Below are 72089 nucleotides of genomic sequence, written 5' to 3'. Positions count from 1 at the left end.
CCTGAAATGGAGAGATCCGCACTGAGAAGCATCTAACTTTCCTGTTGATCTGATTCACCTCTCACACAGCCTTGGTCATCCTCGGCTCTGAATGGGTAAGTTTTACACCCAGCCCCAGCCTCAAAGAAGCCTCAGCTCCTTGGGTCTCGAGCTGACCCCGCCTCCTGGTGTGAAGTGTCACATGCAGGCCCAGTTTCTGTGGCCCTGTCTTCTGCCCTTGAGCGTACTGGGCCCTTTCTTCCTCCCACTGCCTCTTATCATATGAGAAGCAGTGAACCCAACTTAATAAAGAAGCAGGGATGATAGTCTAGAAAGCCATGCAGCTCAAACCATCAGTGGTGATGAACAAGTGCTTTATGTTTTCAATCCGTCACAGAATGAAATGTGGGTTCTATCAGTTCTTTACATCATGCACAACTCTCAAAATAAAGTTGACAACACAGATGGTGGCTATACCCTATGAAGTAAGAGATGCCCTGAATTATGCTCTCGGAAGTCATCACTGTCAAATTAGAAACAATTCCAAATGCCTTCTATCCTACGTTCTTTAGCTTATCTTAGCTTATCTTATCACAACATAGGTGAGAAGTAGTTCATATCTATAGATGGCTCTTTGAGTGACATTTGTTTAGATCGATGTATCTCAGTGTGGTTCCTCCATCAGCAACATCGGCACCATTTGAGAAAGTGTACAAAAGGAACTCTCCTGCACTGTTGGTGGGAGTGTAGACTGGTACAACCACTGTGGAGGCCAGTCTGGAGGTTCCTCAAAAAGCTGGGATTGGAAGTCCCATTTGACCCAGCTATTCCACTTCTAGGCATATTCCCAGAAGAACTGAAAACGTTATACCACAGTGATATATGTGCACCCATGTTTATAGCAGCACAATTTGTAATAGCCAGATCTTGGAAACAACCTAAGTGTCCATCAGCTGAGGAATGGATAAAAAAGTTGTGGTATTTTTATGCAATGAACTACTACTCAGCTATAAAGAATGACCACATTGAGATATTTATAAATAAATGGATGCATCTTGAGACCATACTCACAAGTGAAATAAATCAAACTCGCATGTATAAATACCGTATAGTCTCCCTAGTGTAAGAAATGGTAAGAATACATAAAAGTATGTGGTAATCATGACTCCCTATGACATTGCTTTGAAGTCTTATAATGTTTTCATTCATTGGTTGGAATGGTTTTATTCTGGATGGTTTGATTTTATTATGTGTGATGGTATAAACATCTATTTTGAAAAAAATGATACATTATGGCAGCCATTGCTGATTTAATATCATCTAACTCTGAAGTCCTACCATTCTTTTGTTCTTCTGTTCCCATTGGTTCTATAATGTTGTATCTTACTGGATTTTAATATGTGTGATAGTATAAACAATTTTTTATGGGAAATGAGATATTATAGTAGCCATTGTCCATTTTCTATTATTTGGTTCTGAATGCTCTGTAATACTTTCATTCTTTTGAATGGTTTTATACTATTTTGTTATGTTTGATACTATTGTATGCAAAGGTATGCTCAACTATTTCAAAGAAAGAGACATTATGGTAGCTACTGTTAATATCCGGTTGTCTTGCGGTGAAGTACTGTGTTGCTTACATTGTTCTGTTCTGATCTGCTTTTTCTGTCCTCTTTTGTCTTAATCTCTTTAAAATAAAAAAAAAAATGCAAATTGTCAGCCTCCAGCTAGGAGCCAAGGATACCAGAGGGGAAGGAGCCCTGAAACCAGGTGACTGTGAAGCTGCATTGCCAACGAGGAAGCCACCTCCTCCAGGGCTGGGTCAGGGCAAGAGCAGACAACAGGGGTGTGAGATGTCTCCCATTAAAGAGTGAAGCACCAGGGAAAGAAATTGTTCATGCCCATCTTAAGGACCCACTGAACTCATTAAAAAACAGCAACAACAACAACAAAAACAACTTCCAATTGTATGAGTCTTGAAGTCAATACATTAGTTCAGAACAGTGCATTCCACGGAAGTTTATTTATGTATCCAACCAAGTCCATAATTGGGTTTTCCAAGTTAATTTTTAGTAATTCAAGAGTCAATGGCCATTTTATAGCTCTCGTCCTTGCCCTAGTCTTACCTCATTCCTGTCTCTTGCCATATCTGCCAGACTTTCTTCAACAGCACACACACAAAGGCTCAGAAGGAAAGAACACCAAGGGAGACCTGGGTTCAAATCCTAGTCTCTTTCTCTAGCCCTTAGGATTGTACTCTGTAAATAAGGATAATATTAAAATCTACCCAATAAGACTTTTTAGGCTTATGTTTGATATTGCAAAGCTGGCAGTTACTATGCCGTCTGGCACTTCATTGATATTAGCTATTATTATTAGTCACTCTTCATCAAGCATGGAGATTTTCTTGACTGGCTCAACAATGTCTCCTTGGGCTTAGATGTGAGTTAATGTTCAAAGTCAGGGAAAGCGACACCTAAAGGCAGGCTCTTCACAGCAGTGCTGAGCTTACAGCAAGCCACGTGCAAGCTGGTTTTGAAGGAAACAATAGCTTCCCACTCAACATGTATCATACCTGGAAATATCCCAGTTGATGGTTACAAAGCCAAAAAGTAATAGTAATAAACATCCTATCAGGTTCAGCCAAAAGGGACAAGCTGTAGAGAGGACTCCAAACACATGCCTGCCAATGTTTCTTTATTTGGAAGTGGCCCATGTGAAATTCTAGAACTCTCTACAGGTCATGCCCATTCTGTCCACTAGCTTTCCCACTTTCTGTCTTCTTGTCTACTTATATCAACTCTTCTGAATATTTAAGAGCTTTTCAGGAAATTTTGGTTATAGCAAAGCAGCTTTGAATTGGCAAAAAGCTTCACATTTCAGAGGTGATACTAATCCAAAGGCACACACTATTATCTTTGCAATTTCCAATTGTTCCTGGAAGCATTTTGCAGTGGAGACTAGTGCCAGCTATTCAATAGAGGAGACTCATTTTGGTTGCCAGAATTAGCTGAAATTAAGATCCTTTGACATCTTCTTACAAAAAAATAGTCAGTTTCAGTATAAACAATTGAGAATTTAATAGATTGTGACAGGTTATAAAATTCTACGCATTTGAAAGAAAAGCTTTGCTGGTGGAATAATATGTTTCTAATTTACACATAATAGGTCCGTGAAGCTATGACGAGAAGGACATTAAAGTAATGAGAGAATTCCAGTTATAGACACCTTGTGTAGAGATCTGAGAGATTATGATTAGGGCAGTCATTTTCCAAGTATCTGGCTTAGTGCAAACTAAAACGAAGGTGTGCAGGACAAAGCAAGTAGGCTAGAAGAGCAATAGGCCTCACAGTGGAGGCAAAGGAAAGCATTTTTGAGCAACCCAAAGTTGGAAGACTTTAGTAATCTTAATAAGTGCTGTTTACTGAATACCCACCAAGAGCCAGTGTTCAACACTGATGCTTTGCCATAAATGAAGAAGAATCATCAACGGTATGAACAATAAAAATGGCAATATTATTTTTGTGGCTAAAACCTTTCCTCAATTAGCAAATAAAAGAAGAAACATCCTACCCTGGCTTGAAATTTTGTCCCCACAACCGCCCAAGCAAGCCATCTTTATCCATCCCCCACCATTAACCCAGTGCAAAATGACCCCATCGGTTCTTTCATTATTTCAGAAAGTCTCTGTGCTGCTACTTAGACTGTGTTCTAGAGGGCTAAGAAAATTTGGAGTGAATCCTTGGATATGACTTTGGGTGGCCATCTTCATGCCATAAAGGGATGTAGAGACAAGAGAAGTGGCTCAAACAGAAGAGCAGAGAACTAACTCCCAAAGAAAGGCACAAGTCTCACTTTATGGCCAATTGGTATCATGCCGCCCATCTTTGAGATCAATTTCTCAAGTGTGCACTGATGTAAGCTGGAAGCCTGCTTTTCGACCAAAGAAATTAGATTCTTGCTCTGTTATTGCTTCTGCTACTGTTTACACTTTGAGAACTGCATGTAACTTGTTACAGGTGGTCAGTACAGAGCAGCCACCCAGGTGGTAAAGGATCCGATAACTTTGCCCTTCTGTCTCTTTTTAAAAAAATAGTTTCTCCTTAAAAAATAATTTTTCTGTAAGCACTTTGTGGTGCTCCTCTTCATTCTGCCCTCTGCCTTTCAAAAATATTTGCTGAACATTATCTGCAGTCTAAGCATTTTCATGGCTCTGTGGAATGAGGTCCCTGAGTTCCCATGTGTCATGTATAATCTCTGATGGTCTGGCCTTCTGGGGTCTCTTCTACTAGAGTCTTGATATTACAGAATAAATGTACTGACATATAAGGTATGCATATATGTAAATGTACAAGTGAGATCGATTGCAAAGGAAGTTGGTGGATTTCACCTAGAATCCTGCCTTTGTACCAGACTGAGAAATGATGTGTTTACAGATTAGAGATGACCAGATAGCCACAGAAGAGTAGAAAGGTCCAAATCAAACCAACACCAAAACAACATGCTTATGTCAGCAGCATAGTTTCCACAATGCCTGCCTCTTCCTGACTAGTTCAAGAGACGTGAGGTTTAGTAACTGGATACTATTTTCTTCCTCAACTTCTAAAAGGATTCTGGAGTTTGGAGAATGAGCATTGCAGTTCATCAGTGGTCTTTAATGTGAAGAAACAGTTTGTGGTTGAGACAGAGATGCTTTTGTCATTGCTGCGGCTTCTAAGAAACTAAATTCCCAACAGACTGAAATTTGGCTTTCTGACTGGTCTGTGATTTCTTTCAGAGCAGGCTGAAGCACCAAACCTCCTTTTAATTTCTTTGCAGATCTCTCAGATGAGCTTTTAGAATTGTAAAAGGTCATCTCATCTTATCTTCAAATAGAACATCTGAGATTGGTAAAGGACTAAACAGTATAAATAAGGCGCTGGTCAATTGTACATGAGGAATACTTGGCCTAGATGAATGCAGTGAAATTTATATGTAGAAACCACTGACAAACAAAAAATGGATTGCTGGTACTCCAAGCTCAAGTGTCCAAACCATGGTGTTGGAGGTATATACGCAAAATGACTGCCCATACTCCTGGCCTTGACACAAGAATTTGAAGAACTAAAGCACCTTCTTTTAGCTGAATTCCCTACCCAGGCACGTTGATGTTATTTACTGTCACTTTCTGTAAACCTTATTTCTTGAAGATTTCTATAGAATTCAAGCACTTGCTGAAAGCTACAATTCTAAGTCATTATTTAGTATTTCCTTTCACTATGCACATACTTATTATCTACAAGTTACTTAGAAGCAATCAAAATAAAATTTTTCCACTGAATTCTCATCTAAGGAATGCAAGAAATGTAAGGACTATAAGAATAACAGTACTGCAGTAACATCCTGAAGGGAATTTCACTGATAGTTTTAAAAGACTCATAAATACGTATTTACTTTGACCTTACAATTTTGCTTTGAGGAATATAACCTAAAGAGTGGGATATAATTACTAGAACTGGAAAGAATGCAACTAGTCAATATTAGCTTTTAAGGTAAATAGCTTCACCTTGCTTTTACAAATAATACCAAGGCCCTGTTGCTTAACATAGTAACTTTAATTTTTGCTCATGATACAGTCTAAGGTGAATTGTTTAGTGCTTCTATGTGGTAACTTAGTGATCTTCATTTTGTCCTGTAGTCCCTGAAAACCTGCTGTGGGCCCTCTGCATTCGTCCAGCTAAGGAAGGGAGCCAAGAGGAACGCCTGGACCTGCTGTGGGCTGGATGTGGGTTACATCATTCTGACCACATTCTGTTGGCCAGAACCTGTTCATGTGCAAATAACTGCAAAGGATGCTGGGAAGTTTAGTTTTTGCATATTCCCAGGAAGAGGAAACGGGGTTGATGAGTATGTAGGTAGTCTCTGCCATATCCGTAGTTTGGTTAAACTGAGTTTGCCACCTCCATAATCATGACACTAATGTAGTCATTAAAATGAAACTGTAGAAGGATATTTAATAAAACAGGAAAATTCACATTGGATGAAAAGGGTAGGTGACAAGGCACTTGGCATATGAGCCTGACTTTATAACTAACACTTATTTACAAGTAAAAATCTGAGAATGTAGATTTTCTTCCAGAGTGAAGAGAGATGAAGGATCTTTATCCTGTGCTTTTCTATGCTTTTCAAACCACATCATTCATACACATTTAATTTTATAATCAGAACAATTGTTCAAAGTATGTTAGTCTTAGGAAAAGGGAATCATGAAATGTTTGTCAAAGGACACAAGGTTTCAGGTAGACAGGATGAACAGTTCTGGAGACCTTTTGCACTGTATGTTGCATGTAGTTAATAATATTGTATTGTATGCTTGAAAATTGCAGAGCGATATTAAGTGTTCTCACCACACACACATGCATGGGAGGTGATATGTTAATTACTTTGATTTATTCATTTTAGTGTATAATACATATCAAAAATTACATTGTATGTCATAAACACATAATTTTTATTTGTGAATTATATTTTAATAAAGCTAAGAGGTAAAAGTAACTCTACTCTGGAATACTTTTCTCCAGTAGAAAAAGAATGCAAATCACATAAGCAACTTCAAGTTAAAAATAAAAAGAACTAGGCAAAATTAATTTCACAAACCTGTTTTATTTAATGCAGTATATTAAAGATGGCATTTCAGTATGTAATCAATAAAAATTGAAGCATTAAAATAACAATGCAATATCTTATACATGAAATCATTGGACTCCAAACGCATTTTGCACTTACAGAAGATACTCGTTGTGGTATCGTCACATTGGGGATAGTCACATTTTCGGCGTTACATTTTCATAGCCACTGTGTGCCTGGTGGCTATGAGCAGCGCTGCTGTTAGTGTAAGTGGCCCAGAGATCACGCAGCAGCGTGAGGAAGCTTATAAGAGGAAAATGTCTCAGACGTGTGTGATGCAGGAGAAAATCCATGAGTAAAATAGTTTTGGGGCTTGGCCTTGAAAGGTATTTTTAATAATACCGTTATAACTGTAAAGCGGTAACACCTAATGTTTACACAAGCTTTCCATGTGTGCATCATAACGCTGACCACTAGGGGGAAGTAGAGATGAGAAGGATTTACTGAAACTAGAAAAGGAGCCGCTGAGTCAGCAAAAGCAGAGGCCTTGGCGGGGGCCATGGGTTCACAACCCCAACACTCCGGGGGCCGAGGGAAGAGGCTTGCAAGTTTGACTTAGAACCTGTCTCATAATAAAAACAAATCCATTCGTCCATAGATTCATACAAAATGGCTGAGAATGGAGCTCAGTTGGGCAAAAATCGTTTAACACAGAACCTATTGTATAATAAAGGTTGTATATCTCTGGTAATTTATTGACAACTACTGAAAGTGAAAAGCAGAATGGAAAAATTGCAAGTCAAAGCATCAGGAGTCAAAGACACCTGCATTTGGGGGAATTAGGACAGTTCCGTGTTGGATTCCTAGAGAGAGGAAGAGAGAAGACAAGAGGCAGGATGGAGGCGTTTAGCAACACTTTGAATGTGAAGGGAGGAGCTAAACCGGGTCCGGAGAGAAAGTGCAGCAGTAATGCAGGACATTCCACAAACATCTCTGCCAGTTGCTGTTTCTTTGCTTAACTGACATTAATCTCTATGAAATAAGCACTGAGGTGGTATTCAGTTTGCAGAAAGGAAAACTAAGGCATGGAGAGACTTTAGGAAATTTCCCATAGTTACACAGAGTGCTGCAGAGCCTGGGTTTCAGCCATTTCTGGCTCAAAAGGCTACCTTTTAAATCTCTTGCAATGGCTACAAGTTTTGTAAGCAGAGACCTCGATTTGTATTCTGGGCTCTGTTCTCATTCACAAGACCTGAAGAAGTTCTGGGTTTCTACCCACCTCCATATGAACATGGCTTGTCCTGCTTTTCTAGAAGCATTAAGTGGATGCAACAACACTGGGCATGGAAAACACAAATTACACTGCCTGGCACTGGGCAGAAATTGATAAATGTCGGTTCCCTTGCAAAATGCATGGGGGAAACATTTCTGGCCTTTGCTGGAGGCATCTGTAACCAGACTACATGTTTGGAAGATGCATGCTGAAAATACCCTTCTTCCCTAACTAATCTGGCAGCATGGATTGCAGCTGGGAGAAATGTGTCAGACTGCAATAATCCCAAAACAAGGTGGTGAGAGCCTGTGCTGGGACAGGATGAGGAGAATGTGACGACTGCATTATCTCATCAGAGAATTTTAGACACAGAGCAGGAATTACACAGGTCATGTATTCAACCATTCATTTTACAGAACAGAAAAGCTGATACCCAGACTTACATGCTGTTTCCAAGGATAAATCATCCAAATAGCCCAGGTCTTTTACTTTTCTCATTCAGTGACTTTTTTCTCATGTCAACCAGCGCTGATATTACACATCAACACTGGAGCAGTGTCTCCGTTTTGTGCCAACTGCATACAGCACTTTTCTTTCTTCAGTAGCTTCCACTGACATTAATCTCATTTGATTTTGTTCATAGCAACCCCGCCACAAGAACATTGGTGGGAGATAGATAGGGTAGAATAAGCCCTGTGCTGCACAGGGGTAAACTGAGGCATACAGGATGCCAATTTTTATTGCTGGCTCAAATCTTGTCTTATCTACTTCTATTGGTCTTTGATACATTAAATATTATTCCATTTTTCAAAAATGGAAAACAAAATGTTTACAATATTGAAAAAAATTTGTACAGAAGAGATTTTTATAGAAACACATAGGCTGAGAAATTTCTCTTTATTTATATCAAAAAGGAGATTTTATTCTGCGATTGACTGAAAGTTGTACTTTTGTTGCTGTTCTGTTTTTAAACGTGGCAAATTAAAGTATATTATACTGAGAAACTATCTGTTACTATCTCTTTCCATAGGCCGTGAGGGGGCACAGAGAAAGCAATCAGGATGATAAAGAATTAGTTTTTCTATTTATGGTGAATGCGAAATTCTACCACCAGAGGGCGCGGGAAATGACGATGCTTTTTAAGAAAACAGACACTAGGTGGTGCCGCTCTGCTAGTTTTCTTCGAGCCTGTTTTTAATTTAATTTTTGTTTTATTCCTTTGTTTAGTAGCAACGTTAATGGATTAGGTTTAACCATGTAAAACTTGTTTTCATTTTCCCATCCTCGTCTTAATATGTCTGGATCTTTCATTATGTCTCTATAAAAGTATGCTAAGAAAAACGAGACTAGTTAATCAATTTAATATAGTTTCCTTACAGTATAAAGATTATATTTTGGTTTCACACTTATTTTTCAAGGTATCTTAGTATGAGTCCAGGTCAAGCTTTCCTGTTTTATTTTTCGTAATCTTTATGTTTTTTTTTAAACTTTGGTTTGATTTAAACAGAAAAGACATAATTCTGAATTCTATGAGATCTGCAAGTAGAAGAGCAAAATAGGCATTAATATAAGAATTTGAAATGGATTATCCTAATTGGATTGTGTAAACAGACTTTGTCCAGCATTATTAATTATTTAGCTAATTAATTATTTGTCTGTGAGTTATAACCCTCTCTGGAGTTTGGATTTCTAAGTATTAAAATGAGGCAGGGCAACTAAATACCCCAACCATCTCTCCCCAGTCTGGAAATTTATGAGATTTGACATATATATTCGTACCCTTGCTTGTCCCAAACAATGTCGCTTTTTAAAAAAAAAATCTAGATAATTCTCAGTGGCACAACATACGCAGTTAGGAGCCCAAGTTAACTTTTCACTCCGTTATTTGCTTGGAATTCTGGTGAGAATAAAGTCTAAGTAAGCAGGGAGGAGTAAGTTGACAGCCCTGATAGAATCACAGCTTGGAGTAGAATTTGCTGGACCCGCTGGCTAGGGAACTCTAGTTCCATCTTCTCCTGCCTGGGAGATGTTAATCCATTCACTAGTCAGTAAGCGTTGAGCTTGGTGTTAGAAACCATTGCAGATATGTGGAAAGGATACAGAAAACACTGGGTGCCTCACATTTGTTGGGGGACACGAGTTGACTGCTATTAGAGAGTTAATAATAAGATCAGGTCTGTGTCCTTGGCCTAATTCTTGAGCAACCTTTTGTACATGATTGTCAACCTGAGAGGTGACATTAAACCAACACTAGGACTGTCTGGGTTTTGCAGAATCATCACAGTTGCAGTAGAGAAGAGCCAAGCAGGACCAGGGAGGGATATTAATAACATTGCTTAACATTCTTTGCCAGCTGGTAGCAAATGTTAGACATCATGATCAAAAGTGTTATACTTTCTGTGAGACAAAAAAGATAGCATAGCTATAAATATATTAGGTTCATAAAGATATTCAGTATCCTGGAAGCTATAATGTCCAGAAGCCTGCAAAGCAGCTACCAGAAAAGAGAGTCAAAATCCTTAAGATGCACCATACTTGATGTTGTTCACTAGATCCAGTAAAGCCTCAGTGTGTTCTCGTACATCCTATGGTACATATGGAACCCTTTCAAATGCTAGTGATGGTGATGATACAGGGCTCATTGCTAACCTCTTAAAATAGAAATAAATAATAACACGTTTTAATGCATGCCGTGGCAACTGGTCGCAAAGACACAGTGGCTAAGTGACTTGCTGAAAACAGTGAAGCGTATTAATGTTCCCCAAACAGCACAATCTTGGAATAATTGTGCCAATAATGTCATGTAGGCTGAACCAAGTAAAAATACCCGTGCCTGCTGGGGATCTAAGAAGCAGAACCTCAGATCTCTGGGGTGGGATGGTGGCTGGACTGTCGGGGAGGAGGAGAGGAGAACTGGGTGTGATAGAATCTGATTTTGAAAGCTAGGATAATAAAACCAGGGATGGGGTAGAGGATGCAGTTGCAGGCCCTCATCTGCGAAAGTTTAAGATCCACATCTGTGCAAATTAAGAAAAATTTGTAAAGTTTCAAGGTGGCAGCAAACAACTTTGTGGTTCCCCTAGCAAGAAGCTGAACTTTGTTCTTCCAGGTCCACCTTAAACTAATGATTCCCAAAAGGTGTTCCTCAGCACAGGACACTGAGGAATTTTAGTAGATGGGGAATGTATGGATAAGCTTTCCAATGCTGGGGCAAAATACCTGACACTGGCAACTGAAAGAAGGAGAGGTTTATTTGGCTCAGGGCTCATGGTTGTGGGGAATTCAGTCCATGTCTCCAAAGCAAGATTATCACGGCAGAAAAGCACAGCAAGGATGTCTGATCACCCCATGGTGGCTTGATGCTAAGCAAGGAAAGAGCTAAAGACGGGGCCAGACACCAAATACAGTCCTCAAGATCATGTCCTTGTGACCAACAGACACACCCAGGAGGATGCTTTACTCATCTCCTAGGTGTTTCTCAAGTCAATCAAGTTAAAAATCTTATATACTGGGGGCTGGGGATTTAGCTCAGTGGCATAAGCATCTACCTTGCAAGCAGGCAGTCATGAGTTCGATCCCTGGTACAGACAAAAAAAAACAAATCTTACCTACTGTAATAGTAAGTGTTTTGCAGCAAATTAGTTTAGAAAATGCTGGATTAAACAAAATCAACCAAATTTCTTTGGCACCCAATGTCTTTACTATGCTAGTACATATTATAATTACTGAAAAAAAAGAATTTATTATCTAAAGCTTTCCAAAATTCTTTTACGTAGGGTTTCCCAAACTTTTTGAGTTCAAAACTTTTTGAAAGTATGGGGTATCTCAAAACGTGATCTGCGAAACAGTTCTTGGAAAAAAATATTCCAATACACTCAGTTTATTTTGGCTTAAACTATTTCAGCAATTTTTAGAATGAAAAGCTCAGGATGAAAGAACCAACAGAAAGGTAAAAGACTCATTGATTCAACTTGTTTGTGATGGGCACCCTAATTTAAGGATTTTTATTGTACTTACACATTTGAATAACTTGTGAGCTAGATACAGTCTTAAAAGAGGCAGTGGCCCATTTCTGGGTTCCTTTTGCCTCACTTGTCTGTGCGAAGGCACCTCTGCAGGCCACAGGACTGGACCTTGTCCACACAGTGCCAGGGCCTGGAAACCTGCGGTCAGCTTGACTGTCGGTCTCTACCGTGAGACTAAGAATAAATACAGTTCCTGATTCCCAAGTCAAAGACAGTGCAAATTGATATTACACAGTAAAACGCAATGAGATTAAATCAATAACATCTGCAATAAGGCATAATGAAGGTAAAATTATATCTCTGGCTTCCTGAACAGCTGTGAATCTATTTTTAATGATCCTCATTTTTGGCAGTCAGCTAACAACTTCTAAAATGTCCTAGAAATTGGATTGTTAAGCAGATGAGCACTGCAGTGGCTCAGAATGTCATTAATTTCATCTGCCTTACCCATCTGCATGGGTGAAATGGAGGCATAGAAGGCTCGGCCCCGCTCGTCCTGCTGCGCACCCCACTCGTGGGCCGTGGGTGGCCCCAGCAGCAGATACTGACAACATTAAGCAGGGGTGCTGGGGAAAGAAGGGCTCTGTTGGGAAGAGCATGAGCTGTTGGGTTAAGGAGAGAAAGCAAGAGTTCTCATCCTTGTGATGAGGCTTCCAGCGGGTGCTGAGATCCACATCTCCACTGCAGAGTGCTCTACCCAGGTCGTAGTGAAGGTCACACCCTCGGCAAGGACAGGAGCCAGGATTCCATCCAGGTCTTCTCATCCTAAAGCCAGGGTCATAGCCATTCCCCGGCAGGTCCTCGCTTGTTTGAGTAGTAGCCATGGGAAAGACATTGTGAAATTTCCCATTGAGCTCTCAGGATTTCTTTTAACTGTCTGGTGCCTTTGGATTTTGTCGCAGCTTTTACTAGAAGCTGTGCCTCATTCAGGCACCTTTTGGTTGCTTGTTTCGAGTCCACATCACTTCCCTGGCTGGCAGGGAGGGCAGTGGCAGGGGCACACCATACTCTGCACTCTTCTGTAACCCCTGAGCCTCAGGTTCTCAAGTCTCAAGTCACTGGCTAAGAGGACCAGGGGACCCAGAGCTAAATGGTGTCCCGATTTCATCTGAAGGTGAGAGTTAACCTGTCAGGTTCTTCAGTGCCTGAGCACTGAGAAGGAGATGAATCCCTTATGCTCTTCCCTGAGAAGCTTCATGTCTGGGGGAAGATTTCCACGCAGAGGATGGAGCTCAGCTGCACCGAAGCCAGCAGGTCTCGGGCTGACTGCAAAGCCAGCTTGCTTTCAGCACAATCCTTTTCTTTTGCTGCCTGAAATGTCTGATAAGCCAGGATTTCACGGGGCAGGGAGTGAGACAGTGGCATGTGTGTGGCCTGGAAAGGACAGTCTGCTGCTGCCAGTCGGCCTATGACACAGGGGATCTGAAGTGTTGGATCAAAAAGTATGAATCGATCTCTCTGCTGAAGAAGATGATACCTTCCAATGGTGGGATCAGTGAGCAGGAAAGCTGCAGGGGAGGCAAAAATAGCAGAGGAAACAAGCATTTGGGACCCTCAAAAACGGTGCTTATGTGAAGGCTGGCTGATGTGCTTGAGAACGAAGGCGGCTGAGATTCTGGGGAAAGGGACCCACAAAGCTGGGTCAAATTATGCCCAAAAAGAGAAGGCAGAGAGCCCAGGAGGATGGACACGGGCTGACACGGACAGACCACGGGGACCAAGAGGCCACACAGTGAAAAGAGGAAGCTCTGGGTGGAGCAGGCCCTGTCCCTGTACCGGGTCCTCCTGACCTTGCCGTGAGAGGCTTATCTCTCCACGTGCACAGGACTGACACTTTCTCCTGGCTTCTCTACCACCAGCTGATTATCTGACAACATGACCTTTCACTGTGGCTTAAGAGAAGCTCTTAACTGGCAGCATCAGAATTGGTTGCTTAAAAACATATATTAAACCAGGCATGATATAGGTTTTTTTTTTTTTTATCAGTACCAGGGATCGAACTCACGACTGCCTGCTTGCAGAGCAGGTGCTTATGCCGCTGAGCTAAATCCCCAGCCCCTAAAACTTGCTTGTAATCCCAATACTCTGGGAGGCTGAGACAGGAAAATCACAGATTTGAGTCTAGCTTGGGGGCAATTTAATGGTTTAGCAAGACTTTATTTCCAAATATCTACATCATTTATATATACATCGATATTTATATCATCCATGTTTTCCTATATCTATATCCACATGCACATACATGAGGGGGCTTGGTGGTATAATTCAGTGAGAAAGCAGCCCTGGGTTCCACCCCCAGTATGTTCCCCACCAGAAAAACAACATTTATTGGCCTTGCAGTGTTCGCTGCTAGGTCCTGGGGTTGGAGGCAGTGACACAGCCTTTCGCTGCACCAGGAGCTGGATGTCTGCCTGTGATGTGACCTCCCTTCTTGCTGTACATTGCCAAGAGCTTAACACAAGGCTGGAAAATAGGATTTGTCTCATGTTCACTCCAGGCTACTGGCTCACTGTGTTCAGGAGGACTTCGAGGTTAGAGCCAGGTCCCTGGGTAAGAACGTTGGATTCAGCAAGTGAAGCCTGCTTTGGGTGAGAAAGGAGGGAAACCACAGGGCCCCACATCTCCATCATGACGGCATCCCAAGAGGTATTTGCATGTTATGTGGAGCTTCTGAAGTTTCGGACACCAAAGGGACTTTGGAGTCACAGTGAGGGAGGTGAAATGGAGGACAGCTTCCCACCAAAGCATAAAGCATACAGCCAGTTCAGGCTCTGGAAGGGTCAGGAGTCAAATCCACTGCTATTTAGAAGAACAGGGCTCTAAGAAAGATTAAGGAGAAGCCAGAGGACCAATGCATGCTGTCCAGGTAGCCTGATTTGGAGTTAAGAGTAGGGAATTAGCACTCTAGGAGGCTGGGCAGGAGGATCAAAAGTTTAAGCTCAGTCTGACTGAGTAGGATTCTGACTTAGTAAGATTCTGTATCAAAATAAAACAAATAAATAAAGGGATGAAGGTGTGGAGTCTAAATTCAATCCCCACTACCAAAAAAGGAAAGAAAACTATTGGCACCACTATGCATTAGATATGAGTTAACCTGATGGCTTTTTCCTTTTAACTTCCCTTTTATCAGTGAAGAAAGAACAAGCCCAGAGAAACAGAGGAGGTGGAAATTCACCTGCCATATACACAGGTGACCCATGCATCTGTGTGTGTGTGTGTGTGTGTGTGTGCGTGTGTGCATACAGGACGTGCACATTGCTCCTGAGCATGGCTGTGCACACTCAGACCACAGGCAGCATCTTAGCATGTTGGTATCATGTGTGGAGAGAGCAGCTTGGGGAAGGAAGGGCCTGAAACCCATTGCCTCACTGGTCCGGATCAGGTTCTTCTTATTGTACTAACTAACCGTCAGGGTAAAAACTCAAGATTAGAGGGCAGACACCTGTTGGTTAGAAGCCTGAAAACCAGGTTCATGACAAGCTGCAGCTCCCTGACCCCATGAGCACAGGCCGTGAAATTGGGGAAGCAGTTTTCCTGTGGCTATGAACAGATCCAAATGGCGGATGTTAGCTGGGTGCAGTGGCTCATACCTCTAATCCCGGCTACTCAAGAGGCTGAGGCAGGAAGACCACAAGTTCAAGGCCAGCCAGTAAAACCCTGTGGAAAACAAAACAAACAAAAACCCCGCAAACAAAACCCAAAAACAAACGTTCGCAAGTCAGCACACACATCCATCTACAGATGGACTGATAAAGAAAATATGGTGTTTATGCACAATAGAGTGCTGCTATGCTGGAAAGAGGGCTAAATTTGCGTCATCTGCAGAAAAATGGATACACCTTGAGACCATAATTTTAAGTGAAATAAATCAGACAAGCAAGCTTAAATATCACAGAGCTTCTCTTATATGAGAAGCCCAAAGTATAAATAATTTTTAAAAAGCAAAGTTATAGATAAACACTAGGAAATAGGGAGATAGATCTGTTGCAAATGAGAAGGGAGAAGATGGGAGAATAAAAAAATTGAGATATGTCAAGTCCATGTACCTGCTCCCTAAGATGAACATAAATGCATAGCAAACATGTACTAATAAAGAAAAATTACCAAAAAAATACATCACACATACATCCTCTATAACCTGATTACAATTGACATAAACACAATGAACCTGATTGCATTTAGGCAAGGGCATCCCCAAGTCTCAGGTCACAAAATGGTACCAGTCCATGGTCTGTCAAAAGCCACGATGCACTGTGACAGGTGAGAAGTGGGACTACAAGAGAAACTTCAACACATTTACAGCTGCTTCCCATCACTTGCATGATGGCCTGAGCTCTGCTTCCTATCAGACCAGCAGCTGCACTAGATGCTCACAGGAGAAGGAATCCTACTGTCATGGTTTATGTCAGTGGCCCCCAAGCCTCATGCCTTTGCATTATGCATTTGTGATTGGTTCATTGTCTAGCTTGGATTTATGGTGTCAGTGCTACACCCATCTAGGGGTGGAGCCAGAATACAATGTAACAGCAGGAAGAAGGTATGTCTGTCTCTTTTGTGGGTTTCTGTCTTGCTGTTTGCAGCCGCCATGAACTGCAGCCCCGCCATTCCACCTTGCCTTAGAGCCAACTGAATATGGACTGAAACCTCCAAAAATTGTAAGAAATCAACCTTTCCTTTCCCAACTTTGGTCATCAGGTATTTTTTCTCAGCAATGAGTAAAAAGTAACTAAGACACCTACCATGAGCAGTGCATGCAAGGGATCTAGTTGCACATTCCTTATGGGAATTTAATGTCCCACGATCTGAAGTGGAGCTGAGGCAGTGATGCCAGCAGTGGGAAACACAGATGTAAATACAGATAAAAATTAGCAGACAGGGTTGGATGCACAATAAATATGATGTGCTTAACTCATCCTGAAACTAACTTCCCTCTCCAGTTGGTAGAAAAATTATCTCCCACAAAACTTGTTAATGGTAGCAAAAAGTTGGTGACCACTGATTTATGGGACTGCTATTAAATAGGGAGTTTATCTATGTGTTCTTTATAAAAAACAATAATTATACTAGGGGTCTGCTGCTTATTAGCTGTTGAGATTAGAAGTAATTCTAAGTAATGAGATAAGGCAATTTATCAGATACTTTGAGCTCCTTGTTTTTGTTTGTTTGTTTTGTGGACACCCTTAGAGTGATGCAACACAGGTCTTACTGTGAAGGTCCACAAGCCCCCAAGTGGTTCAGTATTACACAGAATCTGAGAGTCCGTGACCTTGGATGTGGAAAAATATTATACTCTTATTTTCACTGATTCTAACTGAAATGTAGCTGTGGTAGGTTAAAGACTAGTGGTCAGTTTAACACCAGCTGAACTGAATCAGCGTGGTGCTGAGTTGGGGGGGTATTAGTGCTAACATAAAAGAACTCAAGAAGAAGTTAGTGTTGTTGATTCTCTGTGATGCTGTTGTTATTTGGAGCTGTTGGCTCTTTTGGAGCTGTTAATTCTTCTGGAGGAGCTTGTTATGCTGGCTTCCCTGACAGGAACTTGTTGTTATCGTTAGAGGAGCTTGGGACCTTGTCACTGAGAATGGCTGCGGTTCACTTTGGAGAAGCTTCTGGTCCTTAGTTTGAGCATTGGTTTCTGACTCCAGATGTGTGCTGTTCAGTCTCCAAGAGAAGCTTGTCATGCTGGTTTCCTGATATGAACTTGACTGTTCTCATCATTGGAGGAGCTCAGGATCACGTTGTTGCTAGGCATGGCTGTGGGGAGCCCTGGTCCTTATTTTGAGTGTCACTTCTTAACACCACTGCAGAATCCTCAACCTACTGACACAGATCCTTCACCTCACTGGCACAGACTTTCTAGCTTCCACTGCTGACCTTTGGGCCTTCCCAGTGCAGATTCATGAAACAGACTTGTATGAGTCATTGTCATGGGCTCTAGGTCTCCAGCTGGACTCATGTGGACATTGCCATGTGAACCAGGGCCTCGACTGGATTCTCTAGATCTTTAGTGTGTAGACAGATTTCTTGCCCTTCTTGTTTTTAACTCTTTGGGTGACTATTAAACAATAATTCTGTAAATTATGTGTCCTATATGTAACGGTTCTTGCAAAATCCTGACTAGTAACAGTATCATTTCCTTTGATCATGAATGTCAGCAATAAGTGACAGTTAGCAACATCTGTGAATTTATCATTCATAGAAATCATGGATTCCAGTAGCCTTAGAATCACACATGCTCATCACTGCTTTGAAAGTACAATAGTTCTAAGACTATCCCCTAGTACTGGCTATTTAATGTATTTATTAGAGAAGCACATGTATTATTATGTCATAAATTTGATTTTTTCTAAAATGTTTTGATAACTGCATTTTAGTACAATTGGTTTCCTTTGTAACCCTGCATATATTTCTCTAAACATTAAAAGTGTGATTCTCAGAGGTTGGCCTCTGAGTAGAAACAGAAACTCTGTCTGAGGAGGAGGCTGAGGTTATAGAACCTACTAAGTGTCTTCATTAAGCTTCCTTTTAATGTATTTTTACATTTCATTTTAAAAATTGAAACACAATTTGTACAGCTACAAAGTGTACCATGCCAAAACGCACCACTGCACACTTCAAAAGACTTTGTAACAATCACCGCTGTCCAGTCTCTGAATACTTCATTACCTGCACAAAGAAATCTGTCAGCAGCCACTCCTCATCTTCCCTGCCTCTAGCCTCAGGCAACCGCAAGTCTGCCTTCTTCCCTGTAGATCTGCCTGTTCTAGACATTTCTTATAAATGAAGCCATGTACTCTGCAGTCTTTCTTGTTTGGCTTCTTTCGCTTAGCATGTTGCCACCTGCGTTGTGTTTTATTCTTTTTCATGGGTGAATCATATTCCACTGTGCAGATTCTCCACGGCTAGCCTGCTGTTTCTCCATTTAGGCAAAGTCTCTTTCCAGTGTTGGTTTCTACTCTTTCAAATGCAGAGATGAGGGATGATGATGGCTAAGTATTCCTCCGCCTCTCAAATAGTGTTGTCCTCAACTCTGTTTGCACGAAGGTCTTCTTAGACCGAGTTCTGAGGAATTCATTCTCAAAAATCAGCCTATCAAATTTTTGCACACAATTTTTTTTCCAACACCAGTTTTAGAAATCCTAATTTTTCAGCTTTGCAAGTAAAAGATCTAGCCTGGAATGTCCTCTCGCCTACCCTCATTCAACAATGTTTACAATATTATAGCAACCAATCAGTCAAACTGCTGGGCTGGGCACATACACAGAAGACTAGATTTGGGAAGAACAACCAATTATTTTTTAAATTATTAAATTTATTATTTTTTAAATATCTGTGGTGCTTTGTGTGTCCTTTGGAAAAAACTCATGAACTGCTCTAAGGGTCTCACTCTGATATTCTCAGTCCTTAATTCTAAAGTTTTTTTTTTTTTTTTTTTTTTTTGAGACAAGGTCTCTCTATGCAGTTCAGGTTAGCCTTGAGCTCACTTTGTAACCCAGGCTGGTCTTGAACTCACAGCAATAATCCTCATGCCTCAGCCTCCCAAGTGCTGGGGTTATAGGCGTAAGCCACCATGCCCATAAAGTTTTTATCTAACATTTTAAAATTTCAGCAGGTCACACCAGGTTATTTCCACCAGAATGTAAAGGATCTGGCAAATGCAGGAGTAAAGGGCTCCCAAAGGCAAGAGACTCACAAGAGTCTCAAGTGGCAGCAGGACAGGACCTCCGTAGAGAGTTTACCTGAGAACCTGGGCCCACGTCTAAATTCATTGACATTCATGCTCTGTCTTTACTAGATTATGAAACAGCATACAACTATCTACAGTTGGAAGTAACATCATGTGCAACAGACACATATTTGATATATGCATTTATTACATTATTCAATTATATACTACATACATAAATAGAAATGCAGTTACCACTTTAACCAGTTACATCTCTGCGATAAGCAAAAAGGCCCAGGTCACTCAGGGCCTGACCCACGCTCTCCATCTATCCCTCCATTTTCTTTGCAGGACTTCCTGTCCGCTGGGGTTGGGGGCTCCCACTGCAGACACCTCATTACACTGACAGCTGCATGCTGCCAAAGAGGCACCCTCTGTGTTCAGCCCACAGCAATCTCTGCTTGCAAAATGCTTCAGATTATTTTCCTGGAGAGCAAAACCAAGAAGCCTGTGCATTCTAACCTCATCTGTCACCCAGTTCTCTCCTCTCTAAACAAAATCCTTTTGGTGAGAGGAAGACAATACTTCGTTTCATAAATAATTTTTTCCCACCAACCTTAATCTGCTATGAATATTAATGAGCCTCATCGATTCATGTCTCCATTTTATGTCCTATTTTAGACACCTTGCCAGAAAGCTAGCTGTCAAGGTTGCAAAAGACCTACTTCACTTTCACATTAAATTAACAAAATGGAGAAGGGAGATTTGCTTGGCATGTGAGCATCAAGAGATCCCCTTCTCACCCTACACCCCGCTTTCTTTCTTAGTGTTCCTACATTATGAGGGGATCTTTACAGGGTAGAAAAAAAGTTACTTTTTTTTTTGTCTATTCCACATAGAAGTTGACTGGTAATGGTGATGTAATGCCATCGAGGCATATATATTCGGTATCTTTTTTGTTTGTTTGTTTGAGGCCTTAGTTCCCCAGATTTTGCTTCCTTGGCCCATTGCTGTCTTTCAAACATTTTTCTAGAGAGCTGCACAGGAGAACTGGTGCATGGCTGCTGCTGGTTCATAGAGAAGCCGTGTGAGAATGATGACGGCTCTTCTGACAGGCGTCCCTCCAGACGGCACAGTGCAAGTGGCCCCCAGGGGTCACGGCTGTGCCCAGGAGCTGGCAGGCCAGAGTGTGGGCTGCACCTGAGCACCAGCTCTTCCCTCTCCAGCAGCCCCTGGTCATTTCTCCCTTTAAATTTCTCATCCGCCTCTCTGAGCTTGGGCCTTGGACCCAAATCTTTTTGGGTCACTGTCTTTTAAGCTTAGCGCCCCTCAGTTGTGATGTTCTTTCCTCTTCTTTTGCCTTCTGCATGGCATTCCTGTTAAATTCTTTATTTATCTTCCAGACACACTAAAACACCTTTAATTCACTATTAGGCTTGGAGCAATGTGAGTCGGAATTCCAGAGACATGGATGTGTTTTAATCCTTGATTTGGCTGGGTGAATTTTAGTGTATTCTTTTGAGTGTTCAGACTAGCTGATCCATAGCACTATTTGTTGTTGAAATGATAAACATTTGGCCAGCTTTCCAAAGGGTGCTGTTTTATGTGAGGTGGCCTAGGAAGCCAGCTTTCTTTGTCAGTGTACCCCTTCTTCTTTAACACTGTGTGTGACATTCCACTTTGAAACTATATTCTTTTGGATTAAGTAAATGCCACTCTGTTTTCATATAACACACTTTGAAATAGCTAAATAAACTATATCAGTCATGGACACTCTAGTGATAATTAGTTCATGAAATTCAATTCTAGGGGCAACTGTGTGAGAGAAGGGCATTGGGTGTTTAAGGCAGTAATCTTTTGGAAGGCAGCCCTAGTTAAGTGGGTACGATGTAGTTAAAGCCCATTGAGCATTTTGGTGGATCCTCCAGCGAATAAGTGAAATACAGACTTCCCTTAGCTATGTTTTTTCTCAGAGTAATCTCAGAGTACAATGCTACTAACTGCTTGATAGCATTTGTGTTTTTCAAGGTGATTCAGGATGAAATTCCTTTTTTTTTTTTTTTGGTTGGGACAACTTAAGACTCCAATTTTTTTCTTTGGATTTAGACCCATAACTCCACGTTTTGTCTGCCTCGAGTAGACTTCGGACTTCTTCACAAACCCAGGCTGGTGATATATAAGGAGGAGATGAAAACATCCAACAGATTTATTTCTCACATGAATGTGGCTGTCTGTGGACAGGTCTTTGGGAGACATCATAGATGCAAAAAATATTGAAAAAATACATGCCCTTAGAGGTCACCATCAGTTTAGTTCTGAGATTCTCCAAGCGGGCTGCGTACATACCAGAAAGCACAAAACCATGGGTTACTCACACATTTAAACATAACATATCTTCCAGAGTGTCAATTTTATTAGATAATAAATTTCAAATGTTCATTTTAAATTAAAATAAACCTGGCTGCATCATAGAATGCGATACAGCAGTAACAAAAGCAACAGCTACCAAGAGAACAAATACATGAGAACAAATACATGACAGAAAAGCCTAGACACATCTTAGAAACCATCTAGGCCTGTGATTTCAGAACAGATTGTACCCCAAAACCATGTGCAGAATTGCAAACAAATCTCCAGGCTATCCTGGCTCTGGACCCTTTTCTACTGGGTCTGAGCCCACCAACGTTTTCCCAAAGCTCTGTAGGTGACCTGGAAGTACAGCTATGGCTGAGAGCCACCAATTTTAGCCCAGCTGTGACTCGGGGGGATAAGTGACCACCCTAAGGTCACACCACTGATTTTATTTGCTTGTGTTAGTCATTGTCCCTTTTTTTGGTGTGCTTCTCAACAGGACTGGCTAGACAATTGGTAGGGCCCAGTACAAAATGAAAACACAATCATTGTGGCTAAATTGTCAAAAGATTCAAGATGGCAACATCAGGGCATTAAACTAAGCGTAGAATCCTTTCAAGCCTAGGACTCAGTGTGGGGTCAGCCCTGCTCCTCGAGAAGCCTGACCAGCCAGGCCAGCTGTAGAGGAAGGAGAGGAAACACAGGTCCTTCTGGGTCTTCCTCCATGGGATCCGTTTACACGAACACACCTGCACAGGTGCTTCAGAGAAGTGCTCGGCAGAGAGGAAATGTGATTTCTTTCTAATCTGAAAGACTGCTTGCTTAATATAAGTCAAGGGTGAAACTGTCATCTTTTGTTTATAACTTTGGTTGGTTTTAATATTCTAGGTTTTACTTTCTCCCCAAACCACAACCTTCGTCCCCATTCCTAGGCAGATGTTTTCATTTCAAAATCTTTCTCTAAAATTGTAGAGTTAGATGACAGAAAACTATTTTTGCCATATTAAGAGCGCAAGTGCGTCAGGAACCTCTCTGAGACCAGTGAGTGTATCTGTTGTGTTGGGGGTAGCAAGAAGTAGGGGCTGCACACACGTGTACCCGCATGCACACACATCATCCATCAGAGAAGGGAGACTGACACAACCTGTGAGGCTTCCAGCCCTGAGCCACACTTCATGGTAGGAGGCAGCTTCTGCAGAAAAGCATGTGCCCCACACTTCTGTGATGACTGATGTGAGGGATGGGACTCAGCGGGCACGCAGCTGCAGGAAGGCCAGGACCATGGCCCGTGTCCTGGCAGACCTGAGTGCATCCATTGCCTCTTGGAGAATCAGCAGCCAGGCAATACTGCAAGAGATAATGGGCAAAGACAGGAAGGAGGTATTAGGAAATTCAGAGTGCGTGGATGAAATCCTCATGACGTGGTCACAGGAACTAACATACAAGCTTTCTCCTCTCCCCAGGTTTCTTTCTTGGCAGTGGCTGCTATGAGATATTTGAGACAGAAGATGAAACCAAGTCTTAGAAGTAAGAAAGTGATTCGTGTTCCTGGGAATTTGCCTCCGATCCAGTAGACTCAGTAGACAGTGGCTGATGCCTGACAGACTCTGGAAACTTCCAGGAGAAACTGGGCATCATTATCATCTAGTCCAGCTGGCCAGGGCAATCTTCTCAGGGGCACAGGCGTTCATAGTGACCCGTTCTATGAGGACCACTGCATAGCTGTTCTGTCTCTTTATGCCAGATTCCGGTCTGTAGCTGTTCTGCCCGGTCCAGCCACAGTGTTCTAAAATGGTCTTTCAATCCACAATTTCATAAACTATCACTTAGGATCCAGTGAGATTTAGGAAAGCCACCTGATGGGGTATGCTACTAGTAGTCTGTTGAATGTGTAACTGGATAGGTAGGCGATTAGGCAAAAGAGACCAGAGATCCTACAGGTGGAAGGATATTGGTGCAGTGGCCACGGCAGCTTTGGGAGCACGCAGAGTCTCTTCACACTGTGAGTCTGGGCAGAGCTTCACCTCTCTCAGACTTGTTTTCCCAACTTCAGAAAAGTTGACTTGAATACAATGTTAATTAGCTTCCTATTACTGTAACAAAATATTTGAGATAAACAGTTGAGGAGGAGTAAAGGTTTATTTTGGCTCATTGTTTCAAAGGTTTCAGTCTGCGGCTGGCAGCCGCGGTTGGCTGGCTGCATAGCTCTTTGGCCTGAGGTGGGACAGTAAGGAAGCATGTGGCAGAGCAAAGCTGTTCGCCTGAGCAACAGGAAAGAAAGGAGAGAGAGAGAGAAAGAGAGCGCCTAACAGCAGCAGGAAATCAGAGTGGGAGAAGAGGGAGAGGAGAGGTGGTGGGGGACCCCATCCTCTTCAAATGCATATACCCAATGGCCCAACTCCGTTCACTGGGATCTTCCTCCTAAAGGTGTCACCACTCGCTGGGGGCACCACAGCCTGGAGACCAAGCCACAACACGCGTTCCTTTGGGACTCACCCTGGAACCCAACTATAATACCTGTTTCCTAAACTCATTTTGCAGATTAAATGAGATGGTGTCAGTAACAGTGTCAGTATGGAACTCAGGCCCACTGTAGGTATTTAGTGTGGTCATTACTGACCACAAACCCTTTTCTACTCTTTGTCTCTACTTTAGGAATTAATGAAAACCCTAGTCAGTGTTTCTGGCTAGGTCCTGAGCCTTAGCACTTTTCTGTCTTTATTCTGTGTTGTGGGCTGGTCTCTTGTTGTCACAAGGGTCCTCATTCATAAAAAGCCAGAGGTCAGTACATTTATTGGACAGATGTCTCGGTCTCCCTCTGATGCTACGTACATGTGGCATTTTGAACATGAGTGGAGACTGCAGGGCTAGTGGCTTTCTGTTCCCCGTGGGGAGTGCTGGGAAGGCAAGGCCCCCCTCTATTTCCTCCATTTAGGGGCAGGGCAGGTGGCGTTTTTTAGGCAACTAGGGCTTCATCTGGCAGCAGAGAGGGCTCACCCTGATCTATCAGAACTTCCCAGGAACCCTATGCCCTTGATAAACGCATCACTGAGCTATTGCAATGGAAGAAAACTAAAGAGCCTGAAATGAGGCATATTTTCTTCACAAAGCTTTTAGCTGAAAAGGCTATCATCTGTGTGAATATTATGGTTTGCTTATATTTTTGGTATCAAGATACATTTATTTTTAGTGCTACACAATGCAAGGAGTAGATGATATGACAAAATAAAGGGTAATTAACCTCATGTTATCCTCCCATCAACAACCACCATGTGCATGCATATATATATGAAATTTTTAAAAAAGCAAAAGCTGAGCACCACTGATGTAGACCACCCTGGCTGAGAAAGAAAATCGCTTCCAGATTAGCAGTTACCTGGAATGTTTCCCCAGACTGTTGGTCCCTGGACTTCTGCTGCGTAAATTACTTCATGTCTCATATGTGGCTAACCTGGTGAATGACGGTGCGAGGTGCTTTATGAGAGTTTATAGTTCCCCTTGTAAACCATCATGTACTAGAGAGGGCTGGAGCAGTCCAGGGAGCCTCTCTGCTCCCCCATAGGCACAGCCCCCTCCTTTGTGTAAGCAGGACCCAGAACAGCCACTGGTTCGGTACTTCCAAAACATCAAGTTTATATTTTCATATGAATTCTTGTGTGAGAGCATCAGCTTCAACCTGGTTTTGTTAGGGTTTGAGATCACATTTTGGGGGTGGGGAAGAGTCCAGCATTTTAACAAGATCTCTTCTATCATCATAACTCATATGGCTCTTCAAACTTCACCAGCCAAGAGATCACATTATCAATAATCGATAAGCAATAATCGATCTCTGTTATATGGTGCTTTGTCCTGTCCCCGTGTTTGCCAAAGCCACTGCAGTATTTCTAGAACTATCCAAGGAGGGCTGCTAACAGCTTACCATGGGGTGCACAGATGCTGCAGTCATGGGGTGTCAGATGCCCACCCCTGTCCTGCTCACCGGCTGCCCCGTGCACTTGCTGTGGCCTCAGCATCTGTGGTCTTCTCCCTCCAGGTAGGTTGTGTGATTCATTTCTGCTGCCCCCAAAATGTCTTGCTCCCATCCTGGGTCCATCTGTAGTCATGTTTGTTCTAGGAGCTCTAAGCCCCGTAGGATGTCAGTTGCCTCCGCTCCTTAGCTTCTTACCACGCTGCGTAGCTCACAGACCAACGTACATGTGATGATGCCAAAATGGTTGTTTTCATACCTATCTTCATGTGAGCCCCAGGAGGCGAGGACCGATTCTCATTCCTGTGTTCTAATCAAAACTCTGGCACAGTACATGGCACATAGTAAGTTTGGCACATGTAAAATACACTAATGGCATCAGGTTCTCACTAAGAGGTCATACCTCTTCAGTGTGTCCAGGAAAAATCTTGGTCTCCACAGTAGGAAGTTTTAATCAGACCATGGAGAAAAACAGGAGACTTTTAAACCTTTCAGGAAGTCACACACGAGTAGCCCACGTGATGCTGAACACAGGTAAAATGAAATAAAGTGCCAGAGGAACTTACTGACTCATGACCAGAAATCCCACTGTGTCCCCCACTGGCCTTTGCACACAACATCACTGGATTTGGCACAATATTAGCCGCACTTAACCAGTTTCCTCTTTAAAAATGAGGGGAAGAGTTAAGGGTGAACTGAAAAAAAAAAAAAAAGCCTTTGAATTAGAATCTTAGCTTTTTCTTTGAACATCCACGTGATTAAATGAGATCCAGACGAAAGCAGGCAATTTCCAAAACAGTAAGCCAGCCGGGGTATCTGCATTCCCTCATGTTTCTGTGGGTAACCCTGTGGTAAAGTAAAGTCATGATTGATTCGAGGAGAATTATGGCTATTATAAACTGTAATCAGCGGTGGATGAGAATAATTACACAGGGAAAGGGGGAAGCTGGAGCATGGCTGAGCAGCGTGCTGATGGATGGGGAAGTCATTTCCTGGTCGTTAATGACTGAGTTTTTCAGCAGTCAGCACACAGGCTTTAATCCCAGAGGAGAGAAGAAGAAAGGAATGGCCACGTTGCTACTGATTTCACCTTAGATTTTCATGTGGTTCTAGCCTGGTCCTTGTCCCTCTGCCTGGCTTTGCTTTTGTTGCAGCTATTTGAGACATATTCTCTGGGTGTGGGGTTAGTATGGACACCAGAGTGAGTCATGGTCACAGACATCTGCTCCGTTGCATGCTGGAAGATGGAGCATCACTGTAGGCTGTTAGAAGGAAGGACCACAGAAATCACCTAATCCACTGCTCAATGTAGGGATGCGCCCATGGAGGCTAAGTGATGTGATATAGCAAATGGGCCCTGGACATAAGGTAAAATTGCCCCCACAGGGCCAGAGGAAAACTGCCCTCAGATTTGTGAGGGTGACAGCTTTGCTGAATCTGATTGAAAACTGGTATCTTCTTAGCCTCTTCTCATGGGAGACGAGCTCTGGGGTCCAGTGTTCTCCAGGCATAAACTGTCACGGAGTGAGGATGCACAAGATCAGAAAGGGCACGGGCTGTGGAATGATCTGTGTTGGTTTGAAGATCAGTTGTGGGTCCCCTAAACTGTGACTGACAGAGATAGAGAAAAGGGAGTGGGGGAGAGAGAGAGAGAGAGAGAGAGAGAGAGAGAGAGAGAGAGAGAGAGAGACCAATTTATCTTATCATTTGCAACCATAAAACAAGATACCTGATGGAGATAAATTAAAAGTCAATAAAACTGTAAAACAGGACAGGCAAGATTCTGCTGGTGACAGACATCCCCTTCAGGGGCCTTATGACTTTGAAGGGCCTTTTGGATACTTCTGTGAGGCTCTAAACTTTGCTGTGGTCTGGAATGTGGAGGCCTCAGGGTGAGAGCAGAAGCAAAGCTGGTCTTGGACAAGGAACAAATTCCAGTCCCCTCCCACTGCCCTGCCACCCAAGGACAAAGCCCATCAGAGAGGAGAGAAGGATCATCTTCTAAGAATACCACTGCCCAGGAGGCTAAATCATGTTGCGATACAAGACGGCAATGTCCAGATGCATTTTATCCAGTCTTAATTAAATTTGGACTTCACTGGAGGAACTAAAATACCTCAGCTCCAGGAAAAGTTGTTTTGACCCCAAGGTTCTTTGGACTCCATTTTATACAAACAAACATTTTAATCAAGATTATAACAACATTTGTAGATTTTCCCTATAAAGGTACTTTTTGGAGCAAACTCTCTTGAGCCATGACATCTTCTGGATAATATTTTGGACAGTGCTTGTCCACTGTGTGTGTGTGTGTGTGTGTTTGAGACAGGGTCCTGCTATGCAGTTTCAGCTGACCTTGAGCTCTCTTAGTAGCCCAGGCTGATCTTCAGCTCACAACACCCCTATTGCCTCAACCTCCCAAGTGCTGGGATTACAGGCATGCACCACCATGCCCAGCTTTTCTTATCCAGTTTTCATTTTTAGTTTTCTGAATTGCTTTTTTCATTTTTAGTTTTCTGAATTGCTTTCAACAGGACCAATTTCTTCTCAGGTATATTTTGCAATAATTGCTTTGAGAAAGTTCAGGCAAGTGCACCTGACTTTCCTGTAAAGAATCTCAGTTCCCCCACTGCCTGGGAATGTGACTTGGCCTGGGGATGTGGTTTGATCCAGATCCCAGAGCAGCATTGTCCCTGGTGTGTCACCTGATCCAAGATGCAGAAGCGGTATACAATCTGGCAGGCTATTTCAGCCCTCTGTCCCCATGGTGGGATGACTGGCCTTAAAATAGCCATGACTTAAGTAAGGATGCTCATCATCTTCCTTGAAATTTGCTACATAGATCCTGAAAGTATCTGTAGGACACTTTAGGACAATCGTGGTAAGAATATGGTTTTCTAGTTACTTTTCAGCGGGGATGGGGGGATTATGATGTCACCTAAAGCCCAGAGTGTTCTAACTTTTTATCTATAACCCTAAACTGTCCAGTTACAGCAAACAATGGATTCCTTCCTTTGATGTAAGCTAGAAAGATTCCCTTTCCTGTCACTCATAAATCAAGGAGTTCTAAGACAAAGACTTCTCATTAAGGCGGATCTGATTTCTTTTAAAGTGTAGCTAGAGTGTGCAGTATTTATTTTCAAAATAGAAATATTCACAACAGCAGATTTTTGTGAAAGTAACAACAGACTGAAGTACGTACAGGGCAGACTAAACCTGCATTTTGATGATTTGGATTTTTAGGTTCATCATGTGTCTCTCATGTGTCAGCAGTTGTTGGAACATAAGTTTTGAAAATGAACAATTGGAACATCAGTCTGGGCTAAAAGCCTTCCAGATTTCACGAAGTACCAAGCAGAAGTTTCTATCCTGGTGATGGGATTATTTGACTGAATCTTTCTTTTTGTTAACCATGCATGCGCCTATGATGTCACGTTATCTTGCAGAAATAAAGCAAAAGCTCTCTCAAGAAAACCCTTGAAGTAGTTTCGCTACAGGCAGTTTAAGGAAGAGTTCCATCTCACCCACAGGAAGTGCTAGTGGTTAGATCTCCTGTGAGGACTCCAAAGACAGGCAGAGAGGCCATCACAGGAATTCAGGCATCTGACTCAACCATTGCTTTGCATTCACCTTTCCTCCGGAGCCACCCTCCTGTCCCCGTCAGGATTGGGATACGGAGAAGCATCAAGCATTGCATTCCTTAGACTCTGTCTTGCATTGCACAAAGCAGGAAAAGAGCTGGAAGGGTACTGAGGTGCCAGTCCTGAGAACGAAGGCTGCCAGGCTGTCTAAAGACTCTTCCCTTTAGGGGGAATCCCACGGACCACAGAACACCTGTTAGTCAGGTCACTCGGTGGTGACTGGTAGAAGAGCCTGGCAGAGCAGTCATGTCAGCAGAGCCCGTGAGAAATCACGTGGCTCCCGAAGCCAGGCCTGGCTTTGGGTTTGGAGTATCCCAAGAGAAAACCTCCTCCTGCTCTGTTCTCTCATTGAGAAGTGCAGTTTCTCAAATGGGAGGAGGGAAGGGAGCAAAAACCTACCCTGATATCAATTAAGGTCACCGTCACCATGGCAGCATATAGCTTATACTCCACACAGGGCCTTCCCCATTTTATCTGTGAAGACAGCAATCATCATAAGGAGCAATTGTGCTATTTTGCAACAGTTGCTTAATCCCAGGAGACAAATCATGTCACAACTAATGGGTGTCTCTGTCTTACTGGTGTTGACCTGCTTGGTTTTACTAATTTCTCTGGATTTCCCAGGCGGTCAGGGCTGTATAGTGGTGGGTCTTTGAAATTAATCATGTGTTGACTCATATTTGTGTAGTTATAGACACACAGGGGCATAGCTATCCATTCATGTGTGTGCATAAAAGGGTTAGTGATCTTTTCTTTTGGTAAAACGTGAGAACTCTCATTTCAGAAAAATTAGAAGCAAAAATTCATAAAGAGATAAGGAAATATCACCAAATAATTTCACTAACAGAGAAAACCATTCTGTATTATTTTCTCCCTTCTTTTCATGTGTATTTTATGAGTACACCTTTCCCAGAGCCCAGACCATAGTATTTCAGTCCTGCATGCTGCGCTGTCCTGCTTCGTCCTCTGGGAGAGACTTCATCATGTTTATAAAGCAAATTTGAAGCCTTTGTGCATTGTTTTGGTGGGATCTCCAGTACCTGAGTGTGTGTGCTGTAGGTGTGGCCTGATCCCAGAATCAGGCAGTGGGCTCTGGTCCCTCTCTCACTTCTGGATTGCTGAGGGATCCAAATGAAGGATCGGAGGATTCAGTGAGGCATTGTTTCCTGGACTTCATCAAGCTCCAAATCACACAGTGCTCCTGCTAGACTACCCTGTTCTCACTCTAGCACAGCGAGAGGTCTACCAGGCCTGGTGCTACAGAGGAGGCCTCCTAACTAGCACTGGTCATGTGCAGATGACTTCCCCAAAGTGACAGTGAGCAGCCCTGGCTCTGACTTGTGACTGACACTTCACCCTGCACAGAAAGCCCCTGAGGTCAGTTTATGAGCAACATCTGCATATGTGATGCAGTTTCATTTTTTTTTTTTTTTTGTACTGGGAATGAACCCAAGGGCCTGATTTTTAGCTACATATCATGGTCTTACTAAATTACTAAAGCTGTCTGGCCTGATCCTGAACTTACAATCCTCCTGTATCAGCCTGCCAGAGTACTGAAACTACAGCTGTGTGCCACCATGCCTGGCTAGAATACATCTCTGGAGTGGGAATTTTCTTCCAGCTTCTCAAAGGCATTTGCTATCTTTGGAGTTGAATATAGAAAAAAAAAAAACAACTGGAGGTTATTTGCATAACATACGTCTCTGTGTGGCATGGACATTGCTCAGAAAGAGGCTGGGCGAGGAGCTGCCTGGGGGAAGAGTCTCAGGGAATGGCTGGGTGAGACATCAAACCAAACATGGCCAGCAGTCCTTAGGTCAGCTGTCACTCTACTTGAGCCTTTAGCAGATCTGCTGCATTTGCCCTGGGCTGCATTTCCTACTGACTATCATCATCATTATCATTACAGCACAGACTCCACGGAGGAAAAGAAAAGGCACAGGGTAGAGAACTAACATTGTAGAGAAGCTGGTTTTGGAAAGATCTAGGCACAAAGACAATTTTATATATTTTTTAAAACGTCAATAAATTTCTTCTCATAAAATGACAGGAAACCAATTTGAAATAAAGGAGAGAAACTCATACACAGAAGCACTACAAACACATGAAGCCAAATGAATACAAGCTAAAAGAGCTCCATAGGAGGAGATAATCAAGAGGTTGATTTGGCCTCTGCTGGTCCAGCCAAGCTCAGGGCAGTACCTAGCTCCAGGTAGCTCCCAGAGCAGTGCAGAGTGACGGGGAGACAGGATCAAGGCATGCTGGGAGTTCAGTGCAAGCTTAGCTCTCAAAGATGAGGCTGGGACAGCATCCATAGAGCTGTGACCTTGCCACTCTCAGGGCAAGCAGGTACCTGGCACCAATAGGAGAGATTCCAAGGAGGGCACAGGGAAGAGAGGCCCCTCACTGTTGGGGACTGTACAAGACTACGCTTTAAGTAGGTCTGTCTGTCTATTCATAATGATAAGTTTTCTCTTCCTAAAACTGTGAAATATTGTTTAGAAAGAAAAAGAAGTTATATTTTCATGTTCTATTCTCAAGTTTTAAAGTTGGCCAAACTGTTTTAAGATAAATGTTATCTTTTGTTGATTATAGAGAATTTAGAGAAATCGAAAAAGTACAAAAATTGACTCTTATTAGTGCCACAGAAATATGTGATTGGAGATAATGTGTTCTTTCTTTTTCTTTTCTTCCCTTCCTTCCCAGTTGACCTCGGACTGGACATGTGGCAGCCGTGGAGTTTTTCCTTGAACTTGCAGCATTTTGAAAACTCCAAGGAGATGACCTAAAAACACAAAGATTCTGGTTAGAAGTTTTGGGTACATCCTGCCACCCCTTTCTCAGAGATTTTCAAAGAAGTCTTGGGTTAAATATACAGCCCTCTCAGGCTTGGTTCACAAGGTCTCATGGTCACATTTAATCTTGGAACAATCAGTTCCATGTAACCATATTGCTCTCATCCTGGGGAATCGCTTCAAACACACAGTTTTGAAATTGCAGTGAAATCCTGAGAAATGTGACGATTCCACTATCTTTCCTGGGATGCTGGCTTGTACTTTATGCTGTAAAGAGCAGCTGGTCAGCCTCACTGAGCCCCAAAATGACCATGCTAGTTCAGGAGCAGGCCTTTGAAATAGCACTGATGCGATTCTATTTGACATACCGGACAATTTTATTATTGGGCCTCCCCTTGCCATTCTGTTTAAGACACTTTGGTGTCTTGTTTCCTTGTGACTATCATCATCATTATCATTACAGACGTTTATTGAACATTTACTGCTTCCAGGCACTGTGATGATCCCTTTATGTGAATTATCCTATTTAACCTCACACTGGCATTAGCACAAAGGCAGTACTATATTACTCTTCTTACTTAATAGATGAGAAAACTGAGGCTCAGAATGTTTAAGTAACATACTTGGGGCAATCAATTTCTGCATGGTTTAATTGGAATTTAAATGTACATACCCTTTCTTCTCTTAACTATCATACTCTTCTCCCTTCAAATATCTCAGCCTGGATTGTGCAAACATCACTGAGTGTGCCCTGTAAGAGCTGTGTACATTCCCCTGCAAGATATTTATAGCTCTAGTCTACTTAGTTACCTAGTTGTCTTCCCTCTTTCCTCTGTCCTTCCTTTTATAAAGATTTATGAAATTCCTCCTAGATGTCAAATGTTCATTGTTAAGATGTTGGCCCTTCCCTTAGAGAATTAACAATCTGAGGTACCATGCCAATGGATAAGTCAATAACCAAAGAACAATCTGTGTTCCTTTGTGAACCCAGAAAAGCAACAGCACCTAAACTGATGGGAGCCATACAGAGGGAGAACCATACAGAGGAAGTAGCTGGATAGTCGAGTTTTAAAAGTTCAGTGTCAGAGTATGAGATCAACATTCAAGACAAACAGTCATCATGGCAGGAGGTGGCGGAGGAGCAGGTGAGTGCTGGAATTGGGTTGGGCTAGAAGGTCTGGGAAGGGCAGTGGGCCCTCTAGGAAGGAGACTGGGAAGGAGAGCAGAGACCTGGCCAGACGCGCCCTGTCGCAAGGTTAGGAAATGCTGGGTGTATGGGGAGTGAGATGACTTGCTTTTTGTTCTAGAAAATCCCTCCAGAGCAGTGAAGAGGAAGCCTGAGAAGCAGGGTCAAGTATGGAGCCTGGGAAGCAGGGCCGGAGTGGAAATGAGGGCGCCTGTCCTAAGGCAGTAGCGGTGTGAGCAGAGTGGAGGTGTAGGAGGAAACTTTGGGAGAATCTCACTGACTTTTAGACGGAAAGTGAACAAGGAGTATAAATGACTTGAAGGTCGGATGGTGGTGAAATTGTCAGGGAGAACAAGAAGGATGCAGTGACAGCTTGGAGAACGGCTGGGTTGGAGAATGAGAGGAGAGCAGTGTTAACACATGAGCAGCCTGTGAGTCTGCTTGGTGACTCAGTGGGTGATCATGCAGTGGAGACAGTTCAGTGGTTTGTCTCAAGAACCCTCCCTGCTATTTGTCTTTTCTCCTCAAACTCTGAAACACTGATTTTAAAAAGATAAAGTAAAAAATTGTTCATTTTCATTTCCTATAACTCAAATCTTAACTAGTCCTAAATTTGACCCAAAAAAGGTCATTTAAAAAAATTTGGAAGCAACATATCTTTATATGTTTAGGAAAAGTGAGAAACATACAAAATATTCACCTATACTGTCAACTTAGAGAGATGTATTTGGGAATTGTGTTCTGTTTTTCTCTTCCTTTCTTTGTTCTCTCACACCTCTACCATTTTCTCTCATTGGTTATTTACTCATTCATCTATTCACTGAGCAGACATTTATTACACATTGTCTTAGACACTGGGAATACAGAAGCAAGCAAAATAGTACCTCAAAGAGTGTAAATCCAAATGGGAAGGATCTATACACACATAATTGTATCCATACATAAGCAAATGTGTATCTGAGGACTAAATACTGGGAGGATACCAAAAGTTATGATTGAGGTCTAATATATCCCCCAAAATGTCATGTGCTTGGAGGTGGCCCTTTCGTGAGGTGATTGGATCATCAAGGCTCTAACTTTATCAGTAGATCAATCCACTGATGAGACACAATCTGATGACATCATTGGGATACGATGGGAACGGGAGATGGGGCCTGGTTTAAGGAAGTGGGTCATAGGGACATGACCTTGGATGCTGCGTCTGATCCCGGGCCCCTTCCTTTCTATGCTTTCCCTTTCGGCTTCCCATCATGAAGGTAGTTTTCTGTTTCTGCCTTGGAGTCAGCTTAAATGGCCTGAAACCGTGAGCAAGGGAGCTATGGCCCGTGGGTGGAGATTTGCCACCTCGCATAGACTGGCCTGAGAAGATTCTGCTGGGAACTTGAGGCCTTGGGCAGAGGCAGCAAAGGGTGAGAAAAGCATCATGAAACATATCCAGGGAGAGAATGTTCAGGGCCACGGGAACTTCAATTGGCAGAGCCCTGAGATGACACAATGCTTGGTATATTTAGAAAGGTTCACGGCTGGAGCAGAATGACTTGAGGAGAACTGAAGAAGGTGAAGTCATGGGGCAGGCAGGGAGCCAGTCCTGAAAGAGCAGAGTGCAATTTCTTGGGAACAAGACTGGCCGCCTGTTTGGAAGCTCTCTGAACAGCCAGCCGAGAGGGGACAGTGGCTCATCCTGGTAGCGGTGGAGAGTTGAGAAGCAGTGGGAGCTGACTGCATTTCATAAACAGATAGAAGGAAAGTGTGAGGCACAGGTCAAAGGTAACACCAGGGTTTATGACCTGAATTGGAAGAACAGAGCTTTTGTTCATGGGAATGTATCACATGTTTATTTAAATACAATTACTTTTAGTATCTGAAATATATATTCGTAACATGCTTCTTCCTTCAGACTCCTACTTACTTGCTCTAAGAGTAGAAATTTGAAGGCAACTAAATAGAAGACATATTTCTTGTCTAACTTCTTAGTTTTTCTAGCTTTTCTTCCCACTTTTTTTCCTTTTTCTTGTTGGGAAATCAAAATGCACATGAATTAAGCCATGCTTAATTCTGGGTTTTGCTTGTGAAGGGACTTGGCTAGCGGCTGCACTTTATTTGAACTTTGTGGCGAGTGTCCAAGAGAAACACAGTTTAATTAATGCTAATTTTTCTAACCCCTTTCTGTGCCTTTTCAGCAAAATAAAACTACCTTTGGGAGAACTAGTAAAAAAGTTAAAACAGACACTACACTACTAAATCTCATCACTGATATAGCAAAAATATTTTCCTACATGGTTGTGTTTGGTCATGAAAAGAGAAAATATTTTGTATTGTTCCTCTCTTCCTCTTATTTCCTTTCTATTTATATATATTTTTAATTATTTTGGCTTTGGACAAGTCAGCGAATTTGTGTTCATCTTTATTTCTTTAGTCGAGTCAGACACAATCTGTGAACTTGTTTGCCTTGGGCTGTGTTGAGTGTCCAGGCCTGGTTGACCATTGCTACAGTGTGCTAACGTTCAGGGGTGGGAAGAGCTGACAGGGTGGGCTGCCTCCTGAGCTGCTCGATTATAGTTCAATTTGTTGGGTTTTTGGTTTTTTTTTTCGTTTTGTGAGATTGTTAGCCCAGCACATGGGGGCAGCTATTAGGAAGTAATCGTCCTCCATTTCTACACGTGATGGTCTTTGTTAATCAAGCTCAGAACTAAGGCTGGCCTGGGAGCTGGTGGTGAGAGCCAGCAGCTGCTGCAGCTCAGGGCTGCTTTCTTGCCAGGTTCTTTTGATGCAGTAGTTGAAATATGAACAAGAAGTTTAGTGGTCTCTGGAAGCTATAGCATTTCTGTGAGAAAATACTATAACAGAAATCTTTAGAAGGTGAAGGCTTTGGAACCATTTAATAGACTTTAATCTGACCCTATCCTTTTCCCTTTCTCTTCACACCCAGATTCAAAAACAAAGCAAACAAGTAAAAAGAAATAAAATCCTCCAGCATTAGCCGCCCATCATCATCATGTGGTAATAATGAGGATCTCTAGGGTTATTCAACAAGCAAGAAAGAGCTTGGGCTTAGCTTAAGAGGTTCCTGTGAAGATCTGACAGCCGTAGTGAAGACTCAAACATGTTTTCTCGCTAATTGCAGTTTGCCCGCGGCTTTGGAAGGGGGCCCGTATTAGGGCAGTGACTTGTCTAATCTGAAAACTGTAGGGAACTCTCCTATAGTGTCTTTCTCTCCTCTAGTTCTCACTGGAAAGATCTGGGAGGTTAAACTGTTGGGGCTTGGGACCAAAGAGCAGAAGCTCAGAGGAGGAAATGAGAGCAGGATGGTGACAAATATTTGCAAAGTGGATGCCTTCTATCAGGAGCCTTATTTGTTTTTGGAACTCCACTCCTGATGGTAGAAAACAGTCTTCTCAGTTCATGCTGTGTTAGTCTCTTTAGTAAAACAGCCTTTTTGGAATAGTTCCTTTCCCTCTTCTCAAGGGCTTTCTCCACCTCCTCCTCCACAAGGAGGTCCTGAACCAGTTTCAAGGAAAGCCTGTGCATCCTCCTGATACTGTGAGATCCTGGTACTGTCCCTTTGCTGTATCTGTCAGTGAATAGCCAAGGCTGGTGTATCTCCAAAACTGATAGTCTCCTGGATTTTCTTGCCTTTTCGGATCTCTTAGATCTACCCACAGCTCTCACTGAAAATCCAGCTAGGGTCGTATTGTGGGGCTGAGCCTACAGGGGCCTTCCTTGCTGTAGGCGTCTGCCTCTCCCCACAGAGCCTGATGACCAGCACATCAGCTATGACCTGTGTTCCTCTGGGACACATGGAAACTTCTATGGTATGTGCCATGAATGGTACACCAGGATGGGGCATATGTTGGTCCATCTCCAGCACCTCCCTCAGGAGAATCTCACCTTCTGTTCAAGGGCCAGACTAAAAATCACATCTGACAGGCCACAAGACTTCTCTGAGAAGCACTGGAATATTTTCAGGGTGAGCTCAAAGAAAGAATAAGAACATTGCTTTCTCTTTTGGAAGCACTTCTTGAGATCCAGACTCTTGATTCCTACTCATTGGTTTCCAACTACTGCAAGGTGATACTATATCCTCATTTAAAAAATTTTTGATGTGAAATATTTTGCCTGTATCATAAATTTTCTGATTAGATAATTTTCTGTTTTTAGGAATTCATCCTTAATTCATAGGCTATTTTGAGAATTCAATGAAGATTATGTGTTTTCTTCCAGAAATATTCACTTCCTCTTCTACATAACAACAATGTGGTGTACAAATTCAGAGAGTTTTGGACTAGCTGAATGCCATCCTAGGAGAGTGTGAAAGGGAGTTCAAAAGAATTCTGTTTAAAGAGAAAGGAAAAAAAAAAGAGAGATATTGTAGGGCTGCAGATATAGCTCAGCGGCAAAAGCACCTACCTGGCAAGCACAAAGTCCTGAGCTGATTCTGAGTACAAAAAAAAAAATTATAATTCAGCATGGACAATGTGTCTAAAAATGTACCTTGATTTAGTATAATTGACTTATGTTTTATAGGTTTCCTGGCCTCTTAGCTTGATTTTCAATCTGTATATATGATAATTAACTTTAAAATGTGTCTTAGTTGCTTCTTTCTTGTTGCTGAGACAAAACACCCAACAATCTAAGTTAAAGAGGGAAAGATTTATTTACCTCATAGTTTGTAGAGGTTTCAGTCCATAACTGGCTGGCTCTAAGGCAAGGTGGCACATGGCACAGGGGCAGCATTTCATGATAGCAAAAGCAACAAGAGCAAAAGAGGGAAACAAGCCTCTTTCTGCCCCTTTTATCTTATGCAGATTGCTTGGATTGCGATGGTGCCAATCCAATCAGTGGAATGATCCAACAATCATCCAGCCTTCATCCCAGCACCATTAATCCCATCATTGTGCTATGAATCAGTAGCAAACTCTAGATTCAGCTACAGCCAAAAAAGCTTGCCACTCCAAGACTGCATGAGGCTTTGGGGGGACATGTAGACACAAACCATAACAAAAGGCCTTATAAATAAATAAATGTGATGCTGGAAAAACAAAAGGGGGCAGAGAGATGGGGAAAAAAGAAAGGAACTGATATGTGTTATGTCAATCCCTTACAGTGAATGTAATCACAATGTACTACAAACATGTACTAACAAACTAAAAAGAGAGAGAATTATTCCACTAAAAATAAACCTTTCTATATATATAAATGTTACTCTACATATTAATGTCTTCAGCACTTCTAAAATTATACTGCAAAAGTATTCTTAAAGGACTTTGTTTTGCCAGAATTTAAACGTTGTTCTGACTTAGATTATGTTTCTTCCTTTGGAAACTGCATTATCTTTTAGCTGCTTGATTTGTAGCAGTGTGTGTGTGTGTGTGTGTGTGTGTGTGTGTGTGTGTGTGCTCTTGTGATATGTTTTAATGCTTTTGTTGAGCATTCTAGCTTCAGATCTATCATGTAGGGAGGATGTTTTTATTCAATTTAATAAAAAAAAATTCTTGTGCTATGACTTTTTTCCCTCCACAGTGTAGCAGCATTTTTTTCATCACTATATGACATCTCCAGTCAGGACACAGGCTTGCATTGACAGCCAGCGCTTGTAGGCTCAAGTTTAAGCTTATAACCCAGAAATAAGTTTCTTGGAGTTGTTCTTCTGGGCTCTTTATTCTGCCATTCAACTAGATGACTATTTCATATCCTTTTCTCCCTCCTCAAGCTCCAGTACTTTTTACCCAACTTTATCTCTACTGACTGGTTTATTTTATATTTCCCTAATAAAATTAAGCACCCTGGAGAGAGCTTTCATAGGCTCCTATCACTGTGTCCCACCATCTACCTGCACGTATTCTGTGGCTACTGTGTACCCCCAAGTTAGGATAAGTGAGCTGTCTGAGGTCAATCCTTCTCTCATGCCTTTGATCTTACCCTTCTCTCTCACATACAGACAGTGCTTCAGCAACTCCTGTCCTCTCTGCTTGAACATCAACTTTGCTCTCTACCTGCTAATTCTCATTGGCAGACAAGTCTACTGTAATCTTTCCCATCATAAAACAGAACTTCTCTTGATGTTGCATTTCTCTATACTTATGGTCATATTTATTGGCTCCAATTACAATAAAACATTTTGAAATTTGTTGTCTCTGAGAATCTCCCTTTTGGTGCTTCCCACTTTCTTTTGAATCCACTCCAATCAGAGTTTCATTGAGTTTCATTGCCACCATGCAGTGGAAACAGCCCTGGTAAGTTCACCAGTGAGTGCCATGCTGCTTGGTTGGCCTCTGGTATGCTCTCTAAGGCACCACCAAGACTTATTGCTGAATTGCACGTTTGTAAGACAGGTTAACACAAGAGAAAGGAAAAAAAGTTTACTCACCCACTCCTAAAATTTGATAATATTGCATGTCCAACCTGATTTGGTACAATGTCATATTATAGGGAAGTTGAGCTCATATAATTAAAAATTTCAGCTTGCTTAGGTCTACACGTTCAACATGACGCACTGACAATTACCCAATAAATCTGGGCTGGATAGGCAAAAAGAGAGAACCACAGACTTTCTAATTCTGTCGCTCACCACTCAGCACTGTCTTTTGCTTCAGTTGTACGATTTGGTCTTAAAAATATAAACTGTTGTCTCCATGCTTGTAGTGTACCCATTGATGTCACTGTTACTTCCAGGGGAACTATGCAACTGAGAATGGAGTCTTAGCAAGTGAACAAGCTATGCTCTGTGTTAACAGACTGCCACAGAGATTGGCTCTCTCAGCAGGATTTGGGGAGATGACTGTGTGGCCCACAGAGGAGTGTGTGTGTGGACAAGACAGTATGGAGGGCTCTGGGGGCAGGAGGAGGCACCCCTCATAGATCTAAATTAGAAGGTACTGCTTTATAAGTGACTCACGATTTATTGCACTGGGATATGCATGTCTTCTTTGCCAACCGAGAGAAGGGGCTCTCAATCCATCTTTTAAGAACTCAGACTATTTCTTCTTTGTCTCCTCATGGGGCATTTTCCATTCTATCTCCTTCCAGAATGAAAGGTTCATTTATTTCCCTAGATAAGGTCTGAATAAGGGCAAGATATAATTTAAATGCAGTCAGCCTTAAGATAAATCAGTCATAAAAGGCAATTATTTTATATTAAATCTGTGTCTTTTTAAAAAAAGAATTTATATTTATCAATTAACTCATTTCCACCATTTAATTTTTCTGAAGGGGATTATAAACTTTAAAAATACTCACTGTGGCTTTTTTTAATTTGTGGAATGATTTAGAGGGTGTGAGGTTTCATTATACATTGTAGTCACTTTATTTGTCAACACTTTTTAAATGATTTTATGAAATACTGTAGATCTCATTACTTTGCTTTAGGTATTCTAAAACTCATACAACATTTTGGCTGTACATTGCAGATCATTAGATTAGTAGCAGGAATGTCTGGTTGGCAACTGAGAACAGTAAATATGGAATGTCACATGCAATCAGACCTGTGTTTGAATTTCATGCCTACACTGCATGGTCTGAGGCTTGACATTTAATCCAACTCAGTTTCAATTTTCTCACCCAGAAAATGGGGCTGCAAACAGTATCAGATTAGAGAGAATATCTGTGTTTTTTTCCCTGTCCATCATGCATTCTTTGTCTTTCTGGATCTGGATGTTTTCTTTTCTCTCAAGAACTATCTGCTTCCTAGTCTTAGCCCAAAAGTCTTGATGTGATTAATCCACCTCCTGGCTTTGAGTTACCTCTGAACTGTCAACAGAAAACTACATTCCTTTAGTGCTGTGATCTGAATGCTTCTGCCTCTTCCCATGTTCCCCCGGTATGTTGACACCTAATCCCCAGTGCAATAGTGTGAAATTGTGGGACCTTTGGGGCTGATTAAATCATGAGGACAGCACCCTCATGAATGGAAACAGTGTCCTTATAAAGGAGGCCTGAGGGAGCATGTTTATCCTTTCTACTATTTAGGGGCACAGCTAGGATGTCATCACTAAAGAAGAAACCAGGCTCTGAATCTGCTAGCCTCTTGATCTTGAATTTTATAGCTTCCAGAACTGTGAGCAATACAGTTATTTTGTTTCTGAATTACATGGTCTATGATATTTGTTACAGCAACCTAAACACACTAAGATACTTGACCTTAGTGGTAGGTGATATGTACAAGTATGTATCCTAACTGGAATCTGTGAGAAGTAACATTTGAATGGGAAATTCAGTCAGCTATTGGAGAAAAGTGCACTATATACTTGAAAAGCTAGGTTTAGAAGTTTTCTTTTCCTATTCTTGCATTTGACTGGAGCTAACGTTTGTTGAGGTCTTTCTCAAACCAGCTACAGACCTTTCTTCTGCCTCCCTCCCCTTGTGTCCAAATCCTAAGCAGAGAAGACCCACTGTTCTATCTGGGAATGAGGTCCACTGCAGTTAACCTACACTAGCTGTCCATCCCTAGATGCGCATGCCAAGAGCTGCTCCGTGTGCAGCCTTTCCTGAGAAGACACACAGCCTGCCCACCTTTCCTCTTTCCTTCAGCCTGTCTTCCCTCTTCCCTCAATCCCTCCCACTGCTCCTGAGAAAGAGAGACCACATGGACTGCGGAAGTTCCTTCCTCCTCCAAATAGCGACTCTTGGGTCCCCTTTTACTGAAGTTGTCTCAGAAGTGCGTTGTTTCTTTTTTGAGCTTAACCACAATGCTAATTCCTGACCATCTTTTTAAAAAGAATTTTGTTAGTATATGTTCACGATACATAACAAATACATTCATTGTAGGCTATCCCTTTTTGACTCTATCCTTGTTCCAAAATTGATCCTATCAAACTCTGCTCACGTATATTTATCTTTTTTCAGGAACACACAGCTGACTGTGCCATTTCTCTCCTCATTGCTGCCTCTTTTGGGGTGAGTTCGGCATGTCTCCTACCTCCCCATCATCTGCATCCTCTTAGTCTGGTTCTGGTCTCTTCTGTTTCCACAACTGCCTTCCACAAAGATGCGATGGCTTTCTAACCATAGGCTTGGGGTGGTTCTTTGGTCACCCTCCTCCATGGCAGGGGAGAAGTGCAAAGGTTAGAGGAGCATGAGGAGGATTGGATGGGGAGCATGGCTTTGTTCATGGATCCATTGCCCTTTCTCTTTCCCTGTCACAAAACCTTCATCACTGGCTACTTCTGTGCATGATGTTTTCCATTTTAAAATTGAGCTACCCTTTCTTTAATAATCCCCAGGGACCACTAGAGACTTGATGTTACAATACATAATCAATACCATTTCTGAAAATCCTGAACCACTTGCTTCTCAATGAACTCTTGATTGTATCATTAAAACTTTCAGATTTGGAATTAGCCAGCCTTTCTGTTAAGCTGCACAAGGCACGTGGCATCCAGGAAGAGAAAAGTCAGTGCCTCCGATGAGCATGCCGGTACGCAGGCTGAGAATCACCCCTCCTCACACCCTCACACACAACCCTGTAAGCAACTGGCTAGTTCAGAGGACAGGCTGAATTGTTAGCAACTGAGGTACAAAAAGCAACTACCTGCTTGTATTGTTCGGTTGATTTTGTATGTCTGGGGCTGGCAGTCTGAGCATCTATTGGGAGGAAAACAGTATAACAAATATGGGGATTTCCTTCTGCTTGTCTTTGAAGGCCAGTATTCTCACTGTTTTGTTTTGTTCTGATCAATTATTTTTGCTTTATTCAGTGTTCTGTTTTAATTGGTTTTATTCTGTTTTGTTTTTAGTTTGATTTAGCTATACCTGATGATATGGACAACTATTGTAAAGAGAATAAGATCTACTAGGGTAGTTCTTGTCATTTTCCTAGTATCCTATTTTGAAGTTCTGTATCAATTTCACTGCTTTGTTTTGATTGGCTTTATTCTGTTTTGTTTTGTTGGATTTTATTATCTTTAAAATAAAAATAAGCCAAACAAACAAAAATAAAAACATGTCTAACTGGAAAAAAAAAAAAACCTTTGGAACTTGATTTAACACCACCCAGGGGCTGTGAGGCTTCTTGTCCTGTTAAACCTTAATGCTGCTGGCCCAAGGATGGCTTTGCAGAAGACAAAAGGCTTTACTGTGGCAATGTGTGGGAGGAACTGAATCTGTCTGCATAGAGTAAAGATCCTGTGCCCAGGAGATGCTATTAATATTGATGAGGGAATAGGTAGAAGAGGAACTTTGTTGCTGTGTCTTCACGAACCTATCTGCCAGTTCTCTTCATCTACTAGTAAACAAAGAAAAATGGTTTGTGATAACTATTGTCAAGAGAATGCAGTAAGAGAGCAGATGACCGCTTTATCACATGCTGGCAACGAGGAACCCATGGTCCCTGCTTGGCCTCCATGTGGGCATTAGGTTGTCTATTTACAGTATTTCTCTGAACCATCATAGTGGTGATGTATCTGTTGTCCCTACCACCACCCCTAGATCAGCCTAAACCATTGAATCAAACACTTTTCTTCTGGGGGTTAAAAGAAGCAGGGGGTGTGCTAGAAACTGAACCCAGAGCCTCACACATGCTAGGCGAGAGTTCTACCATGGAGTTACATCATCAGTCCTTTGTAAATTTCATTTTAAGATAGGGTCTCTCTAAGTTGTCCAAGCTGGCCTTGAACTTGTGACTCTTCTGCCTGGACAACTTAGAGAGACCCTGTCTCAAAATGCAATTTAAAAAGGACTGATGGCGTAACTCGCTGGTAGGGCTGAGACTATAGTAATTCTGGTACTATGCCCAACTGAAGTCAGTGATCCCATCATCATAAACATGATACGAGCTTCAAAGTGTTGTCATTTTAAATCATGTGAATGTTCGGTATGCAAAGAAACATAAGAAGACTTTAATATTCAATTTTGACGTTGTCACCCTTGGGGAAACATTCAAACATTTTACATTTTGGCACAGCTACAAAATGCCTTTGTCTAGCTACGAAGTGCCTTAATTTTCCCTTTGATCAATCCAAGAGTCCAGTTTAATTTTTGGTCAGTTAGAAAAATCCCCAGTCTCAGTATTAGGATTTGGTTTGTTTTAAAATAACATCTTTCTTTTTATCTTTTAATATTATCAATCAAAGACCTGTCCCTGTCTCCCTTCTCATGGTGGTCAGTAGGAAGCTCATTTTCAAATTCGTAGCCTGCTGTTGGTATCAAAATATAGGGAGGCTGCATCCTATATGTAAGTTCAGCCTTAGCAGTGTTTTGTCTGATCTGACTTTATCCTGTTCTTTCACTTGTTTTATTCCCTCTTACTTTCATTTTTACCCTTCATAGCATTTGCAATTATATCAATTTCTACACCATATTAAGAACAAAATCCAAACTTTTTCTATGTCCAAAGCAAATCAACAAAAACAAAACAAAACAAAAAACACAACAGTTCTCCCATTTTTATCTCTCTAAACATATCTTCCATCATTCTGCTTCTTGTTCCCATGGGTCTCCTCACTCTTTCCTACACTCACTAAGTATTTTTTTTTTTTTTTTTGCATCTCAGGGCCTTTGAACATGCCATACTTCCTTGGTGCAATGCTTTTCCCTCCCACAGCTCACTCCTTTCTTTCACTCAGGCCCTGCTCCAGTGCCAACTGTCCAAAGAGACCACTGCTATCCATTCTATCCAAAGCAGCATTCTCTATCTTTATTACTCTCCCTTGTTCCCCCACTTTACTTATTTACTTCTCTTAGAATTTTTCTCAAGATCTACCATTTAAAGGCATTCTATGTGGGGAAGCCTAGAGGAGTAGTTATGAGCACAGAGCCAGGGGCCAGACAAAGCTCACAAGCCTGACTTACTGCTTAACTGCGGCATGCTCTTGGGCAAATTATTTTATCTCGCTGTGTCTCATTTCTTCATCTAAAAATGATGAAGTGTTTAAAAAATTTACCTGGTGCATAATGAAAATGATCTAATTAGTTTACTTGTAGATAAACAAATTAATTGATTAAATAATTTGGCCTATCTTAATGTATCACTATACTCTTAACTCCTAGAAGAGAGTCTGAAACATGATGGCATTTATGTGCCTGTTGAATAGATTATCTTTTGGTAGAAGACAGAGTCATTGAAAGGTAAACACATATTTTAAAACCTGGAGAAAGAGAGAAAGAGCTCTGACCTAAGACTTGGAAGATCAAGATTGCAGTTCTTTCTCTACCACTGAGGAGCTAGCTGACTTTAGATAAATCACTTAAAGTCTGTCCAAGTCACCTACAAACTGGAATGGGATGATTTTGTTCCAGGGATACAGTGAAAGTGAATTTAGAATTTTACAAACTGACGCTCACTCTGTAAGTCAAGATGGTAGTGTTTCTAAGGAGAAAGTGTTTAAATGCTCCTATGTATTGAACCCTGGGAATGCAGAGACTAAACACTTGTTCTAAAGAAAGGGGCACAATCACCAGTAAAGAAAAGTGAACACTTTCATTAGAGTGATGAGCGAGATGGGAAGCAGAGAGCACACGCCAGTTGCTGTGACCCTCACACTGAAATCAGGGACGCAGTGGAGTAGTCTGAGTGAAGAGAGGTGTTCTGGCAAAAGCATGTGCGTGCAAAGAGGTTGGGCTGAGTGTTCACGGTGCGTCTCAAGAAGTGAAGGCAGCTCAGCACACCAGGCGGTGGGAGCATATGAGAGGAAAGGGCTAAGTGTGGTGCAGGACACATGGGCATGAGTGCGTTCTGTAGAGCGGTGCTGAGATTCCCTGCCTTATCCACCTCGGCCCTGTAAAACTGTCTTGAGCTCACTGGACCCTGGCATGTGCCTTTGTGCCTCAGGAGCTGTCCTGACTTGCTGGTCTCAAAGCTGCCTGCCAAGATGTGAGACTGATACATGAGGAAGCCAGTAGATTCCTTCGACAGAATCTAGCTGATCACTGAGACAATCAGATATCCAGGCAGGACTGGAAAGAGGACACCGACAAGAGAGAAAGAGGAGTGGCAGTAGTGAAGACAGCTTGAACCTGTTTCTTGTTGCTCCCAAATTACTTCTCTCATCACATCCAGTGGACTACATCACTGGTCACAGTTCTCCACCCATCTCTGCATCTGTGCCTTTTGCCATGGGACTTTGTGCCATCGAGAGGAACAACTTGTTTCTGGGCTGGCCACATGCTTTGCTTTGGCCAATAGATTGGGGTAGGAAAGCCGGCCTGGGATTCTAGTCTAGAGCCGGGGGCATGCTCCCTTCTACCTCCCGAATCCACAGCCGGACCATCTTGGCTGGCCTCAGGAAGATAAGGCACCAAGCAGAAGAGAGCAGTGCCCTTTCAGCCGAGGCCGTTCTAGACTGGAAACCTGCTGGCCAGCCCAGCAGTTGACCTTAGAAGCTTGAGCAAATCTCACTGAGATCTGCCAAGATGTCACACCAGCAGAACCACTAACCCAATGCCTCGGTGTGGGAGAGGTTTAGAAGTTTTGCTACACAGAATAATTAATTAAAATACTTGTTAACTTTTTCCCCCCATTTTTTGTCCTTTCTTCCCCCCAAAACATTAAGGAGGCACAATCCTAGTGGATGAATTAAAGAGAAGGCTTGAGTCACCATTTGGGGCTTCTTTCTCTTTACCCTTTCATCCTAGGATGTCAAGTTTCTATTTATGTGAGTATTAACTACCCCAAAGAGACACCATTTAAGCTGTGTGATGTGCCTTCTCTTCTGATGAACCATTTTCCCTTACCCACAGCATGACTCCTCTCCGTTTCCAGGGCTGAAGGTCACTATTAATTGGCACGGCTGCTCAAGTCATTTCTGGGTATTGCCTCATAGAAAAATCCTTGTAAAGTAGAGAACCCGAGGGGAACAGCAGAATTCTGATAGTGGGCTGAAGGTAATTTCCCTGGCTCACCATGGGCCTTGTTTGTTGGTGATAAAATAAAAGACGGGAGCTCAGAAGCCAAATTGGCTTCCGAGGTGATGTGTGGCCGAATTGTGTTGATGAGGAGGCTGGGAGCTGTAAAGCCAGCTTGCCCTTTAATGGGTGCTTTGTGCGTGCCTGGCTTCTTGTCCAGAGATTGGGCAAAATCTATTAGTGAGATCTGCACTGTTTGCTGGTCATACCGCAGCCATCTGGGAGGCCACTTGCCCATTTCTTTTCTGATCCCCTAATTGGAACTGCTGACTGACTCTTAGGTATGTGAGTGGCTTAAAACAGGGATGCTAAGAGCTCTGGTATCAAAGCACTTTAAAGGGCAGCGGGAGACATCGTTCACACTGTCTGCAGATCCATTTGGATGGATGTGGATGTCTGCCAGGAGCAGCTGGCCTGGAGGCATCTGTGCAGAGACTGCTGATTGGCGGTGACCTCTCACTGCTCTTCAGCAGCAGAATTCTGCTGAGTCTGGTGGACTGGGACTGCATATATTTGAAGTCAGAAAAGAGTAGAGGCTCCTTTACTGAGCCTTCCTTATCATCTCAGGGAACATAGACAGACAGGAAGTTTTCTGAAAGAGTCTTCTTGGCTGTAGTCTTCAATGGCAGAAGGGGGCTATCTTCAAATTTGACACTCAGACACAGTTGGTTGGTTCCAATTAATCCCCCATATGGGTCTTCCAATGACAGAAGGGGTTATGGATCATCCTTTTGGTTAATGGTTTAGCAACTGACATCTGCACTCTCAAAAGTTGTCATTTTGTTTAGTCATTTTCTGGTAATGGCAATATATACTTCTGCTTACAGCTTACTAGGCTGCTCAGTCTCCAAAGGAAACTCTATCAGAATGAGAGGAGATTGGGAATCACTTGGGAGAAAGCCAGGTTTTCTCTCGCATTTCTTTGGATTTCACAGGGTATGTCCCTTGTAACCAAGTCACTCAATTCATCAACTATTTATTGGGCATTTACTATGTGCTATGACTGTTAGGTGGGGGAGGGCAAGGTTGCTCAAGAGGTACCTGGCTTCTGTCTGAATTCTCTTTTTTTTTTCTCCCTGCACCAAGCACAGCAATTACCTTCTCCTTGTAGGATCTAATGTTACTGGGAGGTTGTGGGTGGGTTTTTCTTCCTTCAAAAAGGTGGTGGGTGATATTTCTCCTACACACTGTGAAAATGAAACTTACATATTTTGTCTTTATGCTATCACATTTCAAAGTGGACCTAAACATTATATGTCATAAGATAAAAAGGAAAAAGATATAGGGAAAATACAAGCAGGAAAAAATATCCAAAATACTTGCCATAAGATCCTATCTATGTTTGCTTAGGGTAGATATAGGGAGGATGCATTTGGCTTATAACAGCTTTGATTCCTAATGTAAGGAAGAAAACCTAGACAGAAATTGGATCCTTGTTATTCTTAGGACAAAAACACTTGATTACTTTGAGGAAATACCTATTCTTTAATGGAGAGAAATTCATAGTTCTATAGAGAGTGGTGTATAGTGGTGTAGCTTAAAAATGGTTTTCCCAAAGAGAAAGCCAACCCTAGGATTGCTATACTCACCAACATTCATTATTTTAAATGCCGCACTAAAGAATACCCTCACCAAGAAGGGGATGCACTATTTAACTTGGCCTACATGTGCTAGGTATAAATTGGTCACTTAGCCATTGGTAACACTATAAGATGACTTCTTTGTCTTTATTTAATTTCCCCCTCTGCATTTTGAGTATGAAGTATAAGCCCTTAGATGCAGGGCAAGATGGTATAAATTTACACTTCAGTGTTCATCCTCTCTAAGTACAACTCAATGCAGCAATGCAGCTCTGAGAGAGGGGGAGAAGCACAGGAGTATCAGAACTGAAAGAACAAAACAATGAGTTCCCTGGGTTTTCTTTTTATCTCCTATACATCCCAGAATAGGTGACAGAGGAAACTAGAAGTCAGTAGATACAGACCAAAAAAAAAAAAAGAATCAAGGAAAGCCTGTGTTTTCTAGCCAAGCACTGAGAATGGGGTCTGAATGGGAATTCAGTGGGGAGACTCAAGTCCCATCTTCCTGCAGGGGTGTCAAGAACCCTAACTCTAACAACCCCAGCCCTAATCCTAACCTAATACCTAATTCCTAATCTTGAACCCTGAGTACCCAGGTGGGTAATAAGTCCCAGCATTGTATTTAACAGCAGCAGAGGGCAATCTTCCTAGAACAGAGGCTACATCAAAATCAGAGAATGCCAATCACACCATGCTGAGCTGGTGGAACCTTCCACCTCCTGGGCTGGCAGCTCCAGAAAGCCCACTGTGCCCCAGGCTCTCTCCAGGACAGAAGAATATCCAGGCCAAACATCTCCATCCCCTTCAATCCCTTTAACAGAAAGCAATCCAGTCCTAAAATTCTCTAGTGGCAAGAGGTAAACTAGACCCACAGTCTTCTGAGCCCCGACTCAGTGACAGAGCTACTCAGATCCCATGGTTACTGGCTTTTCTTCTAGCTTCAAAACATAATCTGGGTGGACACTTCTTTCCTTCTGCAGAATGAAAAAGTGTCATGTGACTGGAGAGTGGCCTAGGGGACCTGCTCCCCATCCTGAGGGTTCTAAGAATGTCTCCCCTTGCTTTCTACTTAATGACACCAGGTGGTCCACGCAAGTGCCTTCCACCCCACAGACAGTAAAACAGAGGTCCAGTGGTACCTTAGTGGAATCAGAATTATGTACACCAGAGTCAAACTTCAAAGCTTCAGAAAACTGAAATGTGGTGAAACAGAAGCCCACTCAACTAAACCAGAATCTACATGCTCAACATGAACAGCATGACCACCTGGTAAAATATAGGATTTAAATAGGATCCATCATCTTCTAACATAATGTCCAAACTGTCCAGGATACAACTGAAAATCTCTTGGCACACCAAGAACAAGGAAAACACAATTTGAATGAGAAGACAATAAACTAGCACCAATATTAGCATGAATGGAGCTATCTAAAAATGACTTTAAAGCATCTCCATAAATCACTTCAATAAGTGATTTTTAAACAAACAGAAAATGGAAAATCTTAGCAAAGAAATAGAAGCTATAAAAAATAACCAAGTGGAAATTATAGAATCTGAAAAACAAAACAAAACAAAACTCTCCCAAAACAATAGCACCTTCCCCAGGAAACAAAACTTCTCAATGAATGGACACAATAGTAAGAAGATCAGAAAAGACAGATGCCAACTGTTGACATATATCTATGACATAATTCTAGCACTTAGGAGGCTGAGGCAGGAGAATTACCTGAAGGTTAAGACCAGTCTAGTGTACATAGTGAGTTCAAAGGCAGCATGAACTACCAAGTGAGACTCTGTCTAAACCCTTTTTCCCCCAAAAGTAGACTCAGTGAACACTCACATTTTCATGCATTGCCCTTCAGGAACATTACCTGAAGCCTTCCTCTGAATCTGAGGGAAGCCTCCTTGATCTCACAATTCTTACATTCTCTATGCCTGTAAAACCAGCACCATGTGGATAACACCGAAATCTGCCATTTGCTCAAGCAGTGGCCAGGCCCTCTTGAATGATGACTGTAGAGGCTTCTAAGTGCCTGGATATCTGAGCCCTGGAATCTCAAAGAACTAATTTACTAAGTGGACTTTATTGAAGAGGGTGCCCTGGGACTCTCATCTCAAAGCAAAGTCTTTTGTTTTTGAACCTTTGAGCCTATGAAGGGAAGAATTTTGCAGATTCTCAGAATGTCCTTGTGCATCCTTCCTGCTGTCTTAATGCAAAGTACTTTGCTTCTTTTTTAGAAATCAAGCTCTTCTCTGCTTTAACTTTATAGGTGCTATCTTTCTGGCAAAACTGAAAACTTTAAATCAGGTTTTTGTTCCAGTTTCTCAGTGCAAATCTTGCTAAAGGCAACACACATTACCCATGCTACTCCTTGAATGTTGGGCTGCTTTGAAATTTCCTCCACCAGATTGATTAGTATTCCAGCCTTGATTTCAGTCTCCTACAAAGTGTCAAGACAAGAACAAAATGTAGACAAATTTTCTGCCACAAATGTAGACAAATTTCATGATACACAAAGGCTAGAGACAAACTGCCAGTGGAGTCCTGCTTCCTATCTGAAAACCCCTGAGCCTAACTTTTGTCTGCATTTCTAACAGCATTATGATCTTTTGAGCTCCAACTAGAATTTCACCAAGTTTGGCCTATTCTATGGATACTCTTGATGGCATTTCCAAGCCTATCCAAACTCTTTCCACAAACTGGTTCCAAAGGCTTCTGAACCACATGGTCAGATGTTAACAATGAAAATGGCACAACTGTTACCAAAATCTATTTTAGGAACTTTCTTGTCACTGAGACACAAGGCCCAACATCTGCACCTTAAGGGAAGAGAGGTTTATTTGGGATGACATTTTGAATCCTTAATTGATTTGCTCAAAGGCACAATGTGGAAGGGTCTGAGTCAAGGAAGAAGTGAGAGAGGGTAAGAATAAGGGAGGAGAAATACATCTTTCAAGGTCATGTCCCAGTGACTCACATCTAACCAGGCTCCACTTTCTAATGAGTCAGTCACAGTGCCCCCGTAATTCAATCACTTTCCAAATCCCTTTCTAAGAGTGTATGAGACTTCTGGGGGACATTTTTCCTCCAAACCATAAAACTTCACTAGATGGAAAATTTGTAGCAAGAATCTAAATAACCAACTCACAGGCTATGAAAGAACAAGATTTAATTGCTGTTTAAAGAATACATGACCCAACAATATCAGAATAATAAACAATTTTTTCAAGCAACCATAGAACATTCCTTCAAACAGACCATATCTTGGACACAGAACAAACTTCACCTCAATCAGTGCAAAATAATTGAAATCATACAAGGAATGTTCTTTAACTATGATGGTGTCAAACTAGAAATCAACAGCAGATGAACAGGAAAAAATTCAAATATTTTTATATTAAGCAATACATGAGGCAAATATATCACAGAGGAAAATTTAAAAATACATAGAACTGGGTTAAAATAAAAAACACAGCATCCAGAATTTGTGGAAGCTATTACAGTGCTGATAGGAAATGATAGAACCAAATGCTTACCTTGGAAAAGAGGAAAGTTTCCAATTCAACAATCAAAGTTTCTACCTGAAATTTGAACTATTCTTAATGAACTTAAATGTTGCTCTTGGATAGATTTTAAAATTCTCTGTCCTGTATAACTATTTTCTTTTGTATAAATAAATATGTTTATTTGGGAGCTACAATTAGGTGACTGAAAGATGACCTCATCCTCTGAGCTTGCTCTTGGACTGGCTGAACAGGAAATATTTGGTCAACTGATCATTTCACTCAACACTGTACTTCTCAGATGTTAGTGTTTGATGAAATTTTGTTTCTACCTAAAATTTGACTTAAAGAATAATTACCGAATGCAAGGGAGCATGTTTGATTTGTGCAAGAAGTGTACCATCCTAAAGAGACACAACCAATTCATTCATGAATTTGTTCATTCAGTTCCTATGTTCTGGACATGCTTCTAGATTATGGGGACAGAGTGAACAAAATGAAGGTTCTGATTCATAGTTCTACTTGGTATAGAAAGCATGAAATATTGGACAAGTCTTTCCTCCCAAAGCCTACAAGTTAATGGGAAAATAACTTTGTAGCCAAAGAAATATGCAATTGGAAGTGCATATAAAATAGGAACACACAGAGAGCTTGGGTAACGCATACAGACCTGAGGAAAGAACATTTGGCGACAGGGAAGTTTCTGAAGAGGCTGAGTTTGGGTTTGGAGAAGAGAATAGGTAGGTCATAATAATGGAGAGAAGGAAGATGTGGAGAAAGGACACAGCTGGGGTCACTGGAGTCTGTGCGTAGGGGACTGATAGGCCTTTTCCAGGTCTCTGGAGGAGTAACAAGAAGCAGACAGCCATAAACAATAACCATATACTATAACTATGCCAATGGCTTGATATAGATTCTTTTATTTATCATCCTTTGTTTTTGTTTTTGTCAGTACCGGGGATCAAACTCATGAACACCTGCTTGCAAGGCAGGTGCTTATGCCACTGAGCTAAATTCCCAGCCCCTTTATTTATCATCCTAACACACACACACACACACACACACACACACACACACACACACACATATATATATATAACAAGTAAGAAATTTAGGTCCAAGGAATTAATAAGCAGTAAGCCTGAGATTTGAACCTGTTTGGTACATTTGTTCTGTACCAATACCATTTTTGATTCAGCTACATGTTTAATAACCTCTTTTTCTGGTAAATTTCTTTTTTTTAAATCTCACTTTATACTTGCAATTTGCAGTCCTGCCATCACTTAAATTTCAGTTAGCTGGGTTGTTTCCAAGCGTGGAGGCTCCTTTTCTGCTGAGGTTGGCTTTAGTAACATACACACATCATCATGACTACATTAGCATATTTTACCGGGATTTTCTTCCTTAGAAATAGAAATCCAACATACCCAGAGATTAACCAATGATCATTCTGTCTCCTCCATATAAAAGTACTAACTAAAGCACTGGATACAGGTGATGGTAAAGAGAAAACAAGGGATCAAAGATAGTTCTGAACTTTCTTAAGTTAATTGGTGAGGAGAATGCTGGGACGATTGTTAGGTACAAGTGATGGTTTCCACTAAGGAGAATGAATCTGATTTGGATAGACTGCATTTGAGAGAAGGATAAGACATCAAAGCCAAACTGTCCTAGTAACAGCAGTGATAAGGTATTATACCACTAAAGCATAAGAAAGTGGACACAATGACTCATGGTTGTCATAAAAGGCTAAGTGACCTTGGACTCATCACTACATTCCTCTGTGTCAAACAATCTCCAAGGTCCCTGAAATTCTAATCCTCATCAAATGTTACACAAAGAGCTCAAGGGAACACTCCTGATCTCACCTAATACTGGCTGGATTTTGAGGACAGAAGAGTCAGCAGATGTGCAGATTTCTTATTTTCTCAGCATCCTACACAGAGGTAGGAGTAGTGCACTACCAGAGCTTGCTCCCAAAGAGAGATCATGCTGTTGTTTTGTTTTTTTTTTAATTTTATTTTGAAAATGGTAAAATACAACAGAAAAAACAGAATAAATCCAACTTAGATCGTACAGTGAAATTGGTACAGGACTTCACAGCAGGTTACCAGGATAACAGTAATGGGTATCACAGTATATTTCATTATCTTTATAATAGTTGTTCTTTCAATCACATATATCAAAATGAGATGAAACACAGAACATTATAGAACTTATGAAAACACAATATTGAATAGAGCAGTACCATTAATCAGAATAGAGCAAAACAGTAATGAAAATATTTGCCTTCGAATAGATGGTAGAAGGAAGTCCCCCTTATTTGCTATGCTCAACCTCGCAGGAGACGCTCAGATTTCTGGTTCCCATTTGCTAATGGGGGGGACAGGAGAAGGAGGGTGGGGGAAGTGGGATGTTTGACTCTAGGCCGTGCATCAGTAGGTTCACTACTGTTTAGCAGGGAGGCAGGCTGGTTGTTTGGTTTCACAGTGTCCTGAGTTCCAACATGGAGCGGATCTCAGGAGCTGCTGCTGGTTCTCCCCCTGGAAGGGCCGCAGTCTGCCACACCACCACCGCTTACCAGTTGCTGTTTTTCTTAATAGGTAGATTACTAGAATGTCTCTGCTCAGGAAATTTTGGTTTCATGTGCTAGTTCATATTTAAGTATTCAGAGGAGTGCTGGGAAATAGTTGTAGATCCTGTTTCTTCTTATTCCTTAAGTAAACTGTGTAAAACTGGCTTCCAACCTCTCCAGATACAGGCAAGGGCTCACATCAGGCTTGTTACTATGCAACTCAGAAATTCCTGGATCATTCTTTGAATAATTCCATTTTCACTGTTCTGTATTTGTACTTCAGATACCAAAAATTAAAGCCTTCTTTCTTGGGCAAATGCAAAATATAGTAATAGGGCCATCAAACAACAGGGCATGTCAAAGTGGGAGACATGAAATCAAAGGATCTTGTGATGACCCTAATATGACAGTGCGTAAATGACAGTCACAGTTTAACAGGTGGGGGCAGACAGTGGGCTCCTCCCCCAATTCAGAAGCGTCCTCATAACATCTAATACATAGAAAATCTTGAGAGCTTATTCCCAGAGACTCCTCATCATTGTGCCCTGACAGCTCTTCTTGCCTTTAACTTCTCTCCCACCCATATATAATCTTTATATCTTCTGATATAAAGGAAGACTCTAACTGAACGTCACTGGGTTTGTCACATAACTGTCTAAAGGACTGACTCAGGCACGTACTCTTCCAGTCTAATCTACTATTGGGTCCTGAGAAAATCAATTTCTTAGGTAATAAAATTAATTCTTAGCAACAAGATGAGTCTGTATTATCTGTAACACAACTGTGCCAAGGTATTTCAAAAAATCTACAAAGGGATGATAAAGTATCTATTCATTACAGGTTAATAAACTGATAGTATAGGACATTTATTCATTTTCATATAAATGTAGTGGCTGCCTGTTATCATGATTTATTCTTCAAATTTAGTCTTGTGAGCTTAAATTGAGAAGTTACAACGTAAAACATTTATCTTTTTAGCTGCCACTGGTGTCATATTTATTTACACGCTACTTCACCAACACTTTAACAATATAAATTGAATAACTTTAAAGACTACATGTTTCCCTCTAGTACAAGGGTACATTCATTTATATTATGACCTCATTTCAGTAAAAGATTGGCTGCAGCAGAACTGACTCCAAATGGATTCAATCATGTCCCCCTTTTTAGTTGAAACATACAACGTATTACTTTAGTACCTTTTCTTACTATATTTAGTCCCCTTCTTTCTATAAAAGTAACTATAATAGTAAAAGCTAATGAATAAATACGTGAAACCTGCATAATGAACTGTTAGTTATAGAGCTAACTTTTTACTATCATTAAAGTACTGTTCATATTTTAATATTTCTCTGTATTTGGGGAAAAATAAGGCCCTAGATCCTATGATATTGTTAGCTAATGTTTCAAAATCAGATGGACTTAGATTTGACAGGTGTGTGCACCACTGAAAGCCATTAAAACTTTTAAGACTCAGTATCTTCATCCAGTCAGGGAGATAATAGGATTCCCCTTGTGCATGTGGTATAAAGATCCATGCAAGAGAGAATTAGTGGCTAGAATGCCTGCAGACAAGTACTGAAACATTATCAGTCAGTACGATAATTACTACTTAAAAAGTTGAGCAAAATAATTTCAAGCCAATTCATTCATGTTTTCTCTTATAGCCTTCTTTGAAAAAAATGAGCAACTTATTATATTTATTGGGTGGGAAAATTCTAGGTAATTACACATTTTATAACATTCAGATAAAGAAGAATATATTAGAAGTTAAATAATCTCTTCTCATAGAAGTAGAGAGGAGGAGGGTGATTATCAGAGCCTGGGAAATGGAAGGAAAGAAAGGAGGTAAAGAGAGACCGCTGATCAAGTACAAGAATACATTTACACAGGAGAAATAAATTATAATTAACAATAATTTATTTTATGTCTCAGAATGACTGGAAGAAGGATTTTGCAGGTTTGTAATACAAGCACATGTTTGAAATGATGGATGTGTTAAACCACAATAACCTGGTTACTACCTATGGTATATATGTGTGGAAATATAATATTAACTCTACAAATATACACAGCTTTGTGTGTATTGGTTAAAAAAATAAAACAAGAAATTACAAAGAAAGAGTTGGTGTCTGTGGAAGTTGCTTTCATATAGTAACTTCAGTCTAGGTGCAAATATAAATATTTATGAAATTAGAAGTGGGAGGTCTACCATAGCAATTTTACAGAGAAAAAAAGAGACAAAGAAAATTTAGTATCTTGGTCATGATCACAAAATGAGTGTTGGAATTGAGAGTGGATTTGGGTTCTTTGATTTTAAGGTCAGTATCTTTCAAATCAATTTTCCAAACACCATTGAACTAAAGCCCTACCAGTCATTTAACATAAATTCTGTGGCTTTTTCTTACCTCTTGGTTTTATATAAAATATTAGGGTCTGAGTATATGATAGAGAAAACATGGTTAAAACTAAATATATAGTTCTGTTCTGTTAGATATGTTAAAGTAGGGTATATGTTATGATGTGCCAGCTGCATTTCTATACTTTACACAATTATGTGTTTTTTGAACCTTCAGTTAAAATTAAATATTCTAGTTTTGATAAAGCGAAATAATCACCTCTACTTTCTGCTACAGCTAAAGGAGTGGGAAACACACAAAGACAGAAATGAAACAGATGGATATATACTAGTTCTTCATTTTATCCAGTGGAATTCACATAAAATTCCTAATGAGCTAAACATTGTGTTCTTTTATTTTCAAGTAGTTTTTTTTAAGACAGGGTCTTGCTATGCAGCTCAGGCTGGCCTTGAGCTCACTTTGTAGTCCAGCTGATCTCACACTTGCAACGATCCTCCTGCCTCAGTCAAATAATTTATAACTTCTTCAGTTGACATGGAGTTTCTCTGTCAGTAAATTGTCATCCATGGGGCCAGGTTATTTGGGATAACAGTGGAAAACTTTGTCCAGGTTGCCTGTGATGCTGAATGCTGCATATCCAGTTTGTTCAGAGTTGAGGATGTGTTTGTGAAGTGTTAGTGATTACCATCATCATATAACTCTTCTGTATTTTGCAGCTGATAAAGGTCTGGTCCTTTAGATATTATTTATATTAGTCTTGCCTTTCATCCTGAGAAAATGGTAGAGTCTTTCTATAAAAGGTTAAAGAGTAAGAAAGGCATTCTAAGAAAAAAAGTAATCCCACTCCTGAATTTAATTGCTAAGTATCAGCACATTCAAAGTTGGGCCCACACAGCACAATCAAATCTCAAGCATCAAATACAGCACCTTTGAAAGTTTCAGAAAGAGTGGGCAAACTGTGCAATCTCTCTTGCCTTTCAATTTGACATTGAACAAATGCAACTAGTGATATCTACCCTGGCTCTTAGGATTCAGATATGTTCATATATGCAAAGAACACAACAAGAAATTATTATTAGTAGTATTGGTGGTGGTATTGATAATAATGAGAAGCAGTAGATTAAATTCAGACAATTAGGGAAAACTGTCAATACAGGGAAAAAAAGTAGGATTCTCAGAGACATTCAAAATTTCTATGCACAAAATTCTGGCAAGAAGAGAAGGAAAAAATGATGAGAAGCCAGAGTGCTGTTGGCACCATCTTTGTCAAAATCTTTGAAAGGAAAGTTTGAATTATCTATTCAAGACTGGGGTGTAACAAGAAAACCCGCTACATATTCTTCCAACAAAAATGAATGTTCACATGCATCCCTCAGTCTCCCTTTACATCCATGGCAATTATTCTGTAATATGTGGACATTATGGAGTGACATGACCATCATGACTCAATGACTACCTACTCCTTCAGCTCCCTAGAGTCTTAGATTTAATGTGGATTATATCATTGTATGTCCAAGAAGCGCATTCTAAAGGGGCAGAGGTCTGCTCATCAGGGAAATTTGGAGTCCAGGGTACCAATTATGAAATAGAGAAGTTTAGAAAATCCATAGAACAGGAGAAAAAACCTCCCTGAATGATTTAGAAAAGACTTCTATTTTTAAAAAATAATTTTTGTTGGACTTCTCTCAAGAAATACCTATAAGAAGGGTGTTGATTTCTTATATGCAGGAAGAAAACCTTGAGTGAACTTTACATTTTTAGCACACAAGCAACAGTTTTAAAAAGCATCCTTTCTGTGCATATATACATTTATTTAGCATTTAGCAAAATTATACTTACGAAGTGCCAGGTAGCATGTACTTAACACACCACTCTTTCCTGTGCCCCAAATCTACCAAGGCTGTTTCTCAGATGTTTATCTCAAAAAGATGAATGACATAAGAAGGAAAAATAATGAAGAGATGCTGCCTGGCACAGGCCAGAAACTTAAAATTTGGTAGACTCAGATCCTTTTCAAACACACTGATATTGCCTTGTGTAAGCTAATGTTGAAAAAGAAGAAAGTTCAGATTGAACCTCTTCCCTCCTCCGACTCTGAGCAATGCCAAGCAATGATGATCAATAAGTGCATCAAGGCCAAGATGGTAAGAAATGGGGGTCCCCAGAGTTTCCCAAACCACTTTTCAAAGAGATCTTGGCAACCTCAAAATCTCTCACTTAGAAGATATTTCTTCCTTACTATTTTAAAGTATATGACTCACCGACATCAAGCACATCCATATCATTCTGGGATCACCACCACAATTCATTCCCAGAACTGTTTATCATCCCAAACTAAAACTCTATACCCATTACACAATAACTTTATTCCGACACCATTTATATTGGAAGTGAAATTTAATGCTAGATATGGTTTACATTCGCAGTTGTTTCTTTGTAAGTGCATTTTAAAAAATTTTTTCTAAAAAACTGTTTGTGCTACTAAATGAGATGCTGAGGGAGCCCTCTGGAAATCTATCACAGAACTGAGTTTTCAACAGCTGCACTAAAATACCGAACTTGAATGGATGATTGTATGGATGACTGGCATCCACCGAATGGATGCTGGCATCTTGCTTCCATCCTTCCTAAATAGCTTCTGAAAGGGATGGTGTGAGGCCTTCCATTACGAGTGAGTACACTAGAATCTGTCATGAGATACGATTCCCCTGATCATTAGTAGGGCAGAATCATAGAAGTGTGGGCTGGAAAAGAGTGCAAGTTTTGAGGGTCATGCCTGCTCTCATCAGTTTTATTTCTCTACTCTTTAGTCTTCCAAGAGTCTGACATGCCTGATAACCCTATTCAACCGATTTCCTTACAACTCGTACCTGACCCACGTACTATCAGTTGCAATAGAGTTCAAGTCCTGGGGCCAGTATTTAAAATGGGAGCCTCTTACATTCTCATAGCACAAGCCTTAACTTTCTTACAAGGTTTTAAGATGAAAATTGTAACTGATTACTTGTTCAACTTGGATCAGTAGAATTTTAGGGATTGTTGCAGTTAAAATGTGGTTTCCTACTTTAGCTCAAATTTAGTGTATCATATATTCACTGGTTCCCTCATTAATTCCCATAAATATTAATTAAACACCATCTATGCGCCTATTCACTGAGATGCAGAGATGTTAGAGGTACAGTCTGGTGGAAAGATAGGCAGGACCATCCAATCAGAGTACAGCATGAGTCCCTACTACAGGACAAACAAAATGAAGTGGGACAAGTAGGTACAACAAATTCCCATTTTCTCAGAGCAAATGACCTTGAACTGATCCCTGAATGAGGAGAGTCCCTTGAGAGAGAAGGGAGGAAGGGTGTCACATGCATAAGAAAAAACAAGTATAATTGTGGAGTCTTCCTGGTAGTCACATTGTGTCTAACGCATACCGAGGAGTAGCTAAGCTCAGGAGAGATTTTAGGGTATAATCATTAGGTTTTGGTGACTGGTTTATTAGATATGCATCTGAAGGAGAGAAGAGGGGGAGGAATTAAGGATAATTGAACCTGCAAGCTTGAAACACTGTGTAGATGGTTCTGATGTTCATTTCTTTAGTTTAAATACCATCTTGAATTTTAATGGCACTTTAATCTACCATCTTGGAAAAAATGCTCTTCTGGAGTCTTCAAGTAGACATATCTGTTATTTTTAATAAATTCAATGCAATATGGCTATAAATACAGGTACAGAGGCAAATGATTGTAACAACTAATATCTTCACTCCCCAGAATGACTAATTTATTACTTTTCTCTAACTTTTTATTCTAAAACACTGAAATCTAAAAATTTTGAAATAGTTGTACAAGGAGCACCTATGTATGCTTCATCAAGATTCAACAGCTGTCAACATTTCTCCCTACCCCTTTGACCGAGTTATTTTAAAGCGAGTTGCACGTAGATGATACTTTAACCCTAAATGCACATTCTTAGACAAATAACTTTTTGCTGTGTAGCTGTATAGAGTCATTGTTACTAGTTCTTTTGTTTGTCTCATTATTATATTCACATTAAACATTTTTGGAAGGAATACTAAACAGAGGATGCTATAACTTCCCTATCAGGAGGCATTCAGTGACAGTTTGCTTTAATACTGATGATGCCAATTTGGATCATTTGATTATGTGATACCTTGTGATTTTCTCCACTGTATGATGATAATGTGACACCACAGAATGTAAAACTGTCTGTTGGAGACCCTTGCCTCCGTTAATTATTTCATTGATAGGCTTTCATTTTAATTTAACTGTTCCTTACTAATGACTGCACTATTCCAACATTTAAGGTCCGAATAAGTTTTGGTGCTATTCGCAGTCAAAAAATTTGAGACCAAAAGGGATCATCCAATTCTATGAAAAGACTTTTCATGAAATGGAGCATATGTTAGGAAATTAGCCAAAAAGACGAGCATTATATTTCAGAAATCAATGTGGATTTTATAAAATGAACAACTAATGCACAAGATTTAATATTGTCTATGATGTTAAGCTTTTGTAGTTTGTGGAAGAAACACTGTAATATGTCACTTAACATCATAAAGGAATCTCATGCCTGTCCACTGACAACTCACTGGCAATAGACCACAGCTGTTACACGATAGATTAAAAAAAGAGAAAAAACCACAAATAAACCATATGCATTTAATTAGAAAAAAGAATAGTCCCCAAATATATAAGGATGAGGTCTTCTGCAGGTCAGAATTGTATACTGGAACTTGAAGAGAAGTGATACAAGGACTTTATTTTGAAGGCCTTAAAGGATTTCATAATATATAGACACTCTCCTCACCATTTCTTTCCAAGTTATCCCTTGCTATAGCTATGGTAGACACCCATTTAATACAAAGGTACATCTTTTCTGATTGCTGAGGACTTTACAGAACCAGGTTGCAGTTATTTTGACTGATTCAGACAAGATTATGAGTAGACAGATTCTGCAGGTAAAGACCAAGATTTCAGATTGGGGTGTGATAATTGTCAGACCTCCATCACACACGCAAGGAAAGAGAAAAAGCTGACAGATATTTGAGCTAATATTCAGAATGGTGGTGATGGCAGAAGGCATGCATTGGAGAATCACTTGAAGACAGATGCCATGTAAAGCCATGAAACTGGAGGCAAATCATATATAGAGAGAAGAGAACAAGGTATTGTGAACTGAGCCCAGGGGCAGTGTTCATTGGTGACACTGACAGGTCAAGATCCAGCAGAGCTGTGGAATCTAAATTCACACTAGAGTGAATTTAACTGTGAAGAGGAAAAGTAATGGAAGCAGCCATATTGGACTATCTTTTAAGTGATTTTGCTCTAAGGATTGGCATGGGGAGGTAGAGTTGGTGATAGGAGAAGCAGATTTATTTTTGTTTGTATTTTCACTTTTAAGGTCAGAGACAACAGTGTGGTTGTGTGCTGGTGGGAACAACCTAGTAGAAAGAGGATAAAATAGGAAGAATTATTAGGGCAAAGCCTTTGAGGAAGCAAGTGGGATTAGATCTAAGACACATGCAAAAGTTGGGCTCGGGTAGGAGCATAGTAAATTCATAATGCTTTAGGGTGGGGCAGAGAGACCAGTGTATGAGGGCAGATCTAGTTGGCAGGAAGATATTGCTGTGGGAGTTGGAAATTATCCTTGAGTGCTTCCATTTTGTTTCTAGTGAAATAGGAAACAGGGTCATTTGCTAAGACCAAAGCCAGAGAACAGTTAGAGTTTGATAATCATATGTTAGTGAGATAGTTGTCTATGAAAATCTCAATAAATTCCCCAAATCAGAAATAGCACAAACAATAGTCTTTAGTCACAATGCAATAAAACAGAAATGTAATCTTAAAAAAATTTCTGTTCCCCTAAATGTTAAAAGCACATTATTAAATAATTTTTGGATAAAAATAAAAAATAAACTAAAATATCCTGAAAATAAAGATGACACAAACACTACCTATAAAATCTCTGCCCAGTGATTGCATGGGGTTCATTCCTGCAATGCAAGGCACTCTCAGTTTTAGGATATTACTAATTTATTTATCATGTGAATAGATTCCAGAAGAAAAATCATATGATCAATATCATAGATTTTGAAAAACTATTTGATAAAATTTAATATCCATTCAAGATTCATTCTAAATATTTCCATTTTTACTGTTTAACCCATAAAATCCTATAAACAAAAGAAACTAGAAGTACAAATATTGAAAAGCAGAAAGAAAATTATTATTTTTGAATAGTAAGATTGCACATTTGAAAACCCTAAATGCATTTATTAAATATGTATTACAAACAATAAGAGATGACTGAATACAAAGTTAACATGATAATTTAAAAAAATTCTGTATTAACAGTCAGCAGGTAGTTGGAAGGTAATTTTTTTAAAAAAGCCTAATAACAGGAGCTGCAACAAATATAACATATTTAAAAAACTTGAAAAGTGACAAAAGATTTCAACAAATGCAAAAGCAAAGTATAGACTCAATGATGCCAATATATTATCTTCTTAAATTAATTTATTGATTTAATAAGTCACACTGAAAATATTGAGTCAATTTTGACTAGAAAAACTGAGTCCAGATTTTGTATGAAAACACAAATAAGCAATATTTAGAAAAATGCTGAAAATGGCAATATAGAACTAGCCTGCTCAGATATTGAAATATATCTTAGAGCTACCATAATTAGAATGGTGTGTATCAACATACAAATAAAAAGCAAATCTGTGTAACAAAATAGTGAACCTACAATCATCCCAGAATATATGTAGAAATTCAGAATGTATATCTAGAGAATACACATACACCTAAGGAAGTTAGGATGTTATTAAGATGACATTTCAAATCATTGAGAAGCAAGTTGACTATACAATGGATAATGTTTGAATAACTATGCTGTCTGGAAAAATAATTAAGATGAATCTCTACTCCACATTGTAAACTAGATCACTTTCCAAAGGTGGCCAGAGATTTAAATGCCAAAAAATGAAGTAATAAAATCATAAGCAATTGGGCACACATATACACACCCCCACACACACTATTTAAAGATACTCTTAAATGATAGTCAAGAAGCTGGTAACACAGGTTATCACAGGGCATTAGGTGACTGGACAGGGTAGAGGGAGTTCTGAACTATGTGAATGCTGAAAACTTAAAAAAAATCAAATACATAAGTAGAACTATAAAGATGATTTTTTTTGCACTGGTGAGGTTATTGCACAAAGTAAACATTCAATAAATATAAATTCTTGGAAGTGTTGAAAAGCGAATCCTTCGTCTTCCTGGCAAGCTTGCCCCAGGCCCTGTAGGAAGTTCAGTCAGCTGGCTGGAAGTGGGGAGCAGGTGGAGAAGGGGGTGGAAACCTGGTGAAAGCAGGAAGATGGGGAGAGACGGCTGCATTTGTTTTTACATTCTTTTTAATCATTCTGTGTAGTACTTAGCATAGTACCAGCTCACTCTGTACGTGTTGGACTACAATACTATACATTAAAATTTTTTTTAGTCTAATGAAATGAATCCTAAAAACTGAGAAAAATCCAAGACCCTAGACAGCAGGCAGCTTCAGCTCTGATAAGTCATTACTCACCTCTGTCCACTGGAGAACTGAGAAGGATCTGGTGCCCTCACAGGCCTGTTCTGGACACAGAACACAGCCTGGGATGCTTGTGCTTCCTCTCATTTTATGATTGTTATGATTCTTGTCTCTTTTGTGGACCTGAGTTCTTCCTTCGCCATTAAACGCAGACTGAGCACCACCACCTGTCAAGCTCTGCAGGTGGTGTCATTGGGAATGCTCGGTGGAGAAGGACTGGGGAACGATTTTCTAGATTCCTCTCAGCGGGAGATGATGGTCTTGGGAGCCAAGGCCTCGTCCACTGCTGCCTCTTACATCCACTAGCTGGAGGACTTCTGGCACGTTGCTCTCAAATTTCCCAACCGCAAACAGAATCAGCATAAAGAACATGAACACAAATGCTGTGCATGTCAGTTTGTGCTGCTTGCTGTGAAGCAAAAGGTTTTCTTTCTTTTCTCCTTTCTCTTTTGATTTCAGTTTCTATTTCTTTAACCTTCATTCTTTCACATTTTCAATCTAACTTTCCTATTTCTTATTTAAAACTTGCATTTTCCTTCCCTCAAGATTGGAAGACAGCAGTTTGCCAATGTTCAATTTATGAACATGATGAGTCCCAAGACACTATACTCTGCTAATTTGGCCACCTCTGCTGAAGCAGCTTCGGCTGGTTAGTGTGGGGCCTTTTAATGGGAATGGGGTTTTGTGCAAGTCATTTGTGGCTGCCTGGTTTGATTGCAGAGAAGCAGCATAGGATTGGTGGGCACTGAAGGAAAAAAAAATATCCATGTTACAGCAACCAAGCCTTCACGTGCCATTTCTGAGTTTGAGAACTGGGGCCCAAATGTGCCCTGAATCAGCCATGCATCTCGGTCCAGACAGATTTTTTAAAGTCTTTTAAGTTTTACTCTCAATAGAAATAAACTCTGCAGCCATGTGACCCACAAGAATAATTTCAAGTCTTTGGAAAATTATTCTGTACTATTTGATAGCTGATGTGGTAGAAGTGATATTATACCTACCCACTAATTTTAATACTCAGATTATAGGAGAGCAATTCATTTTATATTTATGCTTTCTTTTATGGGCCTGATTGAAATAAAATGCTGGCTGGAGTTGCATTAGAGCTCTCTGAATAGTCTCTGCAGAATTGCAAAGAATATAAGCTCACTATTCTGAGCGGAGACTCCAAGTATAACTGTTTTTTTCACTCTTCCAGAGACACTTTTTTGTGGTTTGTTTCTGGTTCTTTTCCAATTTGCATGTTTACCAAAATCCCAAGGAAAGAAAAAAACATTAAGATTTTTTTCTATAATCCATTTAAGTCAAAAATGGAGAAGAGAGAGAAAAATTTGTAGCTTTCAAACACCATTAGTTTGCTAATGATAGCTTTCATCCGATGACAGTTCTCAGACTGATAAGATGTTCCAAACATCTACCGTGAAGGAAGAGGGCCATTTACAGGCCCCCGCTCTGTCTCTGCAGCTTGCACATGTTTTCAAACATAATTTCATGCCTGCTTTCTGACAGCTCATTAAACAAAGGCCTCTTGGTGGCTATATTGCCCGTCTCCCTGCTGAGAGTGTAACATATTTACGGCCTTTGCAGATTGCTGGCTGCTGGCATCTTCTCTTGCCGTGGCCTGCCTGCCAACTGCTTATCAGTCTCCCCCAAAGGTGACATAGTCGTTGTTTGTTTAGGTAGTGATGGTCCTGGGTTTGACCCTTGGAGGCAAGCAGCCCCATGATTAGGAGTGGCTCCTGCATGGGCTAGATAAAGGCAATCACACAGCAAAGACAGCGGAGAGGGCTGCTTGGGGAGCCTCACCAGGCTGTGCGCTCCCATTCAGCAGCATGCTGGCTGTTCGTTAGCTCGACAGCTGGCAACGTGCAGACCTTGTGGGATTTCTGCCTCAGAGAAAGCAAACAAGGCTTCGAGAATGTTGCAGAGCTATCTGGGGCTGTGTACAAGAGTGATCAGAGTGGCTTGTTCCTAATTACCTGCCCCTTGACTGCCGTTAAACCATCATTACACATCCAAAGCCATAAAAGCCCCTCTGAATGTGGCACCTTACACGGACTTTTTATTCCTTCCTCCTGTTTTTGCCAAAAGCATTTTGTGAGGGTCCTAGGAGGACAGATGAAGACATCGTGGATGTAGTGAGAAGCTGCAGGCTGCAGCCATCTGCCGTTTCCGGAGCTGACAAAACTAGTAACAGGTTTCTACCACTGTGATCTCCTGGGAGGGGGGTTGTCTTTTCCTCTAAATGGGAACACAGAGAGAAAAAAGAGTGGAAGAAGGAAATGAGCAAGTAGAGAGACCAGCCGAGAGACAAAGGGGTTCACTAATTCACTCCTTAGCTGTTGTAAGTGCAGAATGGCCAGATTCCAGAAATGAGATTTTGGCTAAGCTTTGGATGTCCTTGGAAATAATAAAACTGTTTCCCTCCAGAAAGGGCTGTGATATAGTCCTGGGACAGGATCAGTACCATGGTAGGACCTAGGCTGGGATGTGGTTCTGTTTGCTTTCTGAGCAGATGAGACAATGGCCAATACATTTCAAATACCATCTGTAAACAAGACTGTGTATTAAGTATTTTTCATGTAGAACGTCATCTCATTTAATGTGAGGCAGGCAACATTATACCCTTTGCACAAATGATAAAACTGAAGCTCATTGAGACTGAAAAGCTCCAATAATGTCCCAGTTAGTTGGCAGCTGAGTCCAGGCCTGAGAGCTTCCAAAGTCTCAACTCATAACCTCCAATCTCCTGCTGAACCAACCACTGCACTGGGATAGCACCCCTGAATTAGTTCTTACTAAGTTTGTCCCTTCTGGAAATTCTCAAACTCCAGAATACTTGACCATCAAAAGGAGAGGTGATGAGTGCTAGAGATTCCCAGGCCTTCTGCATTAGGAGGGACTCCTAGGAAAGGACTGGACAATCTTTATCTCCCACACATCCCCACACGTTTTGCAGAAGCACCTAGGGTGACTACTATACAAGGGTACGAGGGGCTTTGAGTTTGCATAATTGAGAAGCCATCTCTGAACATGGGAATTCCTTGGGAAAGATCAATCTCATTTATCTTCTTACCTTAGTCCCTATGGAATGCTGTAGTACATAGTAGGTGCTCAATCAATGTGAAACAGTGAGAGAAATTGTTCTGTTCAATTCTAACGCTGTGTTTGTGACTTATTTTAAAATACACCGACACCTCTATACTCTAATTCTTTTGAATGGAGTCAATCTTAAATAAAATTTATGTGTCTAATATGCCCTGAGTACTGACAAGGTGCTGTCTTTCATAGTCACTTTGCCTCTGCCTTCTGTGGAGACAGCTGAGCCTCTCTGACCTCTAGCAGTTCAGCATGAAAAGGGCTCTGCCAGAGCTTACTGTTTTATTGAATATTTATAATAGAATTTTTTTTGCTCAGAAAGCATTTCCATATGCACATTTGTGGTGATGTATGTGTGTATTGCTATCCATACAAATTAAAATTATTTGCTACACTGCTTATAAATAATTTGAATTCTTGCTTGTTTTCTAGATATGACGCATAGTTTTGTGCTCACAACAGCTTCTGCACACTGAACTTTGTAGTCTCAGTTCTTTGTGTGTGCTATTTTGAGTGAATCTTGACTTAGAAAGCATTATTATCTCCATTTTATGGATGAGGAAAGTGAGGCCCAGAGGGCATAACTAGCAAGTGAGAAAGACAAGATTTGAATAAGCTCTGTGCGATTCCAACATAAAATTTCTATTTTGCCATATTGCCTAAAGAACATGATGATGAAAAACTCACCAAAAAAAGTAAGAAGTGATGGTTGTTATTAATGATGCTTGCCTTTAAGAAATAACATTTTGGTTTTCTATATTTGTCGTGCTTTTTAAATTGTTCATGTATAACTTTTATGATTCTAGGAAACCTTAAATAATCCTATCCAAGGAGCCCACTCCTTAGCTAAACTTATTGCTAACTCAATAAGAGACTTGTGTTAGTATATCATTTGAATATATAAGTTTTGGTTAAAACAGTAAATATTAGGGTACAACAGGGCTATTTCCTAATTTAAAATATTCTCACTACAATGAGACTAGATTGTTGAAAATGCAATAGTACTTGCTGTCATTTAAAAGCTACCTTTTCTAGGACTTTATGACTGTGTGATTTTTAAAACAGAGCTTAATCTGGGTTAAAGGGCTGTGATGTTTCTTCACTGCTCTGCAAGATCATGAAGACTTTTCTTTACTGCCATTCCTGTTAATTTTAGCGGTCACTGACTCATACACCCAGGCGCCAGGCACTCTACATAGTTATTTCCTGAGCATTAATTACCAAAGCTGACTTGATTGATTCCCAGAAGCATTGTAAGGTAGCTTAGTTCTATTATCCTTCCTTTACCAATGAAGGAACTAAGGAGCCGGGATTATTGAGGGACTTGCTCAACATCCCCCTTGGTAGGCAATGACATGAGCTCTCCAACCTAAGCAATCCACTCAGTGACTTTGACCTGTGCTGCCTGCTGATGGGTTAACTCCATTCTTGAGCAACACTCTCATGAAGATTATGTCAGATTTTTCAATATATTTTCAAAGTCAGTTGTTTTGAACCTATTTTTCATTCTCACACTTACCCAGGGCCCAGCTTCACAATGCATTTAATGTTGTGCACCATCTAATCATCCAATCATGTACCAGCAATAGCTCAGGCTCCCCTCTTCCTGTGCTCCCGCTCCCACCTGCCTTGTCTTCCAGGCCAGAACTTGCAACCCATTTGCTCAGGAAACAGGTGCACAAGTCTGTGGTAAGGCACAATGAAGATTTCTATGTGATCATTTTGCTTTTAAAGAGATTTATAAATGCCGTGCCTTTGTCTAAAGCTATGCCCTGGTGGTAGTATAATTAGCTAAATGGGAGGCCAGTGTCATGTGTGGGAGGAAGGCAAATGAAATCACAGAAATGCCCTGGAAGAAAAACAAATGAAAGCATCTTTTCACTTTAGAGAAATACTTTGCAAGTAGATGCCCAAATTTTACAGATCTTGGGGAGATATTGGTAAGAGCTAATGAAAATCTTTAGAAAGTTCATAATCTTTGGCTTGGTAAGTTCATTTCAAAGAATTCATCTTAATGAATAATTCAGAAATGCAAAGATCTTTGTAGATGAAGAAGTTCATCAGAGTTACTTATAATATTTTAAAATGGTACAAGGGATATTGATTATATAAATTATTATACAATGAATTCTAGGATTACAAATGATTCTGAAAAAATATCTTGAAATCACATGATTTTTTTCTATGTTGAAAAATAAAAATGAAAACTATAATTTATTTAGGCATTTTGATAATCATGTCCAAAATATTTGAAAGATGATTAACTAGAGTTAATGTTTTAAAACTACTCCTATGGGTAATATTGTTTTGTTTCTACTTTATTTCCCAGGTTTGCTTGAGTGAAAATATTATTTTACTAGTGGGAGAAATTAAGCTTAGTTGTGAAAATACCATTTTTACTTAATACTGATTTTATAATGCTCAGTGTAGTACGTAAGTGACTGTTTTCAAGAATGATCTAAGAAACAAGCATCTTATTTTTCTGTGCAGAAAAGAGTTGTCTGGCTGTTATCCTTTGAAAAGCCTACTTATGAGTTTGGTCCTCAGCTGCTGTCTGAGAATTCAGATTTCAGTAGGTTTCCCATCACCATTAACTGATAAGACTGGCCCTCTATGTTTAAACTGTTTACATAAACAATATAGTTTCTGCTGGACACCTGCTTTCCTTCTAAGGATCTGGAATTTTCATCCGTGACAGGCAGAAACCATCTATGTGACCATCGCCCAATAAAGACTGGGCTCTCTCTCTACAAGATTCCTTGATTGACAACATTTCCCACATGTCGTACCTCACTGCTGGAAGAACTAAGCGCCTCCCAGATGATTCCTCTGGAGAGGACCTTTCACTGGAACCTTCCGCTGGACCTCACCCATGTGGCTTTTCCCTTTGCTATAATCAATCATTGCCATAAGTATGACTATATTCTGCCTCCTGGGGGTCCTTCTAGGGGATCATTGAAACACAGAGTATTCTCTGGAGTTCCCAACATAATCATCTGCTTGTAGCTCCAAAAAAATATAGGTATCCACCTTCATCTTTAAATTTTTAACTATATATAAACCACAAGATGGTGTTTTTTCTAAAATATTATATTCAATATGTAATTTATAGTGCTAGGAAAGAGAACCATTTTGTACTTATGCATTTCCTTTGCAGATAAGGAAACAAAATCAAGAGCGAGCAAATGAAGTGATGTATCCAACTCAGCATCAGAACCCAGGGCCTCAGTTTCTTCAGCTCACCTTCTAGGACACTCAACCTCTTTCACAGGTCATTGCTCTTCTCTAAGTGCAAAAGCACAAGACATATGGGGCTATCTCAAGCTATTTAAATGTTAGCATAGGGCTGGGGATTTAGCTCTGTGGTACAAGTGCTTGCCTGGCAAATGTGAGGTCATGAGTTCAATCCCCAGGCCAAATAAATAAATAAATAACTGTTAGCATTTCTCCATCAAAATTCATATTTCCCAACCTAGGTTGATTACAGAAAAACTAAATGTTGGGAGATTTATTTCAAAATGAATTGCATCAATATATCCTTAAATTAATGAGCGAATGGCCTGCAGAAACTTAATCAGGGAAACAATGCTCACATGCTGCAACTTTGAAAAGTAGCAGCAGAAGAAGTATGGTGATATTATCCCTATATCAAGTCATCAAGTCATCCTCGCACTTATCGCCAATGTCCCTGTATAGTCTGCTTACATTGCAATCCTGAAGCACCACAAGTGGGTGGCTTAAATGACATAAATGTTGGTTTCTGGTAGGGGACCTGACTTCTGAACTCAGAGACAGCCACCTTCTCATTAAATCCTTACATAATTTTCGTCTGCATGTCAGGGAGCAATAGTTCCTCTTTAACCAGGACACTAGTCCTATCAGATTAGGTGCCATCTTTAATGACTTAATTCTACCTTAAGTATTTCCTCAAAGATCCCATTTCCAAATTCTGTCACATTGGGGTTCAGGCCTCAATAAATGGATTTGGGGGAGGGCTTGGACACACAACTGAGTCCATAACAGCCCAAACCTGAAAG

The sequence above is a fragment of the Cavia porcellus genome, unplaced genomic scaffold (genome assembly GCF_034190915.1).
Source record: "Cavia porcellus strain 051 isolate PalLab524CR breed Dunkin Hartley unplaced genomic scaffold, mCavPor4.1 scaffold_2, whole genome shotgun sequence".
Classification (NCBI taxonomy): Eukaryota; Metazoa; Chordata; class Mammalia; order Rodentia; family Caviidae; genus Cavia; species Cavia porcellus.
The sequence above is the reverse complement of the archived record's forward strand: the minus strand, read 5'-3'. Positions refer to the sequence as shown.